The following is a 71,233-nucleotide window of genomic DNA, read 5'->3' as shown; positions in this document are numbered from 1 at the left end:
ATTTTTGGAGCTATGGGGCATTTGCTTCTTTGAAATTGGATAGTATGAGCCCACATCTGTCACTGTATTGCAGCAATATTTTTTCAAATTACTGGTAGTTGATACTGAATGAAAAGTACCTATACCACTGGTGAACACAGTGGTGCTATAAACACTTGCTTATCAGGAAAATTTGCAGTGGCAATTTCTAGGCAGTGACTCCAAGTGAGTGTTAAAGGCAGAAGGAATCTATTGTTGTGCATCACTCATGCTTACTCATTTAGATAGCTACAGCAGGCTGTTCCAGCTGGACAGCCTGTACATTTTTGCATGCACGTTGATGCCGTGGGCAAACGGAATTTGCTTATGGTCTGTCATGGTTATGCATGTAACAATATTGATTACTGAGGAGACTAAACTTAAACAATATTTTGATGCTAAACACAGGTCATTACAAACTAAGGCAAAAAATATTTCACTACATTAATGAAATACAACATTTATTTATATTTACAGCTCATGAAATACTTGTGTTAGAGCCCAAGCTGCTCTCAGTAATAATGAATTTGTGACACGTATATGGATATTTAAATTCTTTTTGAGGTGGAAGAAAGTTGTTCACACAAAAAATTGATGCAAACATTCAGGCAGTTACACCAGCATTTCTCTGTATCTTGCAAACTGATTGTGTGTGTCATTACATGAATACCTACAATAAATTCAGTTACTGGTAACTGGATTTTCAAAAGTGTACTTTGTAGTTAAACTGACAACAATGTGTTGAATACTTTTATTTTTCTGTGTTATGCAGGACTCGAAACTTACACTATGGCATAGCTGGTAAATCATGAAAGATAAATATGGAGGCAATTCCTGTAATGGAGGAGATGCAAGGAATGACAGGCTTCCTGCAAAGAGTTTCAATTCTAACAGATGAATTTAATCTGCACATGAATTAAGTTTATCACACATTTTAATTATCTGCAGATCATTTCCTTTTAGTGACGTATTTAGGGTACTCAACACATTGACTACCAGGAGGCCGACGGTGGCACAGCAGAGCCACCTGCTTTGTCCGCCACCAGCCACATGGCAGTTAATGTGTTGGGTGACTCATTGCATCAATCACAAAGGCCAAGTCTACTATATACTCATCATCCCGTAATGTATCTACCTCTGGTAGCTGAGTGGTCAGTGCGACAGAATGTTATACGTACCAGCTCAGGTTCAATTCCTGGCTGGGCCAAAGATTTTCTCCACTCAGGGACTGGGTGTTGTGTTGTTCTTATCATCATCATTTCATCCCAATCAACAAGCAAGTCGATGAACAGGCGTCAACTCGAACATTCTACCCAACGGGTGGCCCTAGCCACACGGAATTTCCGTTATCGCTTTACGTTAACAGTTGCTCTATTTTCATTTCCATAAAAAATGTAATTCGGCCCCCTGTTGGGGGAACTGAAGTTTAAATGTCAGACACAAGTAACTTAATTTGCACAGAGCATCTATATCACAGAGATTATATAACATGTCATTGACAATTGATAGGTATAATGCAAAGTGGAAGCATCGTTTCAGTGATTCTACATGTCCTCATCCAGATCTACATCCAGAGGCATGTAGAGCTGGACATGTCTAGTGATGTGCATCCATCCACACTCACAAGGATGGCCATGTGTGAGATTCTGTCTCTGCCTTCTTTCAGCTCCTGTACTCTTGTCCTCTTTCACAGGTGCCGTGGAAGAACTTTTTGCAGGAGTACAACATTACCAACTTGGATGCTCACCACTGCTCTGTTTGCCCATTTAACTTGGTAAACATTATGCAAGAGCTTCAGGTACTCCTTACTCCAACACTTCCAGAAATAATCTGCTCCTTTTTGACAGAATTTAAACTTTCATCAAGTCTGCTGCAGTCAATGGCTCAGGCCCTGTAAGTCGCTCCCCCATGAGGAAGTCTGCTGAAATGAGTACTTTGTCCTCAATTTGAGAAATGGGTCTTAAGTTCAGGGGGACTTCAATATTTACAAGTACAGTTTGTAGATGTTCTTCATCTATACAGGGTGTTACAAAAAGGTACGGCCAAACTTTCAGGAAACTTTCCTCACACACAAAGAAAGAAAATATGTTATGTGGACATGTGTCCGGAAACGCTTACTTTCCATGTTAGAGCTCATTTTATTACTTCTCTTCAAATCACATTAATCATGGAATGGAAACACACAGCAACAGAACGTACCAGCGTGACTTCAAACACTTTGTTACAGGAAATGTTCAAAATGTCCTCTGTTAGCGAGGATACATGCATCCACCCTCCGTCACATGGAATCCCTGATGCACTGATGCAGCCCTGGAGAATGGCGTATTGTATCATAGCCGTCCGCAATATGAGCACGAAGAGTCTCTACATTTGGTACCGGGGTTGCGTAGACAAGAGCTTTCAAATGCCCCCATAAATGAAAGTCAAGAGGGTTGAGGTCAAGAGAGCGTGGAGGCCATGGAATTGGTCCGCCTCTACCAATCCATCGGTCACTGAATCTGTTGTTGAGAAGAGTACGAACACTTCGAATGGAATGTGCAGGAGCTCCATCGTGCATGAACCACATGTTGTGTCGTACTTGTAAAGGCACATGTTCTAGCAGCACAGATATAGTATCCCGTATGAAATCATGATAATGTGCTCCATTGAGCGAAACTAAAATGAGCTCTAACATGGAAATTAAGAGTTTCCGGACACATGTCCACATAACATCTTTTCTTTATTTGTGTGTGAGGAGTGTTTCCTGAAAGTTTGGCTGTACCTTTTTGTAACACCCTGTATAGTCAAGCATCTGAGTACTTTACTGAGACGTACTTTCATTGAGCTACCCATTCTCTCTTAGGATCCTCCACACCAAGCAGCACACAGAGCTATAAATTTCCAAGTTATGCCTTGTTGAACAAAGTATTGGTCAGTTTTATCAGCAAATACTGTTGACCACAGTTCCATTATTTCTTTGTTGGCTGTGTGAAACATGTGAGTGTTGTCACTGTAATTGGTGTGTGGAACGTCGTGCCAACCAGTAAATCTTTGTAGTGCCAATAAGGATCAATCCATTGAGCACTGCAGACTAGCTCTAGGTGGATGGTTCTAATCACAGCATTTAGTGCTGGTATTTCCTACTTTGGCATGTAACGGGTTACATGGAAGGATCTGTGTGGTCTTACACAGTTGGCTGGCAGTGGAGCTTCTTCAGCAGTGAAACCACATGCTATTTTACATGGGAGGCAGCAATCAATAATTTCCTTTATCATGCAGTGGGCACGTAATACCCAAAAGAAGGTGTGAAGCTCTGAAAATACAAGTCTAATTCCACGTGAATGTGTGTATGCACGATTAAAATTCTTGTGAAATTATGGTTTCCATCTAGAATAACAGGTGCCATTCTTCTGTGGTTAACTTAGCATTTTGTAAACGAAAACTGAGATGTGAAAAATTTTAATCTAAAAATGAGTTGGGACACTATTTTTGGTCCTGTGGGTAGTGGCGTGTTGTTCTTCAGAGCTTGGATTTCTTGAAAAAAAATGTTGTTGTGTAATCTTAAGCTGATAGAATCAAGCTGTTGTGATTACTTCTGTAGTAAATTCTCCATGAAAGTTCACCTTGTCAATCAGAACTCTTTTAAATTCAAAAATGAGGGCTGTGACTCTTAGTAGTTTCCAGTAAGAACTAAATCTGTCATCATCTTTTAATGGCTGCGGCATTTCAGCAAAGAGAAATCCTGGTGAATGTTTTTGGTTCCTGGCAAAACAGGCTTGTGCAAAATGTTGATCTGACCAGAGACTGTGTTTTTATAATAGGTAAGTTGTACCATGCCACCACATGTCCATTGTAAGGAAGGTCTGAGGCATGGTTCCTCTATAAAGTTGATCTGCAGGATTGTCTTATCTGGACAATGCTTCTACTGGGATGGCGAGATATAATTTTAAATTTCCATTATTCTGTTGCACACAAAGTTTTTCCAAGTGTTAGGATTACCTTTTATCCCAGCAAGCATCAACATGGAGTCTGCCCAAAGAGCTGCCATACTCACATTTGAGTTGGTAGTCTTGGAGTAGTAACGGTAGAATTCTTGTTCCTATTAATGCTGCCAACAAATCCAGTCATGGCAATGTAACCTACTTTATAGGTGCTAGTCTGCTTTTACTACCATACACATTAATCAAAGTGTTATTAGAACTTAACCTGATTTACAAGACTGTGCCATATGCTCTCTCTGAAGCATCACAGAAGACATGGGTGAATGTGGTCTTGCAATCTTGTATCCATCTTCTTACACAAGTGTGTGATAGTTTTGAAAGAGGTGAGATGCAAGTATGCTATCAAGTGGCAAGACACTGAGGCAGTTCATCCCACCCTAGCCCAAGTATCTTGAAATAAATATCTTCCCTATTATGGATAATGGGGTTACTAAGCCCAGAGGATCATAGAAACTAGCAAGTGCTTGGAGTAAGCTTCTTTCGGTGGCCACGGTCTGAGATATGGTATCGATAACTTGCTGTTGATCTGTACAAAACATGTTATCTACTGTGTTCCAGTGAACTTGCAACACATGCGAAGTTTCTGTGTTGTCCTTTCAGATTCGATAATGAAACTACATGCAGAGAGTTTGTTGCCTACTTCAACATAAGCAAATTAAGTTGACTCATGAGAGTGGTCAGCTCGTAATGAGAGTGTGATGTAGTGAATGAAGACTCAAATACATTGATAGTGGATATTTTCAATGGCTTATAGTGTTAAGTTATCAATCAATGATCTGCTGATAAAACTAGATTGGCTGCCACCATCTAGAATGCAACAAACAAGTCTACTTACTCCGATAGGTCCTATTACAGACATTTGGGCCGACTAAAGGCAGGAGTGACTGACAAAGTACAATGTTATGAATTTATACAGACTGACTTATGATTACCTTTCTTCCAAAAAGAGACATAATGCTTTCCCTTTCTTCCTGCAGTTTCTGCTGCATGGCCTTGGTTAAGACAAATGAAGCACCTATTACTGGGTCTCAAAATCTTGAGGTGGTCATGAACATTCTTTACTGCTTTGTAATCTTGTGTCCAGCATCCATGCTGCTCGCAAAATACACAGCAGGCTTCTTACTATATTGACTTATGCCTGTATGTCCTAGCTTAGAGTGAACATTGACGTCTACCGTAAACAGTACAATGCTAGTTAATCTGCGAGTTCCCCTCGATTGCTTTGTGCCATCAGTGTCCCATCTACCTCTTCCAACAAGAATTTCATTAATTTCAGAATGTTACCCTTTTGGTATGGATTATCCAGTGCTGACATGTCCATTGGTAAAGTATTTTAGGAACAAAGACTTGACCATAAGATTCTATGTTGCACCGATAGTGCCCGGAAGTGCTTGTTACATTCAATAAATGTTAAGTTGACAGCTGCTGGGGAGTCAGATGTTACATGCAGGGCAGCTTCCCAGAAGAGAGTCCAATGCTCGAGGTAACTGGATAATAGCTTTAGCTTAATCTGTGGTTCTCATACACTGTTACAAGACTGTATAGAAACCCCCCCAAAACCATATTGAAGGCCATGATGTCTGAAATTCTTCCATCAGTATTGGGTTGCACCTTCAGGATCGCTCGTTTTGCCGAGTCTGTACATTCTTCACGCACTGCTACATTAGCTTCACACATTAAGTCATTGAATAAGTCTTGAACAGTGTTATTCAAGGTTCTCAGATTAGCTAAAGCCTCCTGTAGATGACAGCTAACATGTTCTGCCTCTCTTATGTGGAGTCATTTAACACATTTAGTGGCTGACAAAGTGAGTTACGTTGGAACACTACATTCCTTGTCTGTTAGCTGGGTGAGACAGTCTGCTGTTTCAATATTTGTTGCCATGTCTGTGTCAGTACACTCCAAGCTTCAGTATTTACCATCTCACTAGGGATCCATTACACTTGCTAAAAAACCAATTGTCCTCCTACATTCTACTCAACTATTACTACAACTACTTGTACACAGGCAGTAACATAGTACATTTCAGCAATGAATACAAATACAAAGAAATGCCCCAATGAATGACTTAGCTGGAGGCACGTTTGCGCATAGCCATGTAGTTGTTCAGAATTTGAACATACTCACTCAATGTGCTTTTAACATCCCCACTATTCTAAAACTTCCCATCCACGTCACTGCCTCCTGAATTTCAGCACCAGTAAATGTTGGCCAACAATTTGGAAAGTGAATTTTAAATACCAAACACAACTAACTTTAGTTGCACGGAACATCTATATGACAAAGATTACAGAAAATGTCATTTACAATTCATGGATGTAACGCAATGTGGAAACGTTGTTTTGGCTATTCTCCACCCCCACCCCCACCCCCAAAAAAAGAAGAAGAAGAAGAAGAAGTAGTTAAGAAATTGGTCTCTACTAAGCTCTCACATCACACAATGTAAATATCTTTCTTAGATTTACAGGGCACAAATATCATCTCCATTCTTAACGGCTCTCTAACAAACTGTATTACTTGAATTTTTGACAGCTGTTATAACTTTGTGGTGAAACACTTTTTACTCCACAGCATTTTCATTGTGTAAAATATATGTAAAAATATTTAACTGCTACACAAAAACACGGTTACACCACTGGCTTCAATTCTCCTAATCACACCATCACGATGGTTCAAAAGCAAATTTCCTGTGCCATTGGAACAAATCTCAGAAAGCTACAATATTACGGTTTGGATTATACATAATCTATCTTCTCTACCACACCTGTGCCTTCCTGAAGACCTACTGTGAACTGAAGCCCGCACTAACATATTATTCTTATGTGCCAAGAGCCGCTTCATCACACTCCTGGACAGACCTCTTCCCCCTCAATTTGCTGTACATTTATACCCAGGTAAAGTGCTATAAAACCTATCCATAATACTATCCTCACACTACGTGCTTCACACACTCACTGTTAAGATCTACCCTATTAAATGACAATGACCTACTGAATATGAATCATGTCAGAAGGTTTTATCAGCGTCAAATAGTTTTGTACAATCAGTTAGGGCTCACTAAGAGATTTGCTTGTTTTGTGTTGATCCTAGAATAGAGAACAAAATGCTTTGAAAGTGGGCTGTTATTGATTCATACTTGAAAATTTCAATGGAAGGGCTCTAGGAAAATGCCCAATAAAATGAGTAGAAAAACAAGACATGCTTATACCACTGTGTATCTGAGGTCAAATGATCATGTTTAGTACATCCTCAAAGTAGGTCCACGTATCAGAGAGAAATCACAGCTCCAGGAAGAAAATTATCATTTCACAATTTGTGTGTGTGTGTGTGTGTGTGTGAAGAGAGAGAGAGAGAGAGAGAGAGAGAGAGAGAGAGAGAGAGAGTGTTCCCCCTACTTTTGGACAAAGAGGCAAAATCATCCTTTTTCTGTTTTTTTTTTTTTTTTTTTTTTTTGGGGGGGGGGGGGTAGTGAGTGAGTGAGAGGGAGTATTGTGATAATTTGTCTTCTGACTGGTTTGTTGGGGCATACCATGAATCATCCTCCTGTGCTAATCACAGAGTAGCATTTGCACCCATGTTCTCCTCAATTATTTGTTGGTTGTATTCCAGTCTGCCTTCCCCCACAGTTTTATCCACCTACAGCTGTCTCTATCATCCTGTTCCTTCTTGTCAGTGTTTTCCATATGTTCCCATCTTTGTCAATTTTGAGGATAATGTCCTCTTTCCCTACCTTATCAGCCCACCTAATTTTCAGCATTCTTCTGAAGCACTACATCTCAAATGCTTCAATTCTTTTCTGTTCAGTTTTCCCAATGTCCACAATTCACTACCATGCAATTCTGTCCTCCAAATGTACATTTTCATGAATTTCTTCCTCAAATTAAGACCTACATTTGATACCAGTATACTTCTCCTGGCCAGGAATCCTGTAAATCTTCTACACATTCAATGACGATAGCAATGTCACAAGCTAATCTTATCATCAATATCCTTTGCCCTGAATGTTAATCCCAGTCCTAAACCTTTCTTTTATTTCCGTAATTGTTTCTTCCATGTAGAAACTGAACAGACTTCATCCCTGTCTTACACCTTTTAGACTAGTCATTCTTGGTCTCCCGCTCTGACTGTTCCCTCTTGTGTATTATCTGTCTTTCCCTATAGCTACCTCCCATTTTTTCTAAGAATTTCGAACATCTTGCACCATTCTACATTGTTGAATGGTTTTTCTAAGTCAACAAAGCCTATGCATGTGTCTTGATTTTTCTTCAGTCTTGCTTCCATTATCAAGCGCAACATCAGAACTGCGCCTCTGGTGCCTTTATCTTTCCTAAAGCTAAACTGATTGTCATCTAACAGATCCTCAATTTTCTGCATAGTACTCTTGTCAGCAGCTTGAGTGAGCAGTTAAGCTGTTTGTGCGATAGTTCTTGCACTTATCTGGCCTTGCTACCTTCAGAATTGAATGGGTGATACTTTTGAAACAGTCCGATTGAATGTCGCCAGTCTCATATGTTCTATAAACCAACTGGAGTAGTTGTTAGACTGTTTTGACTTTTCTATATGCTAAATCAGTCCTCTCGATGACCATTTCTTTTTCGATTTCTTCACACCTTTCCTGCAGCCATTTTGCTTTGGATTCACCTGCACTTCCTATTTATTCCATTCCTAACATAGTTATGTTGCTGTATTCCTGTCTTTCTCTGAACATTTTTGTATTTCCTACTTTTGTCTATCAGTGGAAGTATTTCTTCCGTTACTCAAGGTTTCTTTGCAGTTACCTTCCTTGTACCTATGTTTGTCCATCCAGAATTTGATTTTCCTTTTTATAGGTAACTGCCTACTCTCATATTCCTTTTGCAATATCCATACACTTAGCAAACATCAAATGTATCTCATAATTCCTTAGTACTTCTATATTCCTCTTCCTTTCACATCACTGATTCTTCCAACTTTACTCTGTATGGCAAGAGAAGAGGTCTGACAGCTGGCAGTGCAGTTGCCAGTAGTCAACATGTAAGTTCTGTGGACCAGAAACTGGTGAGGCGGAGCAAGGGGCGACAGACCTTCCACTCCCACAGACAAAGCTTAACAATGCCACACGATTCATTGCAGCATTATTGTTGGCTGCATTCCAATGAGTGACTTGTTCCGTAATCAAATACTTTTTTTCATAAATTTTTGACATTGACAAGCTACAGCACAATGCACAAATGTTACATGTAAAATATCGAATGAAGTCATTGCCTGTATTTTTTGTGCAGCAGAATGGAAACACCAAGGCTTCATTGTCTGAATGACCATCTCTCATCACAGGATAGCAATGTCACAAGCTAATCTTATCATCAATATACTTTGCCCCTGAATGTTAATCCCAGTCCTAAACCTTTCTTTTATTTCCGCAATTGTTTCTTCCATGTAGAAACTGAACAGACTGCATCCCTGTCTTACACCTTTTAGACTTGGTATCTTTACTGTTGCTGTTCTCATTGCCTGATAGAGAAATTATGGGTTCTTCTCTTATGCCTTCTGTGTTTGATCTTGTAATATCTTTCCATACATGGTTCACAAAGTTCTTCCAATTTTCTGGGGTTACTTGTACGACAGTCTCATTTACCTTCGTCTCACAACATAAAGATTTTATTTCGCCCTGTGACATCTGCTTTTATTTGAGCCCAGACAAGTTTGCTGGCATTGTAATGGCAGTGGTATGGTGGAAGACATACAACTTCATGGCCATGGTTCTCTGCTAATGTATCAATTGCATACTGCACCTTCTGTGGCTTGTATAGTTTCATCAAATCCAACAGTTCTGCTTTACGCATTTTTTGTTCAAAGCCTCTTTTACTATCTTTCAAACAGCTGACTACTTTGCCTCTCCTTGCAGCAGCCACTGGTGCCTTATTAAATTGAGCAGAATGGTATGGCACATTGTCCATTACAAAAACACCAGAACTGACATTTGGTACCAAACGAGAAATTAACCGCCCTTTAAATGTGTCTGCATTCATTTCCCCGTGGTAATCAACAGTTAAAAAAACTGAATCATCATCATAGCACCAGGCACAAAACCATTCATAGAGTCAGCATGACCAAAAGTTAGTCACCCTTCCTTACCAGTTGGCACACTCATAGTTCCTTGGTGTGTGTTGTCTGTTCACACAATGGATCATGCATAATGCACGTTGATCCATGTTTCGTCAACCCACATTATATTCTCCGGATTCACTGCTACCAACTCAAACAGAAAACATCTTCATGCCACAATGTCTCAGCATTCTATTAGTACCTTCCTTCCTTCGAACTTTTCCCATTGGAAGTCAATTTCTCCCCCCCCCCCTCCCCCCCATGCACTTTTTTTACACACACAATGGAGAGACTCGTCAGTCTGCTCATGAACAAACTACCTCCAACAGTGATGCCATCAACTTTTTAAGTGTCAGGTACTCCTCCTTGCTTTAGCATGTGTATGTAGTTGCCTGATAGCACTTTCTTCAAAGTTCTCTGTTTCGGTCACATAACACAATCTCTTCCTTGTCTTTCCAGATGTCACAATAACAGGGCTCCCAGCTGAACTGGTAGCCTCTTCATCATTTGTGACTCTCTTCACTGTGGCTGTAGAGATGGTCAATGCTTCTGCTGCTCTGTCAGTCCCTTACTAACTAAATCATCGCTTTCAAAGTAAACATGCAATTTGTTTATAAATTTGCAAGCTTGCAGTTTTCAGCTTAGTTCCTTTTGCAAAAGTCCTCTTCTCTGCACTGTGTGAAGCCATTTTGCACATACACGTCAAGTGGACTGCACATGTACACTCATAAACCGGAACGAAGCACTGGCACCACTGACAAAGCAGGGGTGCCTAGCACTACAGCAACACGGGGGCATTGTTATGGTAATATAAACCAAATCTCATGTTCTGATTGGCTGTTGTGGAGATGCAAAGCATGTGCGCCAAGGCCACTTCAACTGTTGAGAGCTCTTCTCTCGCTGTATGGAGTAGAGACTCTTAAAATTTAGTCTATTGCTCATCATTGATAAATAGTGACCTGGACTATATCAGAACCTTAACACACCTTACAATTGAATATCTAGTTTTGGAATCTGTGTGTGGCCTTGATGTAATCCACCTAGAATCTTCCCATGTCTCTGAGTCTTATCCAAGTATACCTCGTCCTCTTGATTCTTGGACAGATTATTCAATGTTAGCAAATTCTCTCTGTCTCCATCTTATGCTTCTGACATTGACATGCATACTTGAATGATTGCTGTCAGCATTTGTTTGTTGTCAAACCGGGCGAGAACAACCCTTTCACAGAACTGTTCACAGTAGCTCACACTCTCCCCTATTTCCTATTCCTAAAGAGTCCTCCTCCAGTTACATAATTTTCAGCTGCTGCTGATATTATCCTATAATTGTCTCACCAGAAATTCTTATCTTCCCTCCATTTCACTGCATTGAGTCACACTATTCTAGATTGAGGCTTTGAATTTCCTTTTTCAGATCTTCTAGCTTTCCTACTACTTTCAAACTTCTGACATTTCATGTTCCAAGTCACAGAATGTTCTCTCTCCATTGGTTAGTCCATCTTTTCCTCATAGTCACCGCCCCCTCGGCAGTCCCTTCCCGGAGATCCAAAAAGTGGACTAATCTGGAATCTTTTGCGGAAGAAGAGATCATCATGACATTTTTTACAATTACAGGCTACATGTCCTATGGAAACACATTGTATGTCTTTAATGCTATGGTTTCCATCGTCTTCTGTATCCTCATGCTGTTGATCAATGCTGATTCTTCTTCTGTCTTTTAGGGGCAGTTTCCTATCCCCAGGGAAAGATAGTGCCCTGAACCTCTGTCTGGTCCTCCCCCATCTCTGATACGGCTGGCAGAATGAGGGTGACTTCCTAAGCCGCACCCACATGGCCGTGCTGCACAGAGCCAAAGAAAGAGATTCAGTGTACCATGGCACGGCCAGTATGGATATCAAACTGAGTTGTTCTGTGCAACAACAAACAAGTTCTGCGCAGTTTCAGTGCATCAAAGGAAATAGTTCTTACTTGCGCACTCAGTTTTGACTGTATTTCTAGTTTTCCATTTTGATTGTTAGTGTATGCATTCTGTGGAACACTGCTGCCTATCTATGAACACATTGCTACATCCTGCCTTGATCTACATTGTGTGTTCATGTACGGCACAGCTGGTGTGGGCACAGCTTTATGCTGGAAGTCATTGGCCACCATTGCTGATGATTTTCATTCAAAATTTAAGCAGTGGCTGGGTTCTAATCCAGGATGTTTTGATTGCTATTCAAAAATGATACCCCTAGACTGCGGGTGAACTTTATCAATGTGCTATGTGTCATTTCGAAAGAAGTTGGGTCAAGCACTTTGAGGACGGGAAAAAACGACCAGCGCTGTGCTCAATCTGTTGATTAACTTCATTATAATTAGCTGTGGTGGTTTCAGGGTATTCATTGCACTTGCTGAATGGTGCATTATACAACTATCTTATCTCCAACAAAGCTGCTGTGACTATCTAATTTGCTGTTGAACCTATGTGCATCGCTGATCATTACCAACTGGGTCAGGGTTGTATTGCCTTACAGGCTGCTGATTAGAAAGGGAGGTTGAAAATATTTCACACTGCACACTTGCTTGTGTGTCGATGGAATATCTCTCATTTCATAGCAGAGGAGCCTTCTAGGTTTGAACATTTCTGATGAGCAAAGATAAAAAGAATACATAGCAGACCCTTTTCTCACAGAAAAGTACCCTTCAGTTGTACACACTGGTAACAGATGCCACCATTTCATAAATTTTTCCATACTGATCTCCACATTAAAATTTTATTTTACACAAAGAAATATTCTAATCATTGAAATATATAATAATTATCTCATATTAGTTGAATTTTGCAAAAACATGTTGCCATGTGAAGAGAGCAAGGAGAGCCACCCTACAGAACAGCTCAACTGAAAGAGTAAACCTTAATCGATACCCATTGTTCTGTTGTTACAGATTTAGATCATTCCATATCACTTCTTTTCATCATTTGAAAACTCATGATGGACAATAAATAATATTAAAAGGTGGAGGTTTGTACACATATCATTGATTTTGTTAAAAACTTTTGGCATAGCACTCATCACTCATCAGAGGGAAATTACTGTACAGGTTCTCATGTGTAACACACCACTAACTTACCTATGAAGATGGATAGGCACAGTGAGTGCATACTACTAAAATAATGTGTTTTGTTGCACAGCACACAGTATAACATCAGTGATCTCCATGGCTGCTTCACAATGCAAGTCATTTTGTTCTACCACATGGCTTCCATTTACAATTTCTACACTACTGTCATCTAATTCTTTCTCCACCCCATCTTTGACAAAAGTGCTATCATGCAACACACACACACACACACACACACACACACACACAAACACACACATACACACACACTATAGCAGTAAAGAGTATCAGACACTTAAAAAGTGGTTTGTTCATGGACAGAGTGAGAAGTCTCTCCATTTCGTTTTAATTGGATTCCGACAGAAAAAGTTTTCCAGAAGAAATTGTGGCATGGAGATGATGTTTCCTGCAGCAGTGAATTACTCATTACTCATTTGCTACCAAATATCAGTTCTGGTACACATGATACAATGTAGAAATAGAGTCCATGAATGGTTGTAACAACGAGCTGTTTATAATGTCCAGTTTACCTTCTTGTGCACGATCATAGAGTGTTTCTTTCAGCACTGCTCTATCTAGAGGATATTTCCACAGTAGGAAGTGGTCACTGGAATGTAGATCACTCTCCACTTTCCACGGAGCAGTGTGGGACAGGTATGGAGAGCACATTGAGAAACTGATAACACGAAGCCAGTGCTGAAGCACATGGTCTGATTCACATTCAAACAAAACTAACCGAACGAGAGGCAATCAACAACTTGACCTTGGATTACATGACAGCAGACGCTACTCCCCTCCCCCCAAGAAGAAAAAGGTGGAGAAGTTGTGCACTATGGCTAGACTCACTTGGTTGATTAGATTATAGGGAAGCAGATACAGCAAACATACACTATAACAGTAACTATTTGTAGGCTGTTGTCGAGAGGCAGAGGCAAAGAGTGGAATGCATAATTTATGAAGATGACTACTATTATTACACCACTCCCCTCACAATTTGAAACATTTTTCTTGTAAACACAACATACACTTGCGATATGTAGTAGAAGCCTCACTTCTATGGCATATCCTGAACCCAATACATTCTAAAAGCAAACAGTGTTATTGGTAAGTTTTATTATTTTCCTCACCTTCAAAATCTGATATCTTTGTAAATTTTCGCCTGAATATTCTTTTCATGCAGAAAAACTTTAGTGATTTCCAGAATAGCATTTTCCCCTTTGCAGTTCACGTAGAACAATAACTGAACAACAGTTCTCTTTATGTGCACCTCGGCCACACAATCCGCGTGCTGTCTGTACATTGTACGCTGTGGTGATGTGTAAAATATATTGACACTAAGCAGAGCAACATTAGAGATATGATCTCAACTTCAGGCAGATGAAGCCAAGTGCTGCATACTCAGGCAACAATGCACAAAAAAATCAACTGTCTTACCTAACTCACCACCTACCTGCTTCATTACATTTGGGCTTCTGTCATGCCATCATCTTCCCACTCCTCCTCTTTCTGACATCCAAATGCGTTATGTATCCACATATGACACCTTGTTAGAACTTAAGGGCATTGTTCATTTCAAATCACAATTTGATACTCATTCAGTACCTCTGTTGTCAAACTGTTTAGCTTGGCATAGTGCAACCGTTACACCATCTTGGCTGTCTTATGTGAAGCCCTTTCATGTTCAGCGGGTGTTACCTGTCCCAAACAGTACAGCCCTCCTATTCAGCATGTTGAATTGGATGTCACGGTGTTTCCATGAGCAGCTGGAAATATAATGCTTAATCCTGACAGAGCCCTACTTATCTATACAAGCCTTATACAACTGTTGTGTGGCAAGTTCCCCATAGGTTGTCCATTTAAGACTTATAACCCAATAGCTATACACCCCTTCTTTGAACCCGAGTTTTTAAACCATTCTCACTACCTGGATGGTTAAAATACCTGTGATATAGGGCATTCCAAAACTGCACAATGAAGAAGCTGCTGAAGCACATACAAGCCTATAGTTCCAGAAAGCTGGTGGCACTCCCTGCCTCTGCCACCTTGGGTCACTAAATTGAACTCTGTTACAACTGATCTTCCAAAGTTGTTAAACTACTGGCACAAAATAGATGACACGTGGCTTACTGAATGCTGTAGGTGTGAAAGTATTACCCTACACATGTGTCTCTCCAGTTGTCATCCTTGGGTGAGCTTCCTGCTGCAACCATGAATAGTCTTATTGCAGCAATGTGCCGTTATGATACACTCAAAATTTGTCAGCAGAATCTGTTATCACGGGAATATATTTACAGTAATTGTAGAAGTGATGGAAATAGCAGTTAATGGCTAATAATAATAAAATAATTACAGTCACTGTAATCAACAAATGTATTTGTGCTAATGTATGTCAAAAATTTTTAATACTGGTGACACTTATTCAATGAGATTTCTTTGAATACTTCAAAACAGGCAATATCAGCATTGCAAGGAACAGTATGACTTCATTCAAGTTGTAAACAACATATTGACTGTGCTACATGAAACTGATACCAAAGGACAACAATCCATGTTGTTAAAATATAGGTAGTGGCTACAGATTTATTTCTAAATCATGATATTAAACACATGCACGCACACGCACACACGCGCGCGCACGCACACGCACACACACACACACACACACACACACACACACACACACACACACACACACACACACACACAATTGGTAATAAAATTAATAATACAGTAATATCAGATATCTGAACATAATTCTGTTGTCACCACTACATATTGCTGGATTTAACAATTAGGGTTTTAAACAACTATTTACTAAGTTCAAAAATTATTAGAGCCAACTTCAGGTAAATTTTTCCCCAATAAATACACACGATTTTAGTTTTCTTCTTACTAACATACATGTAACTGCTTATGAATTCCATCATACAGAAACAAACAATAGCTATCACTAGCTATTTGTATTTTGAGTGATGTTAAAAAAAGAGAATTACCTGTCACCATTTGGAAATTTTTTATCTGGTAAAACAATATAACAGCAATCTCTTGCAATGTTATTTTTGTTTTATGAGAAATTTATCAGGAATGTTTCATACACATATATTACAAGCTGATAATAATTATAAATACTATTTTGTTGTGGCTAGAAAACATTATAGTGGTGTTTTCAGTTGAAGAAGACGTTTTGCTTCCAATTCTTTCATGAATGCCAAGAAGTTGGTCCAAAGAAAACTGCATAAACTTATGAAAGGAACTCTGTTTCTTTCAGGCACAAACGTATAGTTGACGGTTGCAGCAACAGGCCAGATGAGAACTCCATACTGTAATCATGACATAATATATTTTTCCCTATAATGTCTCGAGGAAAATTCAATAATAATATATTTTTTGTTTATTGAACAGAAATAAAAATACTGACAAATGAATTATGCACATATGACTATAGAGAAAAGGCACTCTAATCTACATATGCTGAAAAACATGCCAATTAGTCTACTAAAAGGAACATTCAATGTCGAAGCTTCTAACAGATTTTGTCGTAAGGGCCAAGTCAGGTTCCAAAACACTTTTTCACAGAAAATACCATGTATCAATTCACCGAACACACAATATGATGCTTCAATGACATTAAATTCTATGTCATAATGTGGTTTAATTAGTAATATGTTTACTTCACATGCAGTTATTAAGGAGGAGGTTTTCATGGTGAGCAAAGACTTGTTCAAAACAGTACTACAGTGACTGAGTAAAAATTACAGCCACTGTTCCATTAAGATTGAAACTGAGTTCACTGCTAATTCTGTTATACAGAAATAAGTTCCACTGCATGATTATAATTCATAAATAACTCTCTTTGCTTATGATGCAGTAATTATCACACCAACCAGAGTCACAACATCCTCTACTTGAAGCTGCTCTGCTTAAGGACTGGTAACTGAAAAGTTCACTGAAACTATTGTTCAGTTTCTTGAAAATAGTAACTAATAAAAAAAATGAACATTCATTCAAGTCAGTGCACTACAGAATTCAAACTTCTATTACCAGTAGACCACAAAGAACTTAAATACAGATGACAAATTTGCAATTCTGTAGTTTAAGTTTTGTTCTGTGTGTGCTAATGTTGCTGTCAGAATGTTTGTTTACTTTATGTACTTTCATTAATGTCACATGGAGAAATCTGAGGCATAACAGACTAGGCTTGTGTTGGGTGAGATGAATAATGAAGGGGGGTGTGAGTGATAGCTATGGAGGGAAGCAAAAAGGAGGTGACAGTATAGCAAGTGGCACAGGTGAGGGCTCTTTTGCAGAAGGCAAAATCGAGTGTTTTTTTTTTTTTTTTTTTGGTTTGTGGTTTTAGGGCGCAAAACTTCTATGGTCATTAGCGCCCAACAAAATCGAGTGTGGTACACAAACGTAATAGTATGATAGAGGAGGAGCAAGTATGGTTAAAGAGAGGAAAAGGAAAGGTGCAGAGAAAACAGTGAATAGATCAAATGACCTAGAGTCAATTGTGGAGTATGTGGAGGGCAGAAGCTAGTAGCCAGGGAGCTGTGGGCTATAAATGTGTGTTGTAAGAACAGTTTCCTTTAATTGCTCAAATGAGAACTTGCTGTTTGATGGTGGGAGGATTCAGATTACACAGGATGTGAAACAACCATTAAAGTAGAGCATTTTGTGGTGTGGGAAGTGAACTTTGCTCTAGGTCAGTTTGGTGGCAGCCAGCTGATTAATGGATACCTCACATGACAACTGAGCAGAGGTTGCAGCACAGTGCTATCACTGTGTTTAAGCCTCTAGGAAGGACATTGTCCAAAAGCTGAGTCATGAGTTAAATTTTGTCGATGAGATAATATACTGTTTAAAGCCACAACTATACTGGGTGTGGTTTGTAACAATGACTCCTGTCATTGTTTGTATTTTGTACTCTACCCATGACTTCCTAATGTCATTCTATAGTTATTCTTTAACAGGATGGAAATTAGGGATCTCACATCAAGTGCAGATGGTGTGAGTTTTCAGTAATGTCTTAATGATAGTGCAAGATGTGTTATTCATAGCTGATATACTTCCTATTCAAATATGGTATGTGATGTAAAGATCATGAATAAATTTATTTCAGATGTTTCCCATCGGTTTCAGAAAAACTAACCTGACACAAAGTCTTTTAGCCGATTAATTCGTGGTACTTCAATTGCAGTAACCAATATGGGGAGGGGAAGACTAAAATGAAGCACGCAGAAAAAGGAAGCATGTCATTCTGTGTAGCATTGTCTTTCAATATGTGTTCTTTTTGGCATCTGCAGAAAAACAATCCCTCTTAATCAGTTAGTAACAATAGAAACTCAAATGTGAAACCATTTTGTTGGAAATTTACCTTGTATGTTGGAACAAATTTTGTTTGAACTTCAAATGCAGCTTCTTTCATTGATTTTCCTTCAAGAAGGCTCATACCATAGAAGAAACAAATACAAGCTGCAGGTCCATAAGAAAACTGTTCAACTACTGCCTGTGAAAAAGAAAGCAAGATATTTAGTGTCAAGTCAGTAATATGTGTCGCTGTTTGTATATACAATAACTTTCACCAGCATCATTCACTTTAGGGGCAAACTCAGTGCTCTTGAGTAAATAGTAGAATATAATGGGAATTTATTACTCTGATGACTCGCTCTTGTGTGCACACAGATATACATCAGGCAGAGGATGTGAATGTTGCAAGTGCAAACTGTTTGTCCCACAATGAATTAATGTAGCAGTTCCTTTTGAATGGGTCTTTGTCAGCCACAAAGCCCACGAGGGACCATATCTGTAGGGATGGCAGGGAGATAATTCAGAGATGTTTGAAAAAATGGGCTGTGCTAAATTACAGACTAACATTGCCCTTTTTTGATCTAAAATTATTACTTGTGAATGCACAATGGTTTTCCCACCCTATGCTACCACTGGACATAAGTGTGAAAAGATGATACAGTTGTTCTGCTTTGACCAGTGATGCCACTACTGTGACTAAATAGAGGTTGTAGTAACCCTTATCTGTAGACAGCTATAAGTCTACATAGGGTGGAATGAGAGTTTGTTGTGTGTTCGAGTGGTCTGCCTATAAATGTGCCAGAAAGTATTTTCATATGCACACTGCACATTCTGTAGGTATATTTATGATACCAGTGAAAACCCTTGTTTTCTGAATTTTGTAGGCTATTTCAAAGTTTTTGATGTTTTTTAAAGTATCAACAACAAGAAAATCCCTACCCAAAAGCCCTGTGTTCCTGTTGCGGTCCCCAAAACTTTTGTAGGTACAATAGTGTGATTCTACGATATTGTCACGTTGATTGGTAGCACCACTAGTCAAAGCTGACAGGTTGTTTTATTGGTCAACATATCTGAATAAAAATGTGCAAAGTAAACAAGTTTCCCATCTCAGTGACAGGGAGTGTCGATGTTATTCTTATAATAAACATAAGAGCATTCAGTTCCTGTATCAGATCCTGAATGATTTTTCTGAAAGAGCTTTTCTTATCACTTCAGCCATAAAATTTTAAACATGTATGAATTCGCCGAGTATTTAACCATCACATCACAAAATTACAGTTCTGTATTTCTCATTAATAAATTATGGCTAACTTTCACATTGCTCAAGGTGAGGAAGGGGTCGTACTAAGACTAATACGAACACTAGACTAGCCGTAATATTAGGCAATATATTGATTGTTGGCTCCAGACAGCACATCAATATTCACAATATTGGTGTCAAACCTAAAATGTGCAAAACATGCGAGGATACAGCCACTAGCTGTTATTTGGCTCTTGGGCTGGTTTTGTGCTCATCAGGAAAAGAAGCATAGATGGATGAAGAAAAGATATAAGATGAGAGAAAGATTGGCACATAAAAATTTACTATGTGACTCAGGGATTAAGAGAGCCAAATGATTATTGGAACTTTCTGAGAATGGATATTCACTCATTTGATTTACTATTGGAAATGGTTACATCTATAATTGTCATTAAATCTACACAATACTTATTTGGATCCAATTTTAAAACCAAATGCACACATTTTTTATTTAATTTCCGATAAAAATTTGTGTGTCCTTCAAGGCATCGAAGTATGAAAGTGTTGTCACAAGTAACTTTTCAGCAGCAGCTCTGCTTATTGACGCATTCTTAATTCTTTCCAGCACTTTCCTATAATTTGTCCAGAATGAATTTCATTTCTTTACTAATTAAAGCTTACCTGCTTCTGCGTATATTTCTCTATATTTTGATAACTTTTTGTACTGATTTGTTTTCTTTTGCCAGTTGCTATACTCATTTCATTTGATAAACCATAGGGCTGGAAAACCCCTCTATGGTTCCAACAACTCTTAAATGAAGGTGTATTCTGCTGATTTCAAAGCCATTTCCCTTCACAATGCATCATGCAAAATCAACAGTTTACCATATGAGACCGACTGACAAAGATATACAATATTGGGCAGAGGTTATACACTCTTAAGCTGTTTGCAAAATACAATCTAATTTTACTAGATTCATCAACATACTGCACAATACACTGTGAAACTTTCAATATTACTGACAGTCTTGGGGCAGTTAAATATTTTAAATTTCCACTAGATGCTACTGTAGTAACTGGAAAGTATCATTTCCACTGCCACTTCAGTCTCCAGCAACCCCTCTCTTTCAGAAAAGAAAAACATTATACAACAAGTGATTCTAAGTGTATACATAATATTTTATGGCTATATACAACATTAAACTGTAGACAAGAAGTATGTATACATGAAATCAAACTGGCTTGAGTGCACTTACAGCATTCCTGTCTCTTGCATTGCATGCTGATGTTGGTAATTCGTTGACATTGTTCTTAGTCAATGGGTGATAGCATATGGTAGCCAACTGATCACATTTGTTTTCTGTATGAATGGAAGAAAACTAGATGTGCTGACAGACTGATCTGCAGTGCAGCGCGAGGCCTAGGCTAGACTGGACTGTGACAGTTACCTTGTAAGTTTATGAGGTTAACAAGTCTCAGTACTTGATATATATTTGTCATTGCAACAACCAACTTGTTGGTCTTATTTCCAATTTTGCTGAAATCTCCAATTATGTTAAATTTTAACCTATTAAAACAAAATAAAGTTTTATTTCTTTTGTTTGTGTCTATCAACAACTCAATGCTTTCATTTTTCCATGAGAGAACTCCTTTAACCCAAAAGTATTTACATTCTGCAAGAACTTTCCTACAGCAAATTGCAGGTAACTTTATTTGTGAAGCATAGGAAACTCTGAATGGGCACTCTGACTGGCTACCAACAACCATTCACAAATCGCCTTATTCAGTTCCCATCATTCAACATGCAAGTTGTTACCTACATTGGAATGTGTTGCAACAGCTGCAGACACCAAGACTACAATTTTATTAATATTGTTCACCTTTACACAAACTACAAAGTATTTTATATAAAAAAATAAGTTCTGGTATGAATATAATAGAGGGAAACATTCCACGTGGGAAAAATATAATTAAAAAGAAAGATGATGAGACTTACCAAACAAAAGCGCTGGCAGGTCGATAGACACACAAACAAACACACAAAAATCTAGCTTTCGCAACCAACGGTTGCCTCGTCAGGAAAGAGGGAAGGAGAAGGGAAGACAAAAGGATATGGGTTTTAAGGGAGAGGGTAAGGAGTCATTTCAATCCCGGGATTGGAATGACTCCTTACCCTCTCCCTTAAAACCCATATCCTTTTGTCTTCCCTTCTCCTTCCCTCTTTCCTGACGAGGCAACCGTTGGTTGCGAAAGCTAGATTTTTGTGTGTGTTTGTGTTTGTTTGTGTGTCTATCGACCTGCCAGCGCTTTTGTTTGGTAAGTCTCATCATCTTTCTTTTTAATTATAAAAAATAAGTTCTATAAGAGATAGCAGATACATCAATAGATTAAACAATCTGAATACATTAAATAGGGAAAATGTGATAGAATTGTATCTTGTATATGTTATAATGAACAAAATATTAGCACAGGTTTACAAAGCCTACAGAATACACACCATAAACAGAAATCCAATTTTTCTCGTGAACTCATGTTGCTCTGATTATGTTAGACACAATCACATTTTATGATATCATCACAATCAGTTTCATCCTACAATGGCCATTTCAAATGCTACAGTAGTCAACACGAGAAACGTCCATATTAAGGGAAGCGTTTGATCCCACCTGTCTGCTTTGACTCACAACATAAGTGTGTTGTGTGACGTCATCATGGTGCTGTGTTTTTGAGTCAGGTCGTGTTTGTATATGGCGTGTTGCTGTATTTCATCGCACGCTCTTGTGGTGGGTGTTCATTTTCAAGTTGTTTGTTTTATGTGTAGTATTTGGTCATTTGACTTTGTGTAATGATTGTGTGAAGCTGATTCGAAGAATCTGCCTTGTCACCAGGGAGTTATGTCGATTTATTGTTTTGGTGGAGCACATGAGGGTTTGTTAATTATGATTAGTGTTGTGTGTTTTTATAGGATGATAAGGTTTTTACGCCGTTTTGGATTGACTGCTAACTACATGAGGTGTCGTGTAGTGAGCATATGAAGCTCACTAGAATGATGGTTTCTCCGACCAGGGCCTACTGCGTGGTGGTGTCACTGAGACAATATTTGGTGATCTACCTGATGGGGGACCTTGTTAGAGATCTATGTAATCAGGGAGATTGTCTTCCTTGTGTATTATTTTTATTATCATTCATCCTGTCATATTTGAGAGTTGTTTTGTTTTTTGAGAACTTGTTTTGAATGGTTTTATTTTTTGTTTGGTCTTTTTCTTAGTGGGTGTTGTGTTCATGAGTCATATTGAGTGGGTTGCAATTATTTGGAGAATTTTGCCGTGCTCTCTCTCTTTCTCATTGTGTGTGTGTGTGTGTGTGTGTGTGTGTGTGTGTGTGTGTGTGTGTGTGTGTGTGTGTGTGTGTGTGTGTGTGTAAGACCACTTCAGGGGCATAGAAGGGGTGTCTGACGAACCTAGCTCTATTTGGCGGTGATTGAGGCTAGCAAATGCATCATGTATGGTTTGTTTGTTTTGGTGTATAGTTTTTTTTGTTTGTATTTTAATTTTAATCATGTAAATCTTGGCGTTTTGGATTTTTGTGTTGGCTTTTGGGATCATTGTCCTCTTTTGACCTATATAGGTGAAGGGAATTTTATGATACAGTGTTTTGGAGCTGGATGTGTATTCCTTTTTCTTTCTTTCTTTCTTTCTTTTCTTTTTTTTTGGGGGGGGGGGAGGGGGGGACTTCATTTGAACTGTATAGGTCAAGTGAAATGTAAGATTCCTATGGGTTTCATGTTTTTGGATAACATTTGTTTTCCGATGGTGCTGTTTTTTGTATTGTCATATATTTAAATCGTTCCCGCCCTAAAACCCTACTTCCCATGGTTGTCCGGTTAGCTTTGTTTCATTGCAGGAGTGAAACATACTCACGCTTGTCTACAGTGATGTTATACTTGCCATATTGTGAAGCAGAGGTGTCCCCCATCTTGATGATATCCTGGCTCAAAGGAGATGGGTGGAATCGAACATCACTGTAATGCCAAAACCTGTTACTTAACCCAAAAGGAGGACTGTCAAATCAAAGTAACAGCAATTAAAACATATGTAGTTCATATTTATTGGTCACGGGTAGAATTTTATGAGCAAAATGTTATTACAACAAGGTCCAAAAATTAACCAAACTTGGTTTGATTTGATATGGACTGACCCACTAGTTCATTCAGTAAAAGTGATCACTTGTGTCTCATCATCACCATCATCATTTAAGACTGATTATGCCTTTCAGCTTTCAGCCTGGAGCATAGTTCCCCTTATAAAATTCCTCCATGATCCCCTATTCAGTGCTAACATTGGTGCCTTTTCTGATGTTAAGCCTATTACTTCAAAATCATTCTTAACCGAATACAGGTACCTTCTCCTTGGTCTTTCCCGGCTCCTCCTACCCTCTACTGCTGAACCCATGAGTCTCTTGGGTAACCTTTGCTTCTCCCATGCTTGTAACATGACCCCACCATCTAAGCCTGTTCGCCCTGACTGCTACATCTATAGAGTTCATTCCCAGTTTTTCTTTGATTTCCTCATTGTGGACACCCTCCTGCCATTGTTCCCATCTACTAGTACCTGCAATCATCCTAGCTACTTTCATATCCGTAACCTCAACCTTATTGATAAGGTAACCTGAATCAACCCAGCTTTCGCTCCCATACAACAAAGTTGGTCGAAAGATTGAACGGTGCACAGATAACTTAGTCTTGGTACTGACTTCCTTCTTGCAGAAGAGAGTAGATCGTAGATGAGCGCTCACTGCATTAGCTTTGCTACACCTCGCTTCCAGTTCTTTCACTATGTTGCCATCCTGTGAGAATATGCATCCTAAGTACTTGAAACCGTCCACCTGTCCTAACTTTGTTCCTCCTATTTGTCACTCAATCCGTTTATATCTCTTTCCCACTGACATTACTTTTGTTTTGGAGATGCTAATCTTCATACCATAGTCATTACATTTCTGATCTAGCTCTGAAATATTAATTTGCAAACTTTCAATCGAATCTGCCATCACAACTAAGTCATCCGCATACGCGAGACTGCTTATTTTGTGTTCACATATCTTAATCTCACCCAGTCAGTCTATTGTTTTCAACACGATTCATAAATAACATGAACAACAGTGGAGACATGTTGTAGCCTTGCCTTACCCCTGAACCTACTCTGAACCATGAACTCAATTTACCGTCAACTCTAACTGCTGCCTGCCTATCTATGTAAAGACCTTTAATTGCTTGCAAAAGTTTGCCTCCTATTCCATAATCTTGTAGAGCAGACAATAACTTCCTCCTAGGAGTCCGGTCATATGCCTTTTCTAGATCTATAAAGCATAGATACAATTCCCTGTTCCACTCATAACACTTCTCCATTATTTGCCGTTAGCTAAAGATCTGGTCCTGACAATCTCTAAGAGGCCTAAACCCACACTGATTTCCCCCATCTAATACTCACACTTTCCTTTCAACAATATCTGAGAAAATTTTACCCACAACGCTCATTAAAGAGATACCTCTGTAGTTGTTTTCTTACTGCTTTCGTCCAGTCTGATGGCGCCATTTCAATTATCCTGTGTAGCCATTTAAGACCTGACATTCCACTGTATTTCATGAGTTCTGACTTAATTTCATCCACCCCAGCCGCTTTACTGCACTGCAATCTATTGACCAATCTCCACTTCCTCAAATGTGATCCAATTTCCATCATCATTCCTATCCCATTGTACATCAAAATCTGAAACATTACTGATTGTATTTTCACCTACATTGAGCAACTCTTCACAATATTCCCTCCATTTGCCCAAGGCATCAACAGGATTCACCAGCAGTTTTCCTGACCTGTCCAAAATACTTGTCATTTCCTTTTTGTCTCCCTTTCAAAGACTGCTAATTACAGTCCAGAATGATTTTCCAGCAGCTTGACCAAAAGTCTCCAACCTGTTTCCAAAGTCTTCCAAAGATTTCTTCTTTGATGCTGCAATTATCTGTTTGGCTTTGTTTCTTTCTTCAATATAACTTTCTCTGTCTACCTGAGTTCTAGTATGTAGCCATTTTTGATACGCCTACTTTCCTTTTACAGGCTGGCTTGACTGTGTCATTCCACCAAGCTGTTTGCTTCATCCTATCTTTACACACTACTGTTCCAAGACATTCTTTAGCCACTTCTAGTACTGTGTCACTGTACTTTGTCCATTCCTTTTCCAATGACTGTAATTGACTACATTCAACTAACTGGTACCTTTCGGAGATCACTGTTATGTACTTGTGCCTGATTTCCTTATCCTGAAGTTTCTCCACTCTTATCCTCCTACATATGGACCTGACCTGAGCTTTTGGCCTCACAATACCAATTTCACTGCAGATTAAATAGAGATCAGTGTCATCGAAGAATCCCCTGAATACACATGTGTCCCTCAGCCTTCCTGAGTTCCTGATCTGTTATTTTATAGTCAATAAACGATCTGGTTCCCCTGCCTTCCCAAGTATACCGGTGAACGTTCTTATGTTTAAAAAAGGAGTTTGTGATTACTAAGCCCATACTGGCACAGAAATCCAAGTGTTGTTTCCCATTCCTGTTGGCCTCCATATCCTCTCCAAATTTACCCATAACCTTTTCATACTCTTCTGTTCGATTTCCAATCCTGGCATTAAAATCACCCATGAGCAGAACACTGTCCTTGTCCTTTACTCTAACAACTACATCACTGAGTGTGTCATAAAAACTATCCATCTTATTTTGATCTGTCCCTTCACAGTGCGAATATACTGACACTATCCTAATTTTCTTGCTAGACACTGTCAAATCTATCCACATCAGTCGTTCGTTTACATACCTTATTGCAACTACGCTGGGTTCCATTTATTTCCTGATGTAAAGCCCTACACCCCATTGTGCTATTCCTGCTTTGACTCCTGACAGGTAGACCTTGTAATCTCCCACTTCCTCTTCTTTCTTACCCCTTACCCGAATGTCAGTAACAGCTAGAATGTCCAACCCCATCTTACTTGCAGCCTCTGCCAGCTCTAACTTCTTCCCAGAGTAGCCCCCATGGATATTAATAGCTCCCCCATCTCGTTACCATTCGTCTGCCGAGTCGTATCTTATGAGTCCCTGTTTTGTCAATTAGAGGTGGGACTCCCTCACCTCCAAAGGTTCAAGGCATTTTGCTCCGATTGTTGCCAGCATCATATTTAAAGTACCAGGGAAGCAGGTTGCTAGCCTTACTTGACCCGAGTCCCATTGAGTTTTACCCCTTAACGGTTGAGGAACTAACCGGTGGGTTTGGTAGTCTTTGTCGCCTGAGCACAAAGGTGACCACGACTCAGATTATGTCCGAGATACCCAGCTTTATTCCAAAGTAACTGGTATCCCAACTGTCAGGCCCACTTACTTGGCCACTTATATGTTTCCCGTGGTTCATGAACTAGGACATGACAACAGGAACCCACACCATGAACCACTCACTTGTGTCTACCTATTAAAATTTTGTCTTGAAGGCTCAATTACTGACACTTTCTTTAGAAGACTAACCTGTCACAGCACCAAGCTACCAACAATTTTCTGAGTTGTGTTGTGGAAATTTAGACAGTTTGATTATACGTAAACCTAGTAACTCTTAAAAGTAATAAAAAATGCTCTAATTGCTCCTCACTGACCTTGTAGCAGACAAATATGCCAAAGACTCTTCTGGAATGACAGCTAGGAATTACTAGCATGCCCCAGACACAAAGCTGCAGTATCTAACCTCTTGCACATTTAAGCACCGCACTTCCTTCTCCTTTCCAAATACTTTATCATCTGGCCTACAAGTTCATCTGACAACTGGAGTTCAGCTTGCCTTTCAAACTTCACTAAAAGCCACCTTCCCTTTGATTTCATCTTTCTTTCACGATTTAACACTATTCCAAGCGGCTTTTGCTCATATGAAGGAAGGAACATTAACGCTTAACGTCCCGTCAACAATGAGATAATTAGAGACAGATCGGAAGCTCAGATAGCTTAAGCATGAAGTAAAACTTGCTCTTTCAAAGGACCGTCCTAACATTTGCCTTAAGCAATTTAGGGTAATCGCGGAAAATCTATTTCCTAATGCTTGCACAGGGATTTGAAATAATAATAAATAATAAAGGCAATGTATTTTACGCAGTTGATTCCCGATTTTTTAAAGGCTAATACCAGTTCAGGGGGGGCAACAATGCATTTACTCATTTAATACAGAATATCACAATTATACTTACATAATTGGGGTAATTTATTCCTCTGAAAATTTATGTTTGCAGATTGTGATTGTTTAGTTTAGTTGCAAGTCTGGGTACAAGTTACATGTTGGACTCTTGTATTTTTCAGTAGAGGGCATACTTATATATAAGGCTTCAGCATCAGTCAATTTGTCACCACAACCGCATATTCTGTTTTTACATTTGCTGGCTTTGCCAACTTGTGACCAAATTGTCATCTTTTCGTATAACCTAGACCTCAAGCTGTGCAACAGAGCATCACAAAAAAAGGCTTCAGGGGTGGGGGCAGGCCATAATACCACACTTTAACCCAAATCTGAGGCACTTCCAAATAAAACTTTGAAACGCTCAATGTTTTGGCCTCTGAGTAACTACCAGAAGTAGGTCTTATGACATGGTACCAACAGCTGAATTAATCTTCTCAGAATAATATATTTCTTACAAACATGGGCCTCAACACAAACATCCACACATAAAATACCCAACTATGTAAAACACCTACTTCATTAGTACCTAGTTGTGAGTACTGGTTATGTAATGGCACAAAAGGGACTGTTTTATACTGAGGTAATAAAAAAAAAAACTACCTTAGCAAGAGCAGATTTCACAGTCATGCTTGGCCACATTTCTGCTGCCAGTTTCATCCAAGTATGTAAGGTAGGCGCCACGAATAAAGTTCCGAACAAGCCATATCGAAGCACCTGCATGTAGTCGTAGTGTTCCTTGCCCGATATAGTCTGCTGACACAATGATGATGCTGGCCAAATGACAGCATAGGAAGCCATCCCACGAAGAAGAGGATACTTCCGAGAGATGGTCGATAGTTTTCCCACGAACGAATTCATTAGTGATGCTGCACTTCCCAAAACCTACAATTATTTGCAGATTTCATGAATTCTGCCACCAACTAGAAAAAAAAAAAAAATAGCACTTTACATATTTGACTTTTACGACCCGTGAAAAGTGAAATATTTCGCTCGCTGTTACGATGTAGCTTGATTCAACAAATACATTTTCCCAGCACTTACTCGTTCCTGTAGTCTTCAACCGTACTTCGGCCTACACATGGTCCGAAATTGACTTCCATTGCAAAATATGAAATTACAAGGCCACTTGCGTAAGGTATGCCTACTTCGGCATCGATTATCTAATGCTATAACGATGTTCAACATCATTATAACCAAAAGGTACAGTTGTCTTCTTGTCGTTGAACTCACAACATAACTTTATTGCTGCGGTAGCACTTAATTCTTCACATAAACACATATTTCGGCAATCAATTGCATCAAACTTTTTTTTCCCTTCAGCAGAATGAATGCGCGAAAGATAAACCTCGAAACTTTAACATATCTTTGGTAGCTATTATCGAACCTGTATCGACAGCTGTGTTCACTGATCGATTGTGTAAGATAATATTATTACGAGCAACAAGACCTTTCTAGAAGTGTTTGGCCCGTTTTCTTTCGTGTGGTTTAAAGTGCCACAGCCGTGTGTCATGTAACTCTACTTCTCCCATGTTTAGTCGATGGTTAGGTGCATTATTTATCAGCTTGAGAGGGTTCTTCACGTGCTATCAGCTTTTCGAGTAATGTAATTATTTAAGCCAGATTTTCAAATAACTTCCGGGAATTCAGCCAGGTAACACTTTCAGCGACCGCCGATATTTCGGCGGGAGAACACCCCGCCATTTTCAAGGCAAACTGCAACGGACAGGCGGCGTACATGCAAATTTAATACCTCGGTTCTCGGACCGAAGCAGGAAAGATAAAACACACACAAACACACTGAACACTAGTGCCACCAAAGATGACCAAAGTCAGAGCATATCGATAGTGAGACTATGAATTCGCAGGTGAGGTAGCATTGACTCTGTTCCTCTGTTTTTTGACACGGGAGAGAGCCGGATTCCAAACAGAGTTTAAACAGAAATCTCCATCCCTGTTAACGAGGTTGCTCGCTAATTTAATCTCAACTTCCTCCCTAATGACACTGTCCCAATAGCTGGACGTGCATGCCAATATCTCGGTGTTATTATATAACATGGGGTGACCAGTATCCAAGCAATGTTAGGCAATAGCAGATCTATTTGGCTGCTGTAATCGTGTGTGCCGTTTATGCTCAGTACATCTGTCCTCCACGGTCCTGATAGTTTGACCAATATATGCCATGCCGCAGCTACAAGGAATACGATACACACCCGCCTTACGCAGTCCAAGATCATCCTTAACGGAACTCAAAAGTGCTCTAATTTTAGATGGAGGTCGGAAAACACATTTCACGTCGTATTTCCGTAAAATACGACCGATCTTATTGGACGTGTTTCCTACGTAAGGCAAGAAGGCAGTAGACTTAGGTGTTGACTCAGAATTATCATCAATCACCCGATGTACAGTTGGTCGATAGCGCAACGCACGTTCAATCTGTCTATCACTGTAACCATTTTGACGAAATGTAACTTCAAGATGGGACAGCTCAGCTGGCAAAGTCTCAGCGTCAGAAGCGACATGTGCCCTGTGTACCAAGGTACGAAGTACCCCTTCACGCTGAGCCGAATGGCGACAACTATTAGCTTGTAAGTACAAGTCGGTGTGAGTACGTTTCCTGTAGACTGCATGTCCCAATGATCCATCATCCTTCCTCCTAACCAACACGTCGAGAAAGGGAAGGCAACCATCCTCTTCCACCTCCATCGTAAAACGATGTGTGTGTGTTATCTTTCCTGCTTCGGTCCGAGAACCGAGGTATTAAATTTGCATGTACGCCGCCTGTCCGTTGCAGTTTGCCTTGAAAATGGCGGGGTGTTCTCCCGCCGAAATATCGGCGGTCGCTGAAAGTGTTACCTGGCTGAATTCCCGGAAATTATTTGAAAGTTGTATACGCCAGGAGAAACTCAGGTCTCACATTTAAGCCAGATTTCCACAGGCATGAATTTCTTACACGTGCATACCCCCACCATCATTCCGTAAGACAACTTGCATTTGGAAACACCCAACTTGCACACTGTCATGTCAGCTTACGCATAAGTTAAGAAGTTAAAACCATCCTATTTCCTTGCTTTCCCCCAACATCGCTTACGAAGTTTGGCAACAGCCCATAGGTGGATCCGTCGTCGTTTTACTCTGATTTGTTAGACAGCGGAGGTGTAGAATTGGTGTTTACTTACGTCAGAAGTTAGCGTAGTGGCATAATAATAGGTTTAATCTTAAACCAAGTAAGTAAAATCACGGTAAAAATAGATACACGATAATCGAGTCCCGTGAGAAACATAAAAGAAAGAGTGAGTCTTTATGTATTCAGTGCAAAAAAAATCGTTGTTCGACCTGAAAAATGTTGCTGCCTTGAAGTTAAAGGAAAAAACGCAAACGAAATCATTCTAAGATCAAAATCTAGTGAAAGAACTGTGGCAAATGTAAATTCAGTAACCTCCATATGTAAAAAGTTCGATGACTTTCGTCTCATTTTAACTACAAAGAACAGTGAAATCAAATAACCTGAAAGGACTGTAGCCTTATTGGAGAAACAGCTGCAACATCTTGGTTGTAAAACTCAACAAACAGAGCATCGACTGAACCTCAATCAAATATCGGCTACCAATGATATAAACATAGGAAGAACTACTCTGGAAACCAGCACAAAACTTGGAAATATAAAAGTAACTGCACCAAACAGTTATAATGACAAACATGATCCTACAAACAATGTCACTCAAAAACATGAGCCCACATAACAATTACAAACAACAGCAGCCGTCTACTGTAAATTTTTCGCGCGTGTCACATCGTTAACAAAGAAATGTGATTCAAAAATCAGTCGACAGGCCTCATGCGTGCAAAAAAGAGTGAAAAATCTTAATTTTTACTGATATCATTGATGTCAGATAGCAGAAAAGGTGGCAGATACACAGACTAACGCAAGTGTCCATACCTTTCTCGAACCAGAAGCAGGCATTGCAGAAGTGGCAAAAACAGTGGTGCGCATGGTCTTGGGCATCTTGGTACGGTCCGCGCAGCTAACACCGTCGGAGATTCGAGTCCTCCCTCGGACATGGGTGTGTGTGTGTTGTCCTTAGCGTAAATTAGTTTAAGTTAGCTTAAGTATTGCGTGAGCTTAGGGACCGATGACCTTAACAGTTTGGTCCCATTGTCCTAATCATCATCATTTCATTCCCATCGACGCGCAAGTCGCCGAAGTGGCGTCAAATCGAAAGACTTGCACCAGGCGAGCGGTCTACCCGACAGGAAGTCCTCGTCACACGACATTATTATTATTATTATAAGACCTTACCACAAATTTCCTAAACAGTGGTGAAATCGTGTGAAAACCATGACTCAAAAGACTGTGTCGTAATTTGTGCAGGCGTAAATGGTGTTGCCAGAGATAAAGGTAGTGACCTCATCACTGTTCTTGAAAGTGTTCCACCCAAATTAGGCAACACAAATGTAGCTGTTATAAATAAACCACACAGATATGACCTACATACTTGGTCATGTGCAAATAAATTAATAGGAAGAGTAAACAAAGAGATGAAGTATGCAAAAAAATTCTGTATATGAACTTAATAAATGTTAGCACTTTAGACAGATCCATGACCTTCATTTAAATCACAGTGGAAAACAATTTTTATTTGAAGAAATCTGTCATTTAGCTCATTTGAGTCACGAAAGGCATAGTATAGAAGCAGTCCAAAGTACTTTGGACAAATGGGTCATAAAGAAAGAGGAGAAGATGCGATGTCTTATGAAAAGGGCGAAAGACATTTTTTAGGGGAATAGACGGTATCACAACAAATGTGATGCAGAAGACTGTACACTAGAATGTACAGTCATTAACAAACAAAGTCTCGATAGGGAATGGAAAGATGTTTCAGTTTTATGTTTTTGTGGGTATTGGTTACAAAATGAGTATTTTCAATACTTAAAAATATTGCATTTTAATCTTGCAAACTGCCTTCGTAGAATGGAATCGAAACATGGGTGATCTAGTATATATGTAAAAGAAAATGTAGATTTATAGTCTCTGTGTTTGGAAACTTGGTTGCTAAAGAGACTTAGAAATCTCAGCTGTTGAGTTACTGCCTGAAAAACTATTATTTTATATGTGTATAGATCTCCTGTTAGCATTATAAGTGTTTTTTTTTTGAACTGGACCTTGCTTTAGGCAAACTCAACACAACTGGAAAAACAGTGGTACTGTGTGGAAATTGTAATATTGACTTTCTGATAGCTCTCACAGTGAAAAGTTCTTAAATATTATAAAATCCTACAATCTTTGTCTGACTGTTAGCTCTCCATCACATGTAACAAAGACTAGTGTCATTTTCCTTGATCAGGTTTGTATAAACATGGACAAGTGTACACCAGAAAACTTTGATACCGGCTATAGCGACCACTTTTCGCAATTAATAACTGTACCTGTAAATCACATTTCGACTAATGTAGAAAATTTAATCCATAAAAAGATTTATATTCAGAAAAACATTGAATACTTCCAGTATCTAATCAGCAAACAATCTTGGAGAGAAGTATATGATACCTCTATTATCACTGAAAAGATTGGAAAATTTTTTGAACATTTTCAAGTGTAACTTTGACATAGCTTTTCCACAAAGGAAAGTGATTTCCAGAAGCACAGATAGATTCAAACACTGGATTACATCAGGCATTAGAGTATCTTGTAAAAGGATGTGGGAACTTCTTTGGCAGCCCAAAGCTGACAGCAGTCCAGAAATTCTTACTTATTTAAAAAAAAGCTAGTTTTGAAATGCGTCATAAAAAAGGTAAAATGATAAATATATCATGAAGTCAACCAATAAAACTAAGTTCATGTGGAAAGCTGTGAAGGATCTTACATGGAAGAAGACAACTCAGAAAAATAGTGTGATATCAGACGAAGGCAAGAATGTCACTGACCATAGGACAGTTGCAAACAACTTGAATTCTTATTATCCAACTGTTCCTGAAAAATTAGTGAAGGAAAAATCCACCTAATACAACATGGAAAGAACTTTCATCCATTGAAATAAATAATATATCTATGGTCCTCAATCCAATAGGACCAACAGAGCTCCTAAATACCGTTAATTCCCTGAAGAGAAATTATATTCCAGATTATATTATAAAAATAACAGCAATACAAATACTCTCTCGTTTATTAGACATACGCAATTCGTCCTTATCATGCGGTGTCTTCCCACAGTAACTGAAAATGTCAAAAGTAATACCCCTATATAAAAAAGGTGGTCAGCAATGTATGGGTAACTATAGGCCTATGTCTCTAGTGTCAGGGTGTTCGAAAATTATTGAAAAAGTGTTCCTTTCACAACTAACTACATTCTTCGACAAGAATAATATTATTTCTGGATATCAACATGGTATCGGACACAGCAATCAACTGAAACAGCCACTTTCAATCTGATAAACCATGTCTTATATGCAGTGGGCAACCACAGAAATATCTCAGATTTATTCTTGGAGTAACAAAAGCTTTTGATGTGGTTGGTCATTCTGTTCTCATGAGGAAGCTCGAATGGTATGTTGTAAGAGGTGTGACAAATCAGTGGATTAAGTCATATTTGAAATATCACTCTGTAGTGAGTGAAATTAAGTACATGGAAGAACTGTGTGGACTAGGTCATGGTTTTCCACAGGGTTTTATTTTAGGTCCCTTTCTTTTTTTTTTTTTTTTTTTGAATACATGAATGATTTCTCATCATACGGTAGGGATTCTGAACAAGTGCTGTTCAAAGATGACACCAGTCTGTTGATTGAAGGGAATAACGAACAAAATCTTACTGCATCTGCAAAAGATATAACAAAAGAAGTATCTGAATGGTTTACCAGAAACAGGCTAATAATTAGTCCCCAAAAAACGGTACTGATGAATTTCCACAAAGATCAAAATAAAAATGCGGCACAAACCATAATATGTATAGATAACCAAAACATTAGTGCTGTCAATGAAACTAAATTTCTTGGGACTCATATCCAGGAAAATCTTAAATGGAGCACTCATAAAATCCCTAAATTCAAGAATAGCAAAAATGAGCTATGCAGTAAGAATTCTTTACAACAATACTAGTGCAGGAACAGTTAGGGCTGTATATTTTGCTCGTGTACATTCAATACTGAAGTATGGTATCATTTTCTGGGCAAATGTACACTAGGCCACAACAGTTTTCATAAAACAAAAGGCAATTCTAGTAATAATGAAACAAGTAAGCAGTAGAAAACCATGCTAACCTTTCTTTAAAGATCTAAAGATCTTACCGCTTCCCTGAATTTATATACTGAAAGTAGTAATGCATGTCAAAAAACGTATACTGAGAAAAGAAAACTTTTTTCCTCAAACAAAAGTGTCTGTGATTACAGTACCAAGTCAGACCGTGACATACATGTTAATCATTGTAACACCACATAATGACAAAAAGGTATATATCATGCAGGAACAAAGCTGTGTAATAGATTGCCAAGACATATAAAATCTCTTCCTGAACTACAGAGCTTTAGAAAGTCTGTGAGAGCCTACCTTATGAAAAACTGCCACTATTCAATCTCACAGTATCTTATGGAAGGAAAAAATGTAATTTGTATCTTTAATTCTAGACATAAATTATAAATATACAGTATTTAAAAAAAATTGTAATTATTAAAGCTGTACAGTTTCACTTTGTAATATAAAATAACATAATGTGTGTTTGATGTTTGAAAAACCAATAGACTGTCAGTGACAGAGCACCTCATGTTCCTGCTGCTAAGAAGGCGAGTACGCCGTTCGTTCGTTGTATATTTTTACGATCTTCCAGCAGGAGAAACTTATTTATTTACAGAAACCTGGGTAGTTACTATATTATTTTTGTAATTTCTTGCGTTTTCGAGTGCTTACTATGCACAAGTTTTTATTTTAATAGCAGTGTAGCGTACCATACTGCCATTGCTACCGACTCTTGTAGCATACAGGCTTTTGTTTGTTTTGGTTAGTGTAGCTCAGTGTCGGATAGACCATCAGTGACAAAGCACCTCGTGTTCCTTCTGCAAAGAAGGCGAGTATACCGTTGTATATTTTTACAAACTTCCAGCAGGAGCGACTTATTTATTTACAAAAACCTTTGTAGTTACTAGATTATTTGTTCAATTTCATGCATGTTCGAGTGCCTACTAGGGACAAGCTTTTATTTTAATAAGAGTATAGTGTACTGTACAGCCATTGCTATCGATCCTTGGATCGTACAAGCTTTTGTTTGTTTTGGTTAGTGTAGCTCAGCGTTGGATAGACCATCAGTGACAAAGCATCCCGTGTTCCTGCTGCTAAGAAGGCGAGTACACCATTCGTTTGTTGCATATTTTTACGAGCTACAAATGGGAGCGACCGCAGTAATGGACAGGAACTGTGATTGGTGTGTACAGATGAGAGCGATGTTTGAATCATAATTAACAAACAGAATGAAAAAAATTGTGTTGAATACTTAAAACAATGTTGAAAGGAGAAAAAAATTTTCGTGATTCAGGAGGAATCACGAAGGGAGTCGCACGAGGTTCAATTTTAGGTCCACTTCAATTCCTTCCTCTTTACAGTCAGAAACGGTGTATTTAACTGATGATACTCATGTTATAATAAACCCCATTAGAGGAAAGGCAACATAGGAGATTGTTAACAATGTTTTTCATAGAATTATTAAGCAGTTCTCTGAAAATGGACTGTACATTAATTTTTGGAATAATTATAATCAGTTCTTACAACAAATAGAAACATGTCAACAATTGATGCAGCACAAGAACAGGAGCCAGTAAAGAGGATAAAATGCTCAAAATTTTTGAATGTACATACTAATGAAAAGTTTAACTGAAAGAAGCATATTACTGAGCTCTCAAACAATTATGTTCAGCTAGATTTGCTCTTCATAGTTGCTAGACTTGAAAATAAATGAATCAATCTCATGACATAGTTTGCATTTTCCATTCAATAATGTATTGTGGAATAATTTTCTCGGTAAGTCGTCACTTATAAAAGGGGGCAGTTAGAATAATATTGGTGTTTGCCTATGGTCATCACATAGGAACCTCTTCAAGAAGGCAGGCTTTTCATTCTCCAACAGAGAAAGAATGAAGAGAGCTTACAAATGACTCTGAAATGATATCTTTTGGAACTGCAAAATGGTAATTTCTAGCTGCAGATGTTTGAGAGCTGATATTGGCTGTAGGTTTTTGTGTTGATTTCATCTCTCCCTCAACATAACATGAGGTGTCCTCAGGCAATCAAGTAAGGGAGATTTGTTGCCAGTTATCATTGGCAGTCCACCACCACATTCATAGGCAGTTCGAGAGGTAGCTATTAAAAGAGCAGCTCCATAAGTCCTTACATATGACGGCCATCTACAATTGCTTAACTACTGTCAGCCTAAATAATCAGAAACACAAAAGGCGACAATGAGTTATGAAGTAGTGAAAAATAATAAGCTCCCGCTATACAATGACAGTCTGCACACGAAAATATTTTCCGTAGGAAGTGAATTTGATGTCATGCATTGTTACCTGCAGCACTTAAAGGAGGAACAGCATCACATACCGTACTTGGCCCTCAATACTTGCACCATACCTGACAGTTACTTCGATACCGAATAACCAAATTTTTAATCACACCTTAGCAGATGATTTCTTGTTTAGTGGTCTAAACTGTAAAAAAGCTTTCTTGCAAATTCCATTGACAACTGAGGAGATATCCAAAACAACGATTAATAAAACTGTTCCCAGTCTTCGAATTTTTGTTCATGCCTTATAGTTTGACAAATACAGCCCATACATTTCGTTGATAACATTCTCTTCAAATTTCTGTTCCGTTATGGACGTTATTTCCGTTTTTTCGGCCTCTTGGGGAAAACACGAGGAAAATAAAATGAATCATTTACAAGACCCTTGAACATTTTAATGTAGTGGTAAACGACAAGTACTAACTTCGATAATCCAAAGTAACATTTCTAGGACCCTTTGTTAGTCAAAATGGGGTTCGACTTCCGACTCGAGCACAGAACTTATCCGTCATTTATATGAAACAGAGAATGGGGAAATAAAGGGACAGGATGTGTAGGAATTCGTCACCTCCAGCTGTACAAGGCAATGCGATAATGCAATGTCCAAAGTTAAAAATTAGTGCCATACCAGGACTCTAACCTGGATTTACCAGTTCCTGTGAGCGATGGTCTTAACTGCTTCGGCCATCCAGACATGTTCCCTAACTGAATGAAATTTTTAACTTACTGCATGCTGCAGTACTCGCGAATTATTGATTCCCGTACGATTTCGAACGATATTAATGTATCTGTGCTGAAACAAATGTCAAGGAGCCAGAACACTCTTTCAGAAATGTATACATTTGAGTGGTATCTGTTCCATAGGGCATGTCGACAGTTGCAAGTGAGCAACAACTCACCATAAGTAGTCAGCTTATGACAAAGAACTTCTTCTTGTATATGAGACAGTGTGGCACTTCAAGGATGACATCAAGAAAAGACCACTCACTGCTCACACAGACCATCAACCACTGGCAGATTCCATACAGAACCAAGGCTGTTCTCCATGCCATTTCCACCACCTTCATTATTTTGCACAATTTATTACTAATGTGCAGTATCTCAACTGTGGTGACAGTGTAGTGCCTATCAGCTGACATCAACTATAGCAAACTCACCAATGGCCAACAACAAAAAATACAAACCTACAATCTCCTACAAGGTAATACCACTGGTATGAAGCTTGAGCGGTGCACCATCCTTGGTTGCTCCACGAAAGTCTTATGTGACATGTGGCTTCTGCCCACTAGCCCGAATCACTAGGAGGAAGTCTACATCCCACTACTAAATTTGTTACAGACCGACTTGTCTCATTAGATGTGAAGCAAGAGTGCAAACTGTGGAACCAAACCTGCGCGACTTGCCAGCACTACAAGAATGGTGAAATGCACGTTAGAAATATGGGTGATATGAATTACCCAAAGGCTAGGTACAAAATATCCACCTTGATCTGTGTGGCACTCTACCAGAGTCAGAAGGTTTCTTGTACATTCTTTCCATCACTCACTGTGTTGGTGCAACACCCTTGCCAGACATAACAGTGGAAATGACAGTGAACGCGTTTGTGTGGTTGTGAATATCGCGTTTCAGCTTCCAAGGATCCATCACTACAGACCAAGGCTCTAAATCTGAGTCTACTCTATTCTCCAAACACGTAACCTTTGCCACATTGAGCATTACAGTACCACAGCCTGCCAGCCACAGAGCAATGATTTGGTGAAATGCTGGCACTGAACACTCAAAGCAGCACTTTCGTGTCACGGCTGCCAGTGGACAGAATCCTTACCCTGATTATTTTAGGCAATCATTCTGTGTTCAAAGAAGTCATGTTTGTCTCTTCGGCAGAGATTTTATATGGGGAGCTGCTCAATCTGCTGGAAGATATCATCCCCACAGCACAACCACCGACAATTGCGCAGTTATGAGCTCTAGTCTGGAGAGTGAAGCAACACATCGCATGACCAGGAGTACTGCTGCGCCAACCCACCTGCTCACAAAACATTTTCGTGCACAAGACTTTAGCAACTGCAAGTATATCATGTTACGGGACGATATGATCAGACTAGCACTGCAGCCGCTACATTCAAATCCACATGGGCTATCGGAATGGGGAGACAATAGTTTCGATATTTTACTACATGGGAAGCCAGTGCATCGCCTAACCCCCCCCTTTCCCCCATAAATTACGAGGTACCACCAGTACAGCTGACACAGGGACTGCTTGGACTGACGACAACGCCCACGTCACCCTGGAGCGTGACAGAACATGAAACCTGAAAATACTAAAAGTTCATTTAAGGAGAGCTGTAATATGCAGCATTTCCAGCTGGATGACGTAAACGTGAAACTGATAGTCAACCTCATCGTGGTGGAAGGTCAGTGTGAGGAATGACAGGTTGAGAATGCTTTTATTTCCAGAGAGTTTACTCGCTGTTACAAGCTACCCAGTGGCGTCGAAACTGTAGCGATAGCATGGCTATCATCCGACAGTTTTCTAACAATCACAGCTAATGGGAAAAGACTGCTGTCCTCCACATAGCAGGGGCTGGTGACCTCACAACCAATGACGTAAAATGTTAGAAAACAAGACCCTTTGGCAGCAAGTTGAGCCTCCTGCAGGAAGAATATCTTTGACTCACACACTACATTGTGAACAATTATATCCTTTGCAAGTGTTTCTGTAGTATGTCTGTGTTTAATAATAAAGAATGTGTTAATTCCATTCTCTGGCATACTGCTTCATCATTACCTGTGTTTAATAATAAAGAATGTGTTAATTCCATTCTCTGGCATACTGCTTCATCCTGCGAGCAGGCTCAGCTACAATTCCCATACCACAACCGTCTACAAATTTAGTGCAAAGTCTTTTAGTTTATCCTTAATTCATCTAATTTCTCTGTTTACTCATGACCAATCAGGCAGGACATTTCTGAGTGTTAGATCTGTTTCTAAAACATTGGACAAAATTCAGTGCTGTGTTCAGTTTCTTTATGAAGCTGTTGTCTTAATTTCCGGTTTTGGAGTGTGGCGCCATCCTAAACACTAAAATTTCACAGTCTGCCCTAGCAGACAACTCTCGCCTTGCAGTTGCGCCTAGATGCTCTCGAAAGCACCTATTACTGCCAGGATTGTCTTTCTCGCAACTTCTGCAGTCTGCCCACTGGTGCTTCCGCCCAGAATTCCAGTCCACGTGCGAGACAGACATTCTTCAATGTGTGTTAATGATGAATGGTCAATGCAGCATCTGCACGAAAGCTCCTCCATTCATTCGTGAATCAATGTTACCGTTTGTGAACCAATACTTTATGTTGCGAACCAGTGCTTTCGTTGTGGACCAGCCGTTTCAGTGAGGACGTGAGGACTACCACACAGCGACTAGTAGAGGGTGTCACCCTTGTGCATTGCTTTGGGCAGATAGCTCGAGTAACAGCTTCCTGAGCAGGACCAATCGCCACTCACTGGTTTGTGACTCACTTGCCATTTTCGTTTTAGTGTTTCCTAGTCGCTTTGCAGAGCCGCCTTCCGATTTCCGGACGCCGTTATTTCCACGTGTAGTTACACAAGTAAATGCCCTGTACGCTGTACTGCTTTGCGCCAATGTCGGCCACCCACAAGGACCATCCTGTTCACTTATTACAAGGTTTTGTATCTACCTTCACACGTGACGGAGCCTCCCCACAATGTCGCCTATTCATCATTACCTGCAGCCTCTGTTAGTGGCGATCGTTTAGTGTTTACATTGAACTTTTGAACTTGGTGAAGGCTCCTGTGTACGAACTTGATATTTGTTTTCATTCCTATACCAGGACTGGTAAACTAAGGACTTGTGGACAGATTGCATTTTCCCTTTTTGGCTATGTTAAGTAAAATGTAGTAGTTTGTCTGTATTAATAAACAGTTTCTATTCCTGAAAATTTGTCCTCTCACTTTTTCGTTGATTCACTGGAACGCATAACCCACGTAATTTCCCGCCTTTTCCCACTGTTCCCCTTAATTTCTCTTACCCGATAGCTGTGATGTGCATTGTGCTGTGAAACATTTACGGCACTGCCACCGTTACCACACTGGTGACCGGATGTGCTGCACACCTTTTACTGACCCTGTTCCTCACATGCTTTCCACATTAGGCTACTCTTCGTGAACCTCGGTGGTTCTCCACAAGCTCTGCACTGTATTTAGTCATTGTTTGTACCCCACACCTGCACTCTTGCGCACACCATTCTCTCCCTCACACTCATGCCTGAGATGTGGTCTCTGTCAGGAAGCATTCCCAGTGAGCTGATCCCTGAAATGTCGTCTGCAGTGGGGAGTGCTTCGTCTCGTCAGAGCCCTGCATCTAACCCTTCTGAGCTGCTGTCACAGGCGACCAGTTTAAATCATTTCCTCACTCAGTTTGGACATCTCTTGAGCGCTGCTACGCCTCAGGCACAGGTCCTGCCGCTGACTCATCAGTCAGACAGAACTTCTCCCTACCTCCCTGCATTTGACACCCATTATCTGTGCCTATGGTTTTCCTCTGTTGATGCGATTTTTACCAGGTGTGGAATTATGAGTGACAAAACAAAGTTTACTCTTTGTATTGCTAAGTCGAGCCCATTGTTGCAGCAGAGGCGCATGACATCATCACCAGCCCTCTGCAGTCTAACGGCTACCATAAATTAAAAGAGCACATAACCATATGATTGCTGGTGTGTGAAATGCAGTGCTCCCAAGCACTATTTTTGTGAGAGAAGTGTTCTGATATGAGGCTCACCCAGCGCATGCAGCACTTCCATGCCTTAGCTGGATCCCTTGTGTTGCTGGACAAGATTTTACTTCACAACAGGAATTCTCGCTTGCCTGCTGTGAACTGTATTATGCTCGCCATGCAGGATGATGTAGATATTGTCATCACTTTATAGCAGACCAGACATACGATTCCCTCTACCTCTCGCTACCTGCAGCCACCTCCCAATCCCCTTACCCCCCTCCAGTGCACTGCTCCTCTCCTGGTTCCATCGTTACTACCTGAAGTTTCTGTACCCCCTCCCCACATTGATCTCGGACTTGGGGAAGAGTTTCTTCAGACTTTCGCCATGGCTGATGTCACTGATCTGACCCTTGGCAGATATTTTATCTCCCACTTCAGTCTGCTCCACAACATTGCACAGCATCACCTAGTCAACAATGAGTCAAACCATTCCTCTCCTTGTACTTCCCATCCCACCTATCATCTTACCATTAAACAGCTTTTTTACACCAGCCTTTTAGCTGATCTCCTTTCCCAATTTCCTCCCCTAACCGCCTCCCCCTTACGCCTCCATCAAGTGCAGCATGACGCAGTGCACTACATCACAGCCAAAGCAGGCCCACTCGTTCACTGCTGCGCCTGTGCTCTCCCACCAGACAAGCACAGGTTTGTGTGGGCAGAAATCGCAACTTCCATTGGTGCCAGAATCCTCTACCAATCCAAAAGCCCTTGGTCCTCTGCATTTCATTTAACACCTAAGAGGGACAGTACCTAGCGCCCTTTTGGTTATTATTAGCAGCCCAGTGCGAGAACTATTCCCGATAGTTGTCCCATCCTGCTCTTATGCAGCTGCCGTGACGACATTTCGGACTCCACCGTCTTTAGTAAGGTAGACTGCGTGAGAGCTTTCACACAGAACCGAGTCAATTTGGAGGACATCAATAAGATAGCCATCGACACACCTTTTGGTCTCTTTGAAAGCCTCTTCTTGACTTTCGGCTTCTGTAATGCCACGAAAACCTGGCAGCGTTTTTTAGACAGTGTCCTCTGTTGTGCTCTGGGCTATTTATCCTACTTGGACGATATTCTTATCTATTACTGGGACTTAGCCAGACACTGCAGGTACATTTGGAAGAGTTTCGCCTGCCTGCTTAGAACCTGGGTCATTCTCATCAGCCGGCCGAAGTGGCCGTGTGGTTAAAGGCGCTGCAGTCTGGAACCGCAAGACCGCTACGGTCGCAGGTTCGAATCCTGCCTCGGGCATGGATGTTTGTGATGTCCTTAGGCTAGTTAGGTTTAACTAGTTCTAAGTTCTAGGGGACTAATGACCTCAGCAGTTGAGTCCCATAGTGCTCAGAGCCATTTGAACCAATTTTTTTTTGATTCTCATCAGAGAAAAACACGTATCTGGGGTAGCTGAGATTGAATTCATAGGGCGCACGATTTTCACTTTGGCTTGTGACCACTGCCCAAGTAAGTTCACACTGTCTCTGATGTGTTGTCAGAAGAGCCAACACCGTGTTGCTAGAGGAGGCCGAAATGCACGCATTAAAGTTCACGCAGGCTGGCGTGAGGTCTGGAACAGGTCAGAGAAATAAGACTAGCAAAACAGGAGGTAACTGGTAAAATACTTAACTTTAATCCACAATTGGTGAACATCTCTCTTGAAGTTACATGCATCACAAGATAAATATCAATTGATAGTGGCGCCTTGCTAGGTCGTAGCAAATGACGTAGCTGAAGGCTATGCTAACTATCGTCTCGGCAAATGAGAGCGTAATTTGTCAGTGAACCATTGCTCGCAACGTCGGCTATACAACTGGGGCGAGTGCTAGGACGTCTCTCTAGACCTTGAAAGGTGGCTACACTGAGCCACAGCGCCAGAGAGTATTGTTCCGCCGCCTCCACTGGCAGTGATTATTGAGACGCAGCGACAAGCAGTTCTTGCCGAGAAGTTGTGGTGGACACTGCTTGTAGCTGAAGTCAGAGTGAGATGCGGTAGTGGAGAGTGTTGTTCCATGTTTATGCAGTTATTTGATGGGAGAGATAGCAGATGTTGTTCCAATGGAGATATTGTAATGATCTGAGTGCTTTTCGTCAATATAAATTAAGGTAACTAACTACTGTTCTTTATTTTCTTATTATTTGTGTGTCCTGAATAATGCTTCATTACAGGTTCAGTCAACAAAGCATCTGGCGTGTGTTCTTGTATTAGAGTGTAATTCTGATTTTCTTGTGCAATTGTAGTATTTCTAATTTTCTTTTATCACGTCAGTATAATTGGTATTAAAAAATTCTTGTCTTGTTGAAGAAGAACCGTGCCAGATGTGCGTTGAGTCATACTCAAGTTCTTGCAACAAAGTCTTAAAAGTCTTGATGTCGTCTTTACATCTTCCAGCTAAAGCAATTTGTCTTATGGATTGTGGCAGCTTAGTTAAACAAATGCGAATTAATTCAGTCGGGCTATAAGGGTTGGAAAGGAACTGATTCTTTCGAATCATGTCTTCAAAATATTCCGCTGGCGTGCGGAATTCAGACTGTTTGAAATTACGCTGCATGATAAGACTGTGTTTGACTCTGTCTTGCGTGTTTTCGGACCAATATGCCGATAGAAATGCATGATAAAAATCATTCAGATTATTACAATCTCTAATGAGTGCGCGCATCCGCGTCGCCGGTTCGTTTTCTAAATATCCACACATAAATTCCAGTTTGTGACTTAGTGGCCAATTTGGTGGGAGTGCGTACATAAATTGATCTAACCATGCACATGGATGTATGTCATTCTTCGAGTTGCGGAAGATCTTAAATTTCCGAACAGTCAAAAAGTGTTTATAGTCAAAGTTTTCGCCTCGTGGCGACAAAGACCTACCGCGTCTGTCCCAGTCACAATGACGATTATTGTTAAATTCACGCGCCTGGCGCTCTCTTGTTGCATCCCGTAAATGAAACAAATTATTTTCTTCAAACCCCTCTGGTATCTGTGATTCTAAATTTCTTGTGCCGTCTTTTCCTACGATTTCGCCTTCAATCTGTTTGACTTGCTTTCGTAATGCCTCAACTTCCCTTTTAACGCGTTCATTAAATTTTCCCTGATTTTCAACATGCTTATTTATGTTCTGGTACTCTTCGGTTTCTGCAAATGGCAATGGTGCTGTATCATCTGAATCTCAGTCCCCATTTAAACTAAGATTTGTCAATTTGTCTGAAATTTCCTCAACTCTTTCCGATAAATCACCTATTTGTTCTTTCTGTTTATTTACGTCTTCCGTAAGTGTCGCGACTTGGGTTTCAGTATTGCCACATTTGGTAGTTAACTGTTCATATTGTTGTGTTAAGTTATTTAATCTGTCATTTGGTACGGATTCCTCGATTCTCTCAAATATTTCTTTCTTATCGTGTGCACGTTGTAAATTTAACTCTGAAAATTTCTGTACTGTCACGCGATCTCTTTCCTCCTGTTCTCTATCCTGTTCCCTTTGTCTAATCTCTACTGCAACTAATCTATTATTGTGAGCATTCAAAATCGGTTGTACTTCTTCTCTGATTTCTTTCTTTAATTCATCTTTCATATTTTTGAAACATGTCCCTATTCGTGAATCTATCCGTGTTTCTAATTTTCTTTTATCACGTCAGTATAATTGGTATTAAAAAATTATTGTCTTGTTGAAGAAGAACCGTGCCAGATGTGCGTTGAGTGAACCTGTAATGAAGCATTATTCAGGACACACAAATAATAAGAAAATAAAGAACAGTAGTTAGTTACCTTAATTTATATTGACGAAAAGCACTCAGATCATTACAATATCTCCATTGGAACAACATCTGCTATCTCTCCCATCAAATAACTGCATAAACATGGAACAACACTCTCCACTACCGCATCTCACTCTGACTTCAGCTACAAGCAGTGTCCACCACAACTTCTCGGCAAGAACTGCTTGTCGCCGCGTCTCAATAATCACTGCCAGTGGAGGCGGCGGAACAATACTCTCTGGCGCTGTGGCTCAGTGTAGCCACCTTTCAACCTGCCGTGTGGCAGCGCTCGGTCTGCAATCACTGACAGTGGCGACACGCGGGTCCGACGTATACTAGCGGACCGCGGCCGATTTAAAGGCTACCACCTAGCAAGTGTGGTGTCTGGCGGTGACACCACAGTCTCCATATCTCATCATCCTAAAACACATAAAAAGAGCTTTGCACATTCCTAAGCATCACAAATGTTTTTCATCGATTCCTTAAAAATCTGCAAGAGCCTCTCATTGCCACAATACAAGACGACTGAATGATAGGTAACAAACCCATATTGTGAACCCTGCCTATGGAAGCCACTTTTTAGAACATTAAGTGCGACCTCGCCAATGCAGCTGCACTAGCACCCCCCCCCCCCCCCCCCCCTGTCTACACCTAATTGTAAACTGTCGAAATAATGCATTGCACAGCCTACATACCTGCAAGCTACTCGTAAATCACCAAAATAATGCTGTACACTGATGTGCACAGACACAAACAAATTCTAAATTGTCAAAATAATGCTCTGCAAACACGCTTGCTAATCGTCAGCAGTCGAAATCATGCACTGTCCAGCCTGCACACCTGTTCGCAAAATAATTCAACAGACACGAAAACAACTCATAAATTGCCAAAAAGTAATGCATCTGTAACTCTATTCAAACACGCTCACAACCCCTAAACACCCGAAAATAATGTAGTACACAAACACTCAGTCCACATAAAAAAAGCAACATATCAGTGGACTGTTCCAATGCGCGAACGAACTTTGCAGGGCCAGCCGGACCCAAGCCAGCGCCGGAGCAGGAACCATTGCTGCCACCCACAGCAAGCAGGTGAAAGTCCGTCTACAGTTAGAGTTCTTCGAGTGTTATACTGAAGTCATAAGCCTGTGTAACTAAACGCCAAGTGACCCTCTGGACCGCACGCACGTGTTCACCGTTGCTGGCGCGATCCCTCTCTCCACCTGCGGTCCAGCAAAGACCTAATTGCCGAACGACTCACCCTCACAGACGCTGCAGAAATCCGTTCCATTGCTTTCCAGAGTAGCACAGGCTGCATTGTTCCTAGCGATCCTAATGGGACATGAGAGTTGCGTCTGGCTGTGCACGCGTACACCAGCCAAGTGTGGCTGATGCATCGCCGTGAAATGCTAGCGTAGCTACACAGCATCGCAAGCACATCTAAAAGGTTCTCATTATTATACTGATGTCACATGGGTATGTAAAATAAGAGCCAATTCAACCTCCCGGAAATTGTATAGGGTCCCAAAATAGTTAACGGTCCCTTCTTGTAGGAAGTTTCGTGATCTCCCTCAAAGCTCCTCTGCATCGAAAATTCCTGTCCTAACAGAATCTGTTTACGAAAAATAGCGCAGAATAACGTCGAATGCATTCCTCCTGGTGGTCCTAACGTGACACTCCGCCCATCTTGTGTTACCCTTCCTGGAAATCGGTAAGTCCTGCTTTCAACATACGCAAACATTATCACCATCATCTAGAGACTCCTATGTCTCAGCACATAGGATGTTTTGTGAATGAATTGAGCATTATGATTGGCTCCTACTGAATTTATCCTTCAAATTACTGATGCCGCCGGTGTGTAAGCACTGTCCACCTTTTTTTTATTTCTGCAGACGAAATTTTCAGTGCCAAAAACCTATTTTGTACTGATGGCCCTACTGCACAGGCAATTTAACCCCGCAATATGACCTACAGATCTTCAAACATGGAAAGACTCTTACTCAATTTCATTGCTCTGGCAGTGAGTGTGGAAGCTTGAATATTAAAGCGTGAAACCATCCCCCAACCCGACAATATATGACCATGCACTGTGTCGACGTAGTAAACATACAATTTGTATCCTGCGCCATAGAAAAGCGCCCCTTTCACATCATTTGTATAGCTATCGGCCACCAGACACTCGTAGATGTACTGTGAAAACAGATAGCATAAGCACATGCACCGTAGGTATACTCCTCACTACACTAGATATTTCCCGCGAGGTCGAGCAGTCATCCACTCCTGACACGTGACTAGAGCTCCCTCAGCGGACTGAAGTTACTTTCAGAATTGTTCTACAAATTCGGCGTCGGCTCCCCTCAGCACAAAAGTGTTACTGCTTCTGGCCCTGACCTGCTTGCCAGCTTGCTTTTCTACACTTATCTCTAGACTCTAGGATTACAAGAACATATCTAATCTCACATGGTTTGCCAGAATGTCCTACCATTTACGTTATACTTCTCCATATCAGGCACACAGCAATATCGCTTGCACAGTATAATTCTGAAGATATAGACTGGAAATTATTTCTTTAGAGACCCGAAACTTTATCGAGGTGGAGCGAGCTGTAAACAACTGAGTAACTAGAAACTTATCCCGTCTGCGACGACGTTTACGTTAAAACTCGAAAAAAATGCAGGAAACTGATATTTCCACTCGCGAATACAAATGTCGGTGGTATTGCGTGCTTATGGAATATCGTCTCAGTTATGTGACTAGATTTGTGATTTCCTGTCAGAGATGTCACAGTTCGTAGTAACTGACGGAAAGTCATCGAGTAAAACAGTAATTTTTCCCTAATGTAGTGTTATACGCACTTTGCTGTTCCTTATATATATAAACGATTTGGGAGACAATCTAAGCAGCCATCTTCTATTGTTTCCAGATTATGCTGTCGTTTATCGACTAATTAAGTCATCAGAATATAAAAACAAACTGCAAAACGATTTAGAAAAGATATCTGAATGGTTTGCAAAGTGGCAGTTGACCCTAAATAACGAAAAGTGTGAGGTCATCCGCACGAGTGCTAAAAGGAACTCGTTAAACTTCGGTTACACGATAAATCAGTCTAATCTAGAAGCTGTTAATTCAACTAATTACCTAGGTATTACAATTACGAACAACTTAAATCGGAAGGAACGCATAGAAGATATTGTGGGGAAGGCTAACCAAAGACTGCGTTTTATTGGCAGGACACTTAGAAAATCTAACACACCTACCAAGGAGACTGCCTACACTACGCTTGTCCGTCCTCTTTTAGAATAGTGCTGTGCGGTGTGGGATCCTTACCAGATAGGACTGATGGAGTACATCGAAAAAGTTGAAAGAAAGGTAGCACGTTTTGTATTATCGCGAAATATGGGAGAGATTGTCACAGAAATGATACAGGATTTTGGTTTGACATCATTAAAAGAAAGGCGTTTTTCGTTGCGACAGAATCTTCTCACGAAATTCCAATCACCAACTTTCTGTTCCGAATGCGAAAATATTTTGTTGACACTGACCTACATAGGGAGGAATGATCACCACGATAAAATAAGGGCCGGCCGAAGTGGCCGCGCGGTTCTGGCGCTGCAGTCTGGAACCGCGAGACCGCTACGGTCGCAGGTTCGAATCCTGCCTCGGGCATGGATGTGTGTGATGTTCTTAGGTTAGTTAGGTTTAACTAGTTCTAAGTTCTAGGGGACTAATGACCTCAGCAGTTGTCCCATAGCCGGCCGCGGTGGTCTAGCGGTTCTGGCGCTGCAGTCCGGAACCGCGGGACTGCTACGGTCGCAGGTTCGAATCCTGCCTCGGGCATGGGTGTGTGTGATGTCCTTAGGTTAGTTAGGCTTAAGTAGTTCTAAGTTCTAGGGGACTTATGACCTAAGATGTTGAGTCCCATAGTGCTCAGAGCCATTTGAGCCAGTTGTCCCATAGTGCTCAGAGCCATTTGATAAAATTAGGGAAATTAGAGCTCGTACGGAAAGATATAGGTGTTCATTCTTTGTGCACGGTATACGAGATTAGAATAACAGAGAATTGTGAAGATGGTTAGATGAACCCTCTGCCCGGCACTTAAATGTGATTTGCAGAGTATCCATGTAGATGTAGATGTAGAAGGAGCAGATTCCAAATCATCCCTATAATTTACAAAGTCAGCTAAGGTGTGTCTCATGACTAGAGAACCAGCAAAAGTGTCTTTCACCTACTAGATGCACTCAACACACACCATAAGCGATGTTCTCTCAACCAAATAAAGGCAGGAAATGTGAAGAAGCAGTCCATCAGACAATTTACATGGGAGGGATAATGGTCTAGTGCAAAAACCCATCCATATTGAATCTTCTCAAATTTCCATGTGATCATGAAAGCTGTCCAACACATACTAAGTATTTTCCCTATCAAACTATCTAGAGGATGCCATGGTTAAGTCAACTACATTCCTGCACCCCAACAGACCTCTCCATTCGGACAGCTCTTACCATTAGTTGGAAACGTGTAACATTCCCACCAAAGGTCACCAGCACTGCACGCCAAGCACACATAGGCAGAATCATCATCCTAAGAAGCTGGCCACAAATATATATTTTATCACTGTGCTTACAATTAAATATTACGATCGCACTCTCAATTGTGTCGACATTGGACATTGAGTGAAGTATCAGAAATACACCATGCTGATGGCTGTGGCTCTGGAAATAGAAATATCTGTACCATCCTTATTACTTGACCTACTTTCCCCCTCGCCATTACAGTATTCCACGTTAAATCCATACCTTCCTTACGGCTGGACATAGTCATTTTCTTTGCACATGTCGGAACACAAACACATACTTTATAAGCCTGATGCTCAAGGCGAACCTATCAAGCATCCCCTACTACTAAGTATAATACTCTGCCAGTAACTTTGACTGAAAATCAGCGATGGGTGGACATATCTCATAAGTTTTCTTGCTAATGGTAGCATTGTGTCTTAGAAAGAGCGGCGTAATTGTCTTACAAACAGCCATATTTTAAAACACGACCATATTACTATCACAAGCGGTCTTGGTTCTACACGTGCACACTAGTATTCATGTTAAAAGCTATATTGGCTTTATAAATCTATGTATGGCATTACCTCCGAATGAATTGGATTTTCCTGACAAATACCACGACACTGAATGTATAGATGGTGATCGCTGGAGTGTATATTATCAGACCAGCAGTGCGGCTACACATAGCCCTTGATGCAACCTCATGATAAAATCACGGAATTTTGAAAGTGATTCAGCTAAGGAACATGGTATGAAACTGGTATTTGCAACTCCCTCACGCAGCCACTAGATATTTCTCCAGTATTTGTGGTGCATTCTGTCTCGATGACAGGTCAGAAGTTTGGTGATCTATCGACTGGGTTATAGGCGATGGTTGATTGAGAAGGATCACAAACTGTAGATATGTGCTGATTGAGGTCATAAGAAATGTACACTAGCTTTACGTATCTATAGTGCTATGTTTTCTGATAGAAATGATGTCTGGGATTTGGAATCAAATCTTACCGTTCAACCGCATACCTGCATTGGATCCTATGGAAAAGTGTCTTTTAATGATTACAGCCACTAGTGAATCATATTTCTGGCACTCTCATGTCTTGAAATGAGTCACGTTTTTCGACCCTGTCAGCTATGGTAAAATTTTAGGTAGTCCTTATGCTTCTTGCAGCTGCCACCATTTCTGCAGGTTTGCGCATGCTATCATCCCAATTTAAGTAGGAACTGAGCAGAAGTTGGAGAGAGCTGTATCTACCACCTTCTGCGACCTGTGTGGAAACAAGCGTGATCTGAGTTAGTGTGATAGGACCATGTTTTGACCATTCGGTGGAAATGGGACATGTTGTCGTAGTTTTGCCAACAGTGTACGATGTTTAAGGTCAACGTCAAAAGAAGCCTACTCCTGCAGCATGAGGTAGTAAAAAAGGCAGTACAGGAAATGGGGAAGGGGAGGGGGGGTGGACAAGTACTTTGCTACTGCATTGTGGTGTGTCCCCAAACTACATACAAGTACTGCTGTCCTAAGCAGATCCACGTCCCTCAGGGCCCATTCATGTCCATCACCACAACAGCTATCTTCGTTATTCTGTACCATCCAACAGAGAAAATTACGAACTATAAAAGCTCCACTAACTTCATCCGATAGAGAACTCGATAAGATTTCTACCACATCTCTCTCCTTCCATATGTTGTTGTTGTGGTCTTCAGTCCTGAGACTGGTTTGATGCACCTCTCCATGCTACTCTATCCTGTGCAAGCTTCTTCATCTCCCAGTATCTACTGCAACCTTCATCCTTCTGTATCTGCTTAGTGTATGCATCTCTTGGTCTCCCTCTACGATTTTTACCCTCCACGCTGCCCTCCAATACTAAATTGGTGATCCCTTGATACCTCAGAACATGTCCTACCAACCGATCCCTTCTTCTGGTCAAGTTGTGCCACAAACTTCTCTTCTCCCCAATCCTATTCAATACTTCCTCATTAGTTATGTGATCTACCCATATAATCTTCAGCATTCTTCTGTAGCACCACATTTCGAAAGCTTCTATTCTCTTCTTGTCTAAACTACACTCCTGGAAACTGGAATAAGAACACCGTGAATTCATTGTCCCAGGAAGGGGAAACTTTATTGACACATTCCTGGGGTCAGATACATCACATGATCACACTGACAGAACCACAGGCACATAGACACAGGCAATAGAGCATGCACAATGTCGGCACTAGTACAGTGTATATCCACCTTTCGCAGCAATGCAGGCTGCTATTCTCCCATGGAGACGATCGTAGAGATGCTGGATGTAGTCCTGTGGAACGGCTTGCCATGCCATTTCCACCTGGCGCCTCAGTTGGACCAACGTTCGTGCTGGACGTGCAGACCGCGTGAGACGACGCTTCATCCAGTCCCAAACATGCTCAATGGGGGACAGATCCGGAGATCTTGCTGGCCAGGGTAGTTGACTTACACATTCTAGAGCACGTTGGGTGGCACGGGATACATGCGGACGTGCATTGTCCTGTTGGAACAGCAAGTTCCCTTGCCGGTCTAGGAATGGTAGAACGATGGGTTCGATGACGGTTTGGATGTACCGTGCACTATTCAGTGTCCCCTCGACGATCACCAGTGGTGTACGGCCAGTGTAGGAGATCGCTCCCCACACCATGATGCCGGGTGTTGGCCCTGTGTGCCTCGGTCGTATGCAGTCCTGATTGTGGCGCTCACCTGCACGGCTCCAAACACGCATACGACCATCATTGGCACCAAGGCAGAAGCGACTCTCATCGCTGAAGACGACACGTCTCCATTCGTCCCTCCATTCACGCCTGTCGCGACACCACTGGAGGCGGGCTGCACGATGTTGGGGCGTGAGCGGAAGACGGCCTAACGGTGTGCGGGACCGTAGCCCAGCTTCATGGAGACGGTTGCGAATGGTCCTCGCCGATACCCCAGGAGCAACAGTGTCCCTAATTTGCTGGGAAGTGGCGGTGCGGTCCCCTACGGCACTGCGTAGGATCCTACGGTCTCGGCGTGCATCCGTGCGTCGCTGCGGTCCGGTCCCAGGTCGACGGGCACGTGCACCTTCCGCCGACCACTGGCGACAACATCGATATACTGTTGAGACCTCACGCCCCACGTGTTGAGCAATTCGGCGGTACGTCCACCCGGCCTCCCGCATGCCCACTATACGCCCTCGCTCAAAGTCCGTCAACTGCACATACGGTTCACGTCCATGCTGTCGCGGCATGCTACCAGTGTTAAAGACTGCGATGGAGCTCCGTATGCCACGGCAAACTGGCTGACACTGACGGCGGCGGTGCACAAATGCTGCGCAGCTAGCGCCATTCGACGGCCAACACCGCGGTTCCTGGTGTGTCCGCTGTGCCGTGCGTGTGATCATTGCTTGTACAGCCCTCTCGCAGTGTCCGGAGCAAGTATGGTGGGTCTGACACACCGGTGTCAATGTGTTCTTTTTTCCATTTCCAGGAGTGTATGTCCCTCGACTCTTATAACTGCCATCTGGTTTCTGTACAAATTGTAAATAGCCTTTCGCTCCCTGTATTTTACCCCTGCCACCTTTAGAATTTGAAAGAGAGTATTCCAGTCAACATTGTCAAAAGCTTTCTCTAAGTCTACAAATGCTAGAAACGTAGGTTTGCCTTTCCTTAATCTTTCTTCTAAGATAAGTCGTAAGGTCAGTATTGCCTCACGTGTTCCAGTGTTTCTACGGAATCCAAACTGATCTTCCCCGAGGTCGGCTTCTACTAGTTTTTCCATTCGCCTGTAAAGAATTCGTGTTAGTATTTTGCAGCTGTGGCTTATTAAACTGATTGTTCGGTAATTTTCACATCTGTCAACACCTGCTTTCTTTGGGATTGGAATTATCTTATTCTTCTGGAAGTCTGAGGGTATTTCGCCTGTTTCATACATCTTGCTCACCAGATGGTAGAGTTTTGACAGGACTGGCTCTCCCAATGCCGTCAGTAGTTCCAATGGAATGTTGTCTACTCCAGGGGCCTTGTTTCGACTCAGGTCTTTCAGTGCTCTGTCAGACTCGTCACGCAGTATCATATCTCCCATTTCATCTTCATCTACATCCTCTTCCATTTCCATAATATTGTCGTCAAGTACATCGCCCTTGTATGGACCCTCTATATACTCCTTCCACCTTTGTGCATTCCCTTCTTTGCTTAGAACTGGGTTTCCATCTGAGCTCTTGATGTTCATACAAGTGGTTCTCTTATCTCCAAAGGTCTCTTTAATTTTCCTGTAGGCAGTATCTACCTTACCCCTAGTGAGATAAGCCTCTACATCCTTACATTTGTCCTCTAGCCATCCCTGCTTAGCCATTTTGCACTTCCTGTCGATCTCATTTTTGAGACGTTTGTATTCCTTTCTGCGTGCTTCATTTACTGCATTTTTATATTTTCTCCTTTCATCAATTAAATTCAATATTCTTCTGTTACCCAAGGATTTCTACTAGGCAGCAGCCTTCACTACTTCATTCCTCAAAACTACCCATTCTTCTTCTACTGTATTTCTTTCCCCCATTCCTGTCAATTGTTCCCTTATGCTCTCCCTGAAACTCTGTACAACCTCTGGTTCTTTCAGTTTATCCAGGTCCCATCTCCTTAAATTCCCACCTTTTTGCAATTTCTTCAGTTTTAATCTACAGGTCATAACCAATAGATTGTGGTCAGAGTCCACATCTGCCCCTGGAAATGTCTTACAATTTAAAACCTTTTAGTATCTCCAGGGTTCTCCCATGTATACAACCTTCTTTCATGATTGTTAAACCAAGTGTTAGCTATGATTATGTTGTGCTCTGTGCAAAATTCTACCAGGCGGCTTCCTCTTTCATTTCTTAGCCCCAATCTATATTCACCTACTACGTTTCCTTCTCTCCCTTTTCCTACACTCGAATTCCAGTCACCCATGACTATAAAATTTTCGTCTCCCTTCACTATCTGAATAATTTCTTTTATTTCATCATACATTTCTTCAATTTCTTCGTCATCTGCAGAGCTTCCATATACTGAAAACAAATACCACCTGCATGCCAGTATCGAGTACATGTGACAATCCTATTAAATATACAGCTACTGATCCATTGCATGGACCAGTGTAAAGCTGCCTCACCTGTACTGTAGGAGGATGACCATATCCCACAAACTATGCTATAAGTCGAAGAAACCCTCCCTGTGACCCTGTGACGTTGTTTGGAAGATTGTTTTTTCTGCTGTAAAACACTTTGTACACTGCCACGACTTCGAGGTCTGTATCAAGTTCTAAACAGACATTAACGTGCTCTGATCCATTGCTTCCCACAGAAAATAGTTGTTGCATGTTATAAGTCATGTTGTACTGCTGCTACCATAACACACCAACTGTGGCGTCTTCTAGACCGTTGAATAGCAAACTAATACGTAGTGTGTGTTGGACAGCTTTCGTGATCACGTGGAAATTTGAGAAGATTCAATATGGATGTGTGTCTGCACTGGACTATTATCCCTCCCAAGTAAATTGACTGATGGACTGCTCATTCGCATTTCCCATCTTTATTTGGTTGAGAGAACACCGATTGTGCTGTGTGTTGAGTGCATCTAGAAGATGGAAGACGTTTGCTGGTTCTTTACACATGAGACACACTTTAGCTGACTTTGTAAATTATAGGGATGATTTGGAATCTACTATACCACTGACGTCGGTATTCGCGAGTTGAAATATCAGTTTCCTCTATTTTTTTTCGAGTTTTCACGTAAAGGTCGTCGCAAACGGGATAAGTTTCTAGTTACTCAGTGGTTTACAGCACACTCCACCTCCCTTAAATTTCGGGTTTCTAGAGCAATAATTTACACCCTATATCTTCAGAATTATACTGTGCAAGCGATATTAACACTTTTGTGCCGGGGGGAGATGACCCCGTATTTGTAGAACAATTCTGAGAGTGACTTTGGTCTGCTGAGGGCACTCTGGTCACACGTTGGGAGTGGATGACTGCTCTACCTCGCGGGAAGTGTAGTGAGGATTACACCTACGGTGCATGTGCTTATGCTATCTGTCTTTGTGGTATATGTACGAGTGTCGACAGCTATATGAATAATGTAATAGAGGCGATTTTGTATGGTGCAGGATACGAATTGTGTGTTTACTATGTCGACACAGTGCGTGGTGATATATTGTCGGGTTGGGGGACGGTTTCACGCTTTAATATTCAAGCTTCCACCCCCACTGCCAGAGCAATGAAATTGAGTAAGAGTCTTTCCATGTTTGAAGATCTGTAGGTCAAAAAAAAGAAAATGGTTCTGAGCACTATGGGACTCAACTTCTGAGGTCATTAGTCCCCTAGAACTTAGAACTAGTTAAACCTAACTAACCTAAGGACATCACACACATCCATGCCCGAGGCAGGATTTGAACCTGCGACCGTAGCGGTCTCGCGGTTCCAGACTGCAGCGCCTAGAACCGCACGACCACTTCGGCCGGCTCTGTAGGTCATATTGCAGGGTTAAATTGCCTATGCAGTAGGGCCATCAGTACAAAATAGGTTTTTGGCACTGAAAATTTCGTCTGCAGAAATAAAAAAAGAAGGTGCACAGTGCTTACACACCGGCGGCATCAGTAATTTGAAGGATAAATTCAGTAGGAGCCAATCATAATGCTCAATTCATTCACAAAACATCCTATGTGCTGAGACATAGGAGTCTCTAGATGATGGTGAGAATGTTTGCGTATGTTGAAAGCAGGACTTACCGATTTCCAGGAAGGGTAACACAAGATGGGCCGAGTGTCACGTTAGGACCACCAGGAGGAATGCATTCGACGTTATTCTGCGCTATTTTTCGTAAACAGATTCTGTTAGGACAGGAATTTTCGATGCAAACGAGCTTTGAGGGAGATCACGAAACTTCCTACAAGAAGGGACCGTTAACTATTTCTGGGACCCTATACAATTTCCGGGAGGTTGAATTGGCTCTTATTTTACATACCCATGTGACATCAGTATAATAATGAGAACCTTTTAGATGTGCTTGCGATGCTGTGTAGCTACGCTAGCATTTCACGGCGATGCATCAGCCACACTTGGCTGGTGTACGCGTGCACAGCCAGACGCAACTCTCATGTCCCATTAGGATCGCTAGGAACAATGCAGCCTGTGCTACTCTGGAAAGCAATGGAACGGATTTCTGCAGCGTCTGTGAGGGTGAGTAGTTCGGCAATTAGGTCTTTGCTGGACCGCAGGTGGAGAGAGGGATCGCGCCAGCAACGGTGAACACGTGCGTGCGGTCCAGAGGGTGGCTTGGCGTTTAGTTACACAGGCTTATGACTTCAGTATAACACTCGAAGAACTCTAACTGTAGACGGACTTTCACCTGCTTGCTGTGGGTGGCAGCAATGGTTCCTGCTCCGGCGCTGGCTTGGGTCCGGCTGGCCCTGCAAAGTTCGTTCGCGCATTGGAACAGTCCACTGATATGTTGCTTTTTTTATGTGGACTGAGTGTTTGTGTACTACATTATTTTCGGGTGTTTAGGGGTTGTGAGCGTGTTTGAATAGCGTTACAGATGCATTACTTTTTGGCAATTTATGAGTTGTTTTCGTGTCTGTTGAATTATTTTGCGAACACGTGTGCAGGCTGAACAGTGCATGATTTCGACTGCTGACGATTAGCAAGCGTGTTTGCAGAGCATTATTTTGACAATTTAGGATTTGTTTGTGTCTGTGCACATCAGTGTACAGCATTATTTCGGTGATTTACGAGTAGCTTGCAGGTATGTAGGCTGTGCAATGCATTATTTCGACAGTTTACAATTAGCAAGCGTGTTTGCAGAGCATTAGTTTGACAATTTAGAATTTGTTTGCGTGTCTGCACATCAGTGTACTGCATTATTTTCGGCTGTTTAAGCGTTGTGAGCGTGTTTGCATAACATTACACAAACATTATTTCGATGATCTACAAGTAGTTTGCACGTTTGTATGCTGTGTACTGCATGACTTCGGTAATTTACGAGTTGTCTGCATCTCTGCACATCAGTCTACTACAGTCTGGAACCGCGCGACCGCTACGGTCGCAGTTTCGAATCCTGCCTCGGGCCTGGATGTGTGTGATGTCCTTATGTTAGTTAGGTTTAAGTAGTTCTAAGTTCTAGGTGACTGATGACCTCGGAAGTTAAGTCCCATAGTGCTCAGGGCCATTTGAACCATTTTTGAACCATCAGTGTGCTGCATTAATTACGAGTAGTTTGCAGGTCTGTAGACTATTTGCTGCGACCTCAAGCATGTCAGAGCGAGTGTTTTGTATCAGTGTAATAAATATACTATGTCAAATCCGTCCCTAAGTAAATTGTTCCAAAATAAATAAAGTACACTTCTTCCTCTCTCCAGCAGTACAGAACAGGCTTAGTCCTTTTCCCGCCATCTTTCCCCTCCGGACCATCATCATGGATTACATCACGGGAGGGACAACAGCGCCCTCTGATGGCGGTACTGTGTACTAGGTCAGTTGGACTCCAGACCTCCTGGTGAACACACTGGATGGTGGTACTGCATCTAAGTGTTTAAATTAAGACTGAAAATAAATACTTATATCCATCCTATCCCACACAAGCTGAGTCCTTTCCTCACCGGAAGAGGTGGCAGTTGGGTGACTGAGGTTAGTGGAGGTAGCCTAAGTGACCTTTTCTCCCACCATTTCCTGGGGGGGGGGGGTGAGGGGCGGGGAGGAGGGGAGGGGGTTAGGTTAGTGGAGGTAGCTGTGGTGTGTTGCATTGTCCTGCTGGAATTTGAATGTCCCGTTTTTTTCTGGGGGAGGGGGAAGGGATGGGGTTAGTGTAGTGGAGGTAGCCCATTGACCTATCTACCTGCCAAAATTTGAACTTCCCTTTATGATGTCATTGCGACATTGCCATATCTATCGCCGCCATCTTGGATCCTCCATCTTGTATAAGCAATAATGCAAATCGGCGTGGTACACAGTTTGGTCTACTACTCACCTCCTGGTTGTGGGATGCCCTTCACTAATCACTTCTTATGAGAGGGATTTGTCTCATACATGCTGAGCCGTCCTTCTTGCATTGATAAATTGGTCGCTAGATCGGGGTAGTGGGGCGTGATCTTTGGTGGAGAAGACCGGCACGAAGATTGGCAGTTGGCATTTGCGGGTCAAATTTGAGCTCTTGCAGGGTACGAGGCCATTTTACCTCCACTGGCTGGAGGCGATAGTAAACGGCTTTTGCGGAGCATGGATCTCATCCCGCAAAAACGGTGTTTTGGGAAGGCTATGCTGGCGATGGCACTCTGGAAATTTGCAAAATGTATCGAGATTTTGAGTTCCACTTCACTCATTGTATGCTTTTGGTGAAACTCTTTCTGTGGCTCTGCGCCTTGTTTTGGTGAAGTCGTGATGCTGCGACTAGTGTTTCTTCCCAAAAGGTATGCTGCGTTTGCTGTTTATGGGGGTTCCCTCAGAAAGAACTGAAATTTACCTTAGAGGAAGAAACTATTTTTCATTATAGAATTTAATCCCAGCTCTTTATGGAATATATGAATGTTGTGTGGTCTTTGTTACAGAGCCAGTGAAGTTATGTTACTCACAACTGCCAATTTAAATTTGTCGTATTTTGATTGGCTTACTGTTGGCCGTGTTGAGGCTTGAACTATGTGTTGTTCTTCCTTTTAAATAAGTGAAACCTAATTTAATCAGAGCGCCTTTTAATTGTGATCATTGCAGTTAAGCATTTATAAAGCATTTTAGTGGGGTGAGTCTAATTTAATCAGAGTGCCTTTTCACTGTAATCATTTTAGTTAAGTATTTGTAATACATTTTGATGGGGTTGTTAGTTGACCTCCACCGCCTCCCCCCCCCCCCCTGAGATTTTCTATGGTAAATTCTTCCAAAATGAGAATGTACTTTTCCACTTTAGTTGTTATGGTCAGCTTGACAAATCAAGTTTGAGATCTTAGATTCGGTTTTTAGCTGCCTGAAATAGTGGATTTTACGTTAGTAAGAGCTAGTGGCTAGTATTTGGCTGCAAAACATGTTAGTCGTCAGCAAGTTTGAATTTTCTTCCATTCCAAAATAGTGGATTGGTTTTCTCATTCCTGTAATCAGAGTGCTACCCAGGTGTTAAGTGCTTTGTTACTATTACCATATTCGCTGACTGGGCAAGTGCTTGTTTTTTATTTATTTATGTTTGCCTCTTAAATGGTAACATAATGAAACATGTGCCTCCCTTTGTAAATCAGTGCACTGTTACTAGTTTTCTAAGGTTATTTCTTAGACTGTTATAGTTTACGTTGTACAGGATCTGTACCGTCCACCAGCACACTCATTGGTGGCGAGTTCACACTGCACACTGTGTCCATTGGTTTACCCAGCCTGTCGCGGGGCTAAATTGTATATGTGTAACATCTCCTGTTGCTGATCTTATTTCACCAACGGATGTGACGCATTGCTGCTGTTAATTGTTATCAAATTTCCTGCACTCATTTAAGATATCATATTTAAAAGCAAACTGAAATTTTTTAAATAGATGTTAAGGTTTTGATTATTAATATACAGCTTGGTTAACTCCAGATACCCATTGATGTTTGACTAATTTCTCTGTATCTTAATTGTTTCAAAGATATTTTGCTGATGTCAATTTATAATCTCATTTCTTCGTTAATACTTGACAAGTTGTTTAATTTCTAACTCGTCTTTAAAAGCTATTGTACTGACGTCAGAACGTCGTTGACTTTTATTTAAATAAAAGATTATGCTTGTTTTCAACTGTGAGCGCTGCTTTCTTACCTTCTGTCCCAGCCTTACTGCTCAACAGCGTATTAAGCTGCTTTAGGGAAACTACATCCAGATCAGATGCCACCCATATTTGCCTTGAATGTTCTGCAGCAGGAGTACATGGCTCAGTTTTCTACTGATACACGCCACATAGCAGATGTTGATAACACTGTTGTCGATTGCCTCAACTGTTCCTGCTTCCTCAGCCCTCCCTTAGATTGCAAGGCTCTCTTAAAAGCCCAGTCTAAAAAGCACAGTCCACTGTGCCCACTCCAGCACTACCAGGTCCCTGGCACCAATGTGCACATTTGGTGTGATATCCATTCCAAGGAATAAGGAGGTTCTCCACAGAGTCAGCGAGGGAAAGGAATGTATGGAAAACACAGACTAGGAGAATGGACAGGATGGTATGACATGTGTTAAGACGTCAGGGAATAACTTCCATGGTGCTAGACGGAGCTGTAGAGGTTAAAATTGTAGAGAAAGACAGATACTGGAATATATCCATCAAATAATTGAGGACATAGGTTGCAAGTGTTACTCTGAGGTGAAGAGGTTGGCACAGAACAGGAATTTGTGGCAGGCTGCATCAAGCCAGTCAGAAGACTGATGATTCAAAAAAAATCCTTTTCAACCTCATACACACTGACGACTTCAAAGACCACTCCTGTCCCTACTTTGCACCCTCCTTCCACAAAACAGTTTTTGATCACCTGCACAGCCTGGCACATCTCGGCATCCATGCATCCTCTGCCCTCCCTGAGGAACATTTTTTCTAATTTGGTGTCTAACACTATTGTTGCACTTGAGCCCAGGTCTGTATTTCGTACCAGCATGATAAAGTGGGCCATCATGTTTATGTACTCTTTGCCTCTTTTCTCCCTATTGAGCACTACTTCTCCCATGTTCACATTGACAACTTTGGAACCCTGCCACACTCAGACGACTGCCGCTATCTCTTAAAATGACAGACCAGTTTATGCATTGGCTGGAATATTCCAGATATTTCGGCCGAAATGGTTGCAGCAGCTTTCATCAATGCCTAGATTTTGCATTTCGGATGCCCCACCACATACTATTGTACTGCTGGCTCCAAATCACTTCCTGTTCATTCGAAGCCCTATCAGACACTTGTAGCACCCTCGTTCACTTTACCACCAGCTACCATCCTGCAGCCAAAGGAATGGCGGAATGTTTCCATTGTACTTTAAAATGAGCCATTACGTGCAGCTGGTCCTCCTAGATTTGTGTACAGCCTAAAAAGCCAACTTGGAGGTGTGCACTGCCGCAGCTCCTTGCACTATCAGGCGACTTATCGAGCCACAGCCTCTCCCCACTGCTACCTGTGTCCCAGCTTACACTCACCAGCTTCAAGACTGTATGGTCTGGCTACAACCGACATCTCTGGGTTCCAGACGCAGCCACCTCAGTCCCCTTCACTTTCCCTCACTCTCCTGCTTCTCACTCTTGAAGCCTAACACCAAGCGCACGGCACTTGATGCCAAACCTTACATCTCACTGCTGCCACCAGCTGGAGTCACAGGCAATGCTCCTCCAGCCCTCTGGAGACGATACCATACTGCCCACCACATCAGCACTTCACCAGGGCAATGGGCAAACAGCAACAACAGTACTCATCAGCACGTGCACAGTCCAGCGCATGCTGTATCACATGTGTCGAGTGCACAGTGCATAGCTGTAAGTACACCACTGTCCAACTGCACACCCTCCGCCCACAATCAGCGAGCCTGCACCACATCACAGCTCCTCATGCTGCCTGACACCTCCCCTGTGCCTGTTGCTCCTTCTCTCAGCACCTTCTTTCCCGAGTTGCGTCCCCAGCCACGTCACACCTCACCAGTTATGCAGCCCAGCACGCCATCCTACTGGTTGTCCATCATATATTTTGGACAGGCACCCACTGCCAAGCACAGCACGTTGCCACTGTAATCCATCATCACTGCTGCACCATCCTGGCCACCGGCAGCAGCCAGGTGTTTTCCTCAATCATACGGTGCACCACCACACCCCACAGTCAACTTTGCGTTTGTAAACACGTTGGCTGTGAGGCGCCTCAGATCTCACCTGTCACCTTCTCATGCCACTGCCACTGATGCTCACTGTTGTGACACCCACACTACCGTTCGACTCCCCAGAGCTGCATTTGGCGTTGTTATCTTAACGTTCATCTCACAAGATGAAGGGTGGGGATTTGTGTGGTGTTTTCCTAAATTCTAAAATTTTACGAGTCCCACTGTTTGCCCTAGCAGACGACTCTCCCCTACTCCCTTAGCAGCAGTAGCACCTAAATGCTCTCCAAAGCAGGCAATTTTCAGCTTGTGCTGGTGATGAAGGATCGTTGCAGCAGCATCCGCACTAATGCTCCTTCTTTCGTTTGTGGACCAGTGCTATCGTTTATGAACCAGTGTTACCATCTGTGAACCAGTGCTTCCGTTTGTGAACCAGTGCTTTCGTTCTGGACCAGGGCTTTCAATGAGTACACATGGGCCTTTGTACGATGATTGTTCGAGGGCAAATCTGGTGGGTGGCCATTGTACATTGCTTAGGGCAGATAGGTTGCGAGTGCCATAACTTCCAGAACAAGACCAGTTGAAATTATATGGTTTATGGTTCGTGTGCCATTTTCTCTTCAGTTTTTCCAAGTATCTTTAGAGATACGCCTTCCCATTTCTGGGTGCCATTGATTCCACATGCTGTGATACACCTAAATGCCCTGTATGGTGTACTACTTCGTGTCAGTGCCAAGCACCTATGCGGACAGTAACATTAAATTGTCACACTGTTTTATCTTCCTTCTTGTGCAGGAGCCCCTCGCCACAGTCTCCCCTTTACGTATATTTGTCGTTACCTCCAGTCTCGGCTAGGGACGAATTTTTAGTGTTTACGCTGAACTTTCAAACGTGTTTAAATCTACAAACTTTAAATGTGTGTTTGTTCCTGTACCGGAATTGATAAAAAGAGAACTTTCACTGCCCAAGTGGCATCTAAATTGTACGTAGATCGCATATTTCCGCTTTTGTTTTTGTTAAATAAAATGTAGTAGTTTGCTTATCATAATATGAGGGTAATCCCAAAAGTAAGGTCTCCTATTTTTTTTATAAGTACATAGACCTGTTTATTTCTACAATGGTTTACATCAGTTTACAGTTTGAACATTTAGCTATTTTTCGACATAATCACCATTTCTGTCGATGCATTTTTGTAGACGCTGTGGTAGTTTTTGCATGCCCATGTCATAGCAGCTCGCCGCCATGCTGTTCAGAAAGTTATGAACCTCTTCTTTCACCTCGTCGTCGGAGCTGAATCGCTTTCCGGCCAAATGTTCTTTTAACCTGGGGAATAGGTGATAGTCACTGGGCGCCAAGTCAGGACTATAGGGTGGGTGGGTGATTATGTTCCACTGAAACTGTTGCAGGAGAGCAACGGTTTGCCGAGTGATGTGTGGGCGAGCGTTGTCATGGAAAATGTGTACGCCCTTGCTCAACGTTCCTCTTCACCGGTTCTGAATTGAGTTTTTCAGAGTCTCACAGTACTTGTCAGTGTTAATTGTGGTCCCAGCAATTCAGCTTCGACGACGAGGTGAAAGAAGAGGTTCATAACATTCTGAACTGAACAGCATGGCGGCGAGCTGTTATGACATGGGCATACAAAAACTGCCACAGCGTCTACAAAAATTACATCGACAGAAATGGTGATTATGTCGCAAAATAGCTAAATGTTCAAGCTGTAAACTGATGTAAACCATTGTAGAAGTAAACAGGTCTATGTACTTATAAAAAAAATAGGAGACCTTACTTTTGGGATTACCCTCGTAAGCCGGCCGCGGTGGTCTAGCGGTTCTGGCGCTGCAGTCCGGAACCGCGGGACTGCTACGGTCGCAGGTTCGAATCCTGCCTCGGGCATGGGTGTGTGTGATGTCCTTAGGTTAGTTAGGTTTAAGTAGTTCTAAGTTCTAGGGGACTTATGACCTAAGATGTTGAGTCCCATAGTGCTCAGAGCCATTTGAACCATTTTTTTACCCTCGTAAATAGTTTGTCTTGCTGAAACTTGTGCACTCGTTTTTTCGTTACTGCACTGGAACGCGCGTTCCACGTGTTTCCCACTTTCTCCTCCCGTTCCCGTTAATTTCCCTCGCCTGATAGCTGTGACGTGTTTTGTGCAGTGACACGTTTACTGCGCTGTCAACGTTGTCACCTGTGGCAGGAGTCTACCTTGTTTATGCTTACAGTCAGCTTGTTGAAGTTAACCCCAGGTTTTACTTGGCGGTAAATATTTTTATTGTTCTTAGCTTATATTTACATTATTTTTGAAATGTTCCGTGCATAGCTGTAGCCAAATAATTTTACGTTATATTTTTGCGGACACTGCCGCACTTTTACGTCGATCTCCTTACTTGATGAACAGTCTTTTATCACTTTTTTCATTTGGTATTTGGTTGCTGTACCCTTTAACGTAGCAAGGAGTGAATTTTCAATGGACATTGTTTGGTGGTAGTTGTTACGTGTCCGTTCTTATAGTGTTCGAATTGCTTACCTGATGGCACTGTTTTCCATGCCATCGCTTTTCTAAATCTGTGTATTTTTCATTGAGAACAATGTATCAGTCCAGTGCTATCCAACTTTTTTGTGTGCTCGGGTACATTTGGCTAAATGGCTCTGAGCACTATGGGACTCAACTGCTGAGTTCATTAGTCCCCTAGAACTTAGAACTAGTTAAACCTAACTAACCTAAGGATATCACACACATCCATGCCCGAGGCAGGATTCAAACCTGCGACCGTAGCGGTCTCGCGGTTCCAGACTGCAGCGCCAGAACCGCGCGGCCACTTCGGCCGGCTCCGGGTACATTTAACTCAATCGTACAGTGGTGCAGATACAGTGGTGTGATAGTATCTGCACCACTGTAGTAGCAGTAACACTATTGTAGTGTTACTACTACTACCACAAATGAGTTATTCTGTAAAATTATTTCAAAGAATTGTAATTAAAATTGCTTGAATTTACAACTTACATAATTAATGTGAAGTTTGGTACTGCATGTCCACTGTAAGTTTAGAAAAATACGGTTCGCAGCTGTAACAAACTGTTCTTAATGCATGATGTAGATGTAAGTCTTTCAGGCTGGATCGGGTTATATGGTTGACGATGTTTATACATTAAAATATAATCTCGCAAAGATATGTCCAGCTAAAGCAAGAATAAGTTTTCAAAGCAACGCTTATTCCTGTCCTTCAAAGTCCAGAACTGGTTGAAGTTGCAAAACTTGGTTTCAAAAGTATATCGCCTTGACGATTTAAAATTTCTATTTGTAATTCCTCAAGATTACAATTTCTGAAGATCTCACTTGTCCTTCTTCCAAGCTCAGTAACGTCAAATGACACGAGTGGATTGTCGATAAATATAATCACTGGTTCAAGTAATGGAAAGTGGCTAAACCTGTTGCTAAATTCTACGGTTAGGATTTCAAGATCAAGTTAAATAATCACATTCACCGACATCTACAGTTCCTATAATTGAATTGAAAGTTGCGAAGTGCGACATGGAATTTGTTTTTAAATGTGCAATTCATAACTTTAGTTTCATCTGCAAAGCATTTGCTGTACTTATTGTGGCTGAAATATTACGATTTTTCCACTGAGATTGGAGGTTTGGTTCACTTAACTTTGAGGCGTCAGGCTTATCTGCCAAGAAAACTAAGTCTAGGAGTCAAGGTATCTCGACAAGATCTTGACGAAATTGTCCAGATGATGGTCTCAGAAACTCTCGTATCTTATCCGGAAGAATGCAGAATCGTTCCATAGTTTTGCCCCTACTAAGCTAACTTACATTTGCATGGAGTTTTATGTCACCATGCTCAGAATCTGATATATTTCTGAAGAATCGGTGACATGTAGAAAACGATCGAATGTAACTTATTGCACTTGTTAACAACTTTCGAATTCTATGCACTTCAAAAACTGTGCATGTAAAGCGTCCTGGTGGACAATACAGCCATAAGAAAGAAATTTTAGATGTCAACAAGTTTAGAGAGGAAAAGTTGCTACCTGTCGCAAATTTCAAGAACGCATTAAATATATCTTCTCCCCTAGTGCGTTCATGAAGTGACCGCACTTTTACAAACTTAAGCACGAAACCATGAGAGACCATTCTAATAAATAAACACAACTCTCCAGTGCACGCTTATTTTTGTATAAAAACCGATTTCGGAGTTTTCCTTTGTGCGAGATCGCGTGTAAAAGTTTCGTTTGGCCCAATTTGAAGCACTCGATTCTCATATTTTACTGTTTGCGTGTTTCTGCGTAATCTTTCATTGATTGTATCAGTACCCGCTTGTATTGCGATATACTCTGAAATTTCGAACATACCCGAATGCGGCGATAAACTCGTAATATTGTCGTTAATTGTAGACTTGAACATAATTGTGCCCTTTTAAAATTTTTGAGAACAGTAGGCCTATTTCATCGTTCAATTACGTGAGAAATAGGTTATACTGAGAATTTTCGGACGCTTACAAAATTACATTTTCGTAAGTTACTGGTACGAGTATTTTGGATACGTAAATTATTTCGTAGCAAATAAACGTTCGTGGTACACAACTCTGCCAAAGAATACATCACCCCTGAACTTCTTTTTATATCATCGCAAATAAACTTACGTTTTTGAGAATATTCGGAAGCTACCATTGATCTTCGTAAAATCTACGCGTAACTTGTTGCAAATAGGCATTTGTGGTTAAGTTACTGTAGCAGATTTTCTGACTAGCATATTGTGTTACATCTGGTTTTCCCTTAAAGAGGAGTAGCCCTACGTATGTTCTGCATTTATCGTAAATTAGGTCTGTTTTCGAGTTTGCTAACAATTATAATTAACCTCGAAACATTTTAGAAACTTACACTACTGGCCATTAAAATTGCTACACCACGAAGATGACGTGCTATAGACGCGAAATTGAACCGACAGGAAGAAGATTCTGTGATATGCAAATGATTAGCTTTTCAGAGCAGTCACACAAGGTTGGTGCCGATGGCGACACCTACAACGTGCTGACATGAGGGACATACTTATCAGTTTTGTTTCATCTAAACCGAATTTGAATGTGTACTGCAATTCTTTGTATTTACCACTTCTATAACTAATCGAAGTTTCAGAAAGAGCAGGACAAACAGTAGTAAGTGAAACATCATTATCATTTTGCGTCGGTCATATATGGTTGTAAACTTTATCATGATATCTCTACGTAATCTTCTGTTTTGATGTTTCTTGAAACAAGTTCTGTCCCTTACAGAGGCCATGTTTCACATTAAACAGCACAAACACAGAAGACCAACAACAAATCGAATTGTGTCACTGGTGAAATCTCACCCGAGAATGAGATAAGGATGAGAATTAATAACGACATGGTGTTGGTTACAACGCTCTTTATGTACCATAAGGTGTGAACACAAAAGCACATTACACTGATTGGCAGCCAAAGAGCGAAATGAGCCCACCTTAACTGGAGAGAACATAATGGATGCCCAGAGTTGTACAAGTCTTGTGGCATCCCCACAGAGCTGCCTTGCCCCCACCCCTGGTAGTGCAGAGCACTTGGGGGAGAAAGTAGCCTTGATCCATTGTTACAAGAAGTCCTCCCACGTGTTCATGGCAGAGAAGTGGTAGACTTGTAGGTGGGGTTTGGGGCCGACAGGAGTGGCCATAACGAGAATGACTGTAGATGTCTGACGTCAGGCTGAGGCTGGTGAAGTGGCGGCATTGGAGTTGTTATAGTGAGGAAACCATCGGACAATAGGCATGACGTGATACTGGCTGGGACAAAGTGAGTAGGTATGTTGTAACTGCATGACAAATTGACAGGTAATGAATCTGTTCTGTTTGTCATTTGGCATGCTACCTCTCGCCCACCAGGAAACTGTCAAATAGTTTGATGTATAGATCAGCTGGCACATAGTGTTGGGCGTTGAGGCACACTTCAAAGATGTCCGATGTGGAGGGATTGGCAGCCATGGCATCCACATATGTAGTCATGGGCAAGTCGGTGTGGATCGAAGCAGGTAGTGCGTGATCGATCAAAGTGTTGTTGCAGTAAGGCCCACACTGGCTTATGCTGGTTGTTTCTGATTGCCATAGGCTTCCCATGAAGCAGGGTGTCAAACATGTGGGCCCTACATTTATAACCTTGTGAGGGCTGTGTACAGTGGCTAGAGTACTGTCTGAACCGTATTGCCATGAAGCATGACGAAGTCATATTCGGCCAGTGCCTGTGAATGAAGGTTCTCGGAGTGCTGTGCGGCTACGGAGAGGGCAACCGAAGGCGTGGAATGTGCTGTTTGACATGTTTGATGAGGGTGAGCAGCTATGTAGTCAACATCGAAGGTGCCTGGAGCACGAAGTCTGCCAGCAGAGTGAGTCCTTTACCGTATATGATCTCTGCCAGAGAGTCATCATGGTCGTCCTTGTGCATAGTGCGAACGCCCAACACTACTCAGCCTCAGTCCACAAACTCCTATGGCACATAAGGACAGCTTCCAAAGTATGATGCCAGTGTTCAACACGGCCATTGTTTTGTTGGTGTATGTGGAGATAAAGTACTGATGAACGCCGCAAGGGTTGTATAGTTCATTGATAAACATCTATTCAAACAGCTGACGTTGATCAGTGGCTATAGAGGCCGTGCAACTGAAATGAGAGATCCAAGTATCGACAAAAGCTTTGGCTATCGATTCTGCCGTGACGTCTCTACGTGGTACAGCCTCCACTCACCGTATGACACAGTCAGGGACCGAGAGTATGTGTCAGTAGACATCAGAGTGACAGTGGCGCTACAAGGTGGAGGTGTACATGTTCAAAGCATCCTTTTGATGTCACAAACGAACCAAGTGATGGCTGTGTGTGACATCCACTTTGCTCCATTGACAGGCTATGCACACACGTATCCACTCTCTGCAATCCTCTTTTACATTAGATCGCACAAAGCATTCCATGACTGGTCGTGTCGTCAGGCAGATGCCAGGGTGTGACAAGTTGTAAAGCTGCTCGTAGATGAATTTCCACAGTGACTTGGGTACAAGGAGACGGTGCGATTTTGCAAACCGTCGCACAAGAGACGTTTCTCTGTACCTGAAACTGATCAAAGCTCCAGCCATAAGTTAGTCGTGACATTGTGAAGCAAATCCTTGAGTAGTTGATCTTGCGGCTGTGCCTCTGCAAATTAACCATAGTCGATCAGTGCAGAGAAGATGTTGATGCATGACAAGTACTATACAACAATATTTTTCAGGCCTTGCAGAGGTCTAATGTCAGTCATGAAATGCGCTATATAACAGAAGTGGTGGGATTGTGAAGGGTACATATCCTTCAAAGGATTACAAATCGAGTCCGCTAAAGCTCAATGGTCAGTACAGATGACGCGTGGTGTGCCCTCCAGCTCGTCACTGACATGATGAACTGCTTCGCACACTGCCAGTAGTTCGTGGTGATAGGCCAACCAATTGCTCTGTGAAGTTATCAGTTTACTTAAAACAACCAGAGCAGTGCTGTATGCCTGCCACTTCTTGTTGCAGAACCACTCCAGTAGCGTAGTTGCTCACGTCAGTAGAGATCATATACGGTAAAGGACACACTCTGCTGGCAGACTTCGTGCTCCAGGCACCTTCGATGTTGACTACATAGCTGCTCACCCTCATCAAACATGTCAAACAGCACATTGCACGCCTTCGGTTGCCCTCTCCGTAGCAGCACAGCACTCCGAGAACCTACATCCACAGGCACTGGCCGAATATGACTTCGTCATGCTTCATGGCAATACGGTTAAGACAGTACTCTAGCCACTGTACACA

General features: G+C 41.4%; 1 protein-coding gene across 2 annotated transcripts; it reads right to left on the bottom strand.

The window, feature by feature from the left end:
* Positions 1-15,539: 15,539 nt before the first annotated feature.
* LOC126188984 (mpv17-like protein) lies at positions 15,540-29,336 on the bottom strand. 2 transcript variants are annotated; one of them, XM_049930787.1, is made up of 4 exons: positions 29,032-29,336; positions 28,591-28,872; positions 18,562-18,693; positions 15,540-16,507 (listed from the first exon to the last, which is right to left on the bottom strand). In XM_049930787.1, exons 2-4 carry the CDS (start codon positions 28,846-28,848, stop codon positions 16,340-16,342), a joined length of 558 nt encoding a protein of 185 aa, XP_049786744.1. In that variant the 5' UTR covers positions 28,849-28,872; positions 29,032-29,336; the 3' UTR covers positions 15,540-16,339. The 2 variants fall into 2 exon arrangements, with proteins under 2 accessions (XP_049786744.1, XP_049786736.1); XM_049930779.1 differs by having other exon boundaries at positions 28,591-28,910; positions 29,032-29,333.
* Positions 29,337-71,233: the final 41,897 nt, after the last annotated feature.

Source organism: Schistocerca cancellata, chromosome 1 (assembly GCF_023864275.1).
Source record: "Schistocerca cancellata isolate TAMUIC-IGC-003103 chromosome 1, iqSchCanc2.1, whole genome shotgun sequence".
Lineage (NCBI taxonomy): Eukaryota > Metazoa > Arthropoda > Insecta > Orthoptera > Acrididae > Schistocerca > Schistocerca cancellata.
Note: the sequence above shows the minus strand (reverse complement) of the source record. Positions and strands in the feature narration are given on the sequence as shown.

Coding starts and splice junctions, on each gene's coding strand:
- LOC126188984 (XM_049930787.1), bottom strand. CDS start 28,848: ATGAATTCGTTCGTGGGAAAACTATCGACCATCTCTCGGAAGTATCCT. Junction 18,694..28,590: donor TGAAATCTGCTCTTGCTAAG/GTAGTTTTTTTT, acceptor TCTTTTTCACAG/GCAGTAGTTGAACAGTTTTC. Junction 16,508..18,561: donor AATTTGTTCCAACATACAAG/GTAAATTTCCAA, acceptor TCATGATTACAG/TATGGAGTTCTCATCTGGCC.